Here is a 60,948-nt window from a genome sequence, read left to right on the forward strand (position 1 = left end):
ATTAAGAGCCGGACTGAGGAGTTGAACTCGTAATACTCTTGCACCTTAGAGATCTAGAGAGATAATGGGGCATTTTTGCTTATATATTTTGTTTTGTAGTTGTAGTTAGGTTAACATCATAGGTGAAGACCTTTTAAACATGACTGCTCAATAGTGATCAATAGATTCTTAGGCCAATTAAATGCCCTGCTGCGAAATTTATCTAACCCGGTTGTGATACCTTATAATCAAATCCATCCGTTAAGTAAATTTTTGGGTGATGGGGGTAACTCTTTTTTAGCACAAGCATAGATTGATTTCACTCATTTCCCTGGTTTCCTGAAGATTCTCAATTCATTTGCTATCTTCTTCTATCTTTGTTATTGCTGCTTCTGATTTCAAATTGTCTCTAGAGTTTGACGATTTTACTTTTATAATTTCAGGAAATTCAAACACATATTTAGATCCAGGGCTTCTCATCGAGATGACCACAAGGGTTCAAACCAGCATGATACTTCTAGACACAAATGAGTGGACCGATGCTGGATGGCAAACACAGATTTTTAGCCTTAGTCTCTTGTTCTGACAACTGTATATCTGTTGCATTTGTGTTGCTTTTTCTTTATATAGATGGGCAGCCATATAAAGCACACACTAAATATTTGCCCCAGTTTTGTGTGTTCAACGAAAGACCTATACCATTATAACATCATGAGAAAACCGTCGAGATCGAGATCTATGAATTTAGCAATACAAGTTATGGTGCTAAGCCTGTGAAAGAGTTATGAACAATTCGTTGCTAACAGAAGCCATGGTTTTGTTGGTGCTGTCAGACCTTGCTGGAGAATGATTCTTGTCTAAAGAATAAACTGTTGTATATTATATTCCAGGGACTATTTTGTTTTGTTTCTCTTTTGAAAAAAGTTTATGTAGAAGCCAACGTATGCTCTCCCTTCAGTCCCTTGTTACCAACGATTTTTTTTTTATTCTTTTGTGATTCTTTTTTTTCCTTTTTTGTTCAAGGGTTTTGGTTGTGTTGTGTTATGCAGAAAACAAGTTATTCCTACCAATTTTGGATGCTTTCCCTTATATTTGTCCAATTTAGGATGCGCCCTTGTCACTCATCCCTATGAAATTTGTTTATTTCTAGAGCGAGGGCGTTTCTCTGACATCATTAACAAAAGGAGTACGAAATGTGGAGCATGAGCACAGATTCTGACTTTGTAGCAAAAAGTCCCTAGTTTTTCCAGTTGTCAAGTTTTTTCGATCACAAAGCCAGCCAGTTAAGTTCCTCTGGGTATTCGTAACTATTCAGTAATGCTTTAAACCCTTTCTCCAATTAATTCACTCCTTTTACTCCTATGTTAGTTTTATTTTTTCTTTGAAGGAGAGACGCAAGGTGTTTGATGTAAAATAGAACTTCTTTATCACATTCCCGCATGAAAATTCGATTCTCATTAAACAACCCTTTCTGAATCTTGAACAAATAGATATAGAGAAACTATAGGCAGCACAAACTTGTAACTAGTCTTAAATTCTGAGTCGGTTCATGCAAAGATGCAGTTCAAGGCTTGCTTGTCTATCAGGGAGCGGGAGGTAACTCGTTCCCTAACTAAAATAGCCTTCTGTATATCACTCCGTCATTGATTTGAGAAAACTTGGGTGGTGCGAGGTAGGCTGGGTGCCAGTGCCTCCTGAAGATATAGTGAACGTGATTAATTGCCTCATTGGTATGCAGAAAATGGCACCATGAGCATTGATGAACTTCATAAATTTTTTATATATCGAGTTTCAAGGAGAAGAAGACGCTACTAAGGCGGATGCTGTGGCCATTTTCCACCGTCTCAAGCATCTCAGCATAGCAAAGGGTCTCCATCTAGATGCCTTCTTCTGGTATCTCTAATCCTCCTCCATCTAGAAAAATAATTTGTATCAAATGCAGGGATTAGACACACAGCAGTTGAATGTGATTCACGAATTATGGCGTCTCTTTGAATGGCTTGCTTTAGTTTGGGATGAGGAGAGATCAGACACACAGCAGTTGAATGTGATTCACGAATTATGTGTTTAATCGCTGCATCATCAATCTTCATAGTAGCAACAGTTACAAGGATCGAGTAAGTTTACAGAGGATTGTCTGGTTAAGTCTGGGATCTTCTTGACAACTTAAAGCTTTCTTCTAGCTTGGCAAGAACTAGGGGTAATTTCATGAAATACAACAAATCTTTCATGCAGACAAAACCTGTTTTTAATTCAGATGGTTGCAAAATGAAAATGGTCCTGAAACAGAAACACTTGTTTCATGCATAAAATTTCAAATGCTGTTGATGACTTGAGAAGTTCACATTAGAAGAGCTTAAATATGGACTTGCAAGATAACATGATAACAATATTCTACGACAATGACCAAATGCACACGATGATCATGCTACGATTTTCAGTACCAGCCCCACTCTTTTTTGTCTCTCTTTTGGTTTTAAACTCCAAACTGAGTTGTACAGTAAAATGAATAATTTTAGGTTCATCCTGACCGTTCACCCCATTTGTAATTCACGAATTCTCTCACCATAGACTTTCATTTTTTTTTTTAATCGAATAAGTTAAGTTAAATTTATAATTCAACAAGCAGTACCAGAAACGACACACCTCAGAGGGGGCGACAGAAAGAGCCGTCCTTTAGGACATACAAAAGACCTATTCTAAGAAAAATAGAACCTCGCACTCCCGGGTACACCCACCTTTTAAGAACAATTAAGCACCTTTATTCTAAAAAAACCTAGAAACTCAAAAGCAAAGTAAATAAATGTAACAACCGAGCAACTAGAACTTGCGACCCAAATGAAATTTAAACAATAAACAAAGAAGCACTAAGGGCCTTTTGCACCCAAAGCAGCCCAGTCCAAACCAAGCCCAATAACCAAGATGGAGCCCAACAGTCCAATGTTGTAGAAACCTAGCACTCGACTGCTCCACCCCGCCACCACCACTGACGACTCTACTGGCCATGCCAGCGACCACCTTAGAAAGTCGAGACCAGCCCACAACATCATTCCTGGAAGGCCAAAACGGAGCTTCACTTCCACCACCTATGCTCAAGAGCAGGATGCAGTCATGAATTCGAATTCGACAAGCGGAACCAATCCCGATTGATCCCGATTCTGATCCCAACCCCAACATACTAACCTTTAAGGACATAAACCACTCCCGAGCCTGAGGCCGAAAGCCGGAGTCTATCCCGATCTTGTGCTCAAGAGATGATCCCAATCCCAAACCCGACGCCAAGGAAACAGACTTTGCCATTGAAGTCTTTTGACCCGACCCCGAATCAAAATCACACCAATCTATCATCACACCAGCCTCCGCCTGGAACAGCACCGGAGGCAAAACACCCTAGCCAGAGATCAGAACAACACTGAAACCGAGTTACAAACAGAACCCAAAATTCAGGACAACATGATGAAGGAAACCTCCACCATATTTAGTTATTTCCTTAAATAAATAAATTTTAATTTAGTTTCTATTTTCTAGGTACATCGGAGAAAATGACAAGGAAATGAGTTTAAAGACACATGAGAAGGATGTGAGACGTTGGAGATGACAAAGGCAAGGCACAAGGATGCAGAAATGAGCTGAAATGAAGAAATGAAGTTTTCCTGGTCTAACAAGGAAATCCTGGTCCGACTAGGAAACCCAGTCAAAGTAGGTATCCTAATGACACAAGGAATCCCAGTTGAACTAGGAAAGCAAAAGAAGATTCTGAAAGGTTCAAGAACATTTCATATGAAGAGTCCTTGTTTGACTAGAAGTCCTAAAGACATGAGGAGTTCTGATGGGGCTAGAAAACCTCAGAGCACTAGGAGATCATGTGGCTTCAAGATAACTCAAGAAAGCTCAAGAATGTTCTAGAAAACTTGAGATATTGCAGCAAATAAAGAGACCTAAGTATACTAAGGTTTCTTGGATGCAAAAGGAAGGACTTCTAAGTGAAATAAGTGTTTTTGCCATGAGATATTCAAGGGATTCCGGAAAGTGACATTTTTGAAGTTATCATGGAGAGTTTCAAGGGATTTACAATATTCAGGAAGGTTGGAAACAGGTCCAGATACATTCCTTGAGCTCTACACTCCATCCTTGGCCAAAATTGAGGAGATAAATTAGAAAATAATCATGTAATTAATTCAAAAATAATCTCCCTAGAATCAAGGTGATAATTTGAAGACCTCTTATTGGTTGGATGACACAGGAAGGATGATGTGGAATTATCTGATTAGCTACTGCTGTGTGGATTAATCAGATAAATCCTAAAAAATAAAAAGAAGAATTTTGAAAGCTTGGAGACCAAGTTGCCATCCTCCTATAAATAGGAGCATCATTGGGACGTTTCATTCACCATACCACTTCAACACCAATTCTTTCATTCTTTTCTACACACCAAAAATTCTCTCCATTCTCTAGTCTTCAAAAGCTCTGCGTCTCAACCAAGAAGGAGAAGAAGTCATGCAATATATCAAGATCCTAGCCGCCATCCACCCTTGTGTTGTCTCTAGAAGCTTGCTTGCTTTCAAGAATCTTCAAGTTCTTCGTCTCAAGGCTTTGTCATTCATCTTTCACGGTGTATTTCATACTTTCTTTTGTTTTCCTTTGTTTGATTCATAGAGTTATGAATTCTAGTTAACAAATAACGTTAACGGCAAAGTTTAAAGCCAGTCTCTATGTTTTGAAATAAAGTTGTGATTTCTATGTTGCTTATGTGAGATTACTTGATTGATTTTGGATTACAAAAAACTTTTATATGTATGTGTTCTTTGGTGGCCAACTTAAGATATGCATGTAATTTGAGCTAGATTTAGGTAAAAAATTCACCTAATAGTTTTATGAACCTATTTCATAAGTAGTAAAGGTTTTGGATAAAAGTCGAAATCAATTAAGGAGGATTACAAATAGATGAACTTTTCCATACTAGGTTGTGCACTTTGGTTGACATCCTTTCTTTGTTCTTCATGTGTTGAATGTGTTCTTGGGTAGCTAGCTTTCTAGACTATGATTGCATGTTCAATATGATTAATTTAGGTGCTTCCACTTAGACTAATTATTCAAGGAAAGTAAAATATGGGAAATCGTTTGCTTATTAACATTTCACAATGTCAACTTCTTTCTCAAGACATAGAAAATCAACTATAGGAATTATAATTGGATTTCATTCATATGATTGTGGTTTTGATCTTTGTTCCTTGCGTTCCACCCCTTGTATATGTATTTTACATTTTTGTTTTTGTTTCTTTTAATTTTTAATTACAAAATCCTAAAATCCCCCTTCTTTACGTTAACTTGTATATATCTTCATTCTTTGTTTTATTTTTGTAAATAATATTTGATACTTATATTAATTCTTTATTTGTTTATGCAATTACAGGTGTACCCTCAATCCCCTGCTAGAACGATCCCTACTTATTCTATAGTGACAACTACATCTTGCAGGTTTAAATTGCGCGCTTGCTTTTAGCGTTTCAAGAAGAAATATCATTAATCCAAGAGATTACAAGGACGGGAATGATTCCGTAAAATCCCACCTACTCCAACAAGAGAAGAGGACCTACTCATCCCCCAAATACAGAACCAGTGGTTACAGATACCATGAGCCGATAGGGGCTCAACTCTAACTACATGAATCGCCCTCTTTTCTGGGCTACAGGTAATCAATCTATTCCAAGAGTCCCGTTACATCCTTACAGCCAACCTCAAGAAGAGACTAACCCCTTCCAACACCATATACCAAAACTGCCAGTATACGAGTAGAAGTGTCTCCCCAATACATTGACAACAAGAAAACATCGAAATTAAAACAATTAGTCCCTGGAGATGACACCATAACAATGGCACAACCACTAGACCGTACCAACCAAACCCTAGCTCAAAAGATTAGGGACTTATTAACCCTAAACAAAACCTAAAAACCAAACTAAAAACCATAATAAAAAAAATGATAACAAGCAGCCGTGAAGTACCTCGCTTCCCAAAAGAGCCATTATCGAACTGTGAATAGCAATCAATGTAGAGTCAAATCAATTCCAAAAAGACATCAATAATCTGAATTTGACCAGCCCCAGCCAACCACTCTTCCTCAACTCCCACCCAAACCACATCCAAATCCCATTCCTCCGCCACAGATTCAAACCACTGACTGAGCAACACCACCCCTAACCAGAGTTCAAAATCAGACAAGCTGTTCTGAACCACCACCCTTGACTGCCACCATTCAAAAACAACAAATTCATGTCTCTTCAGTTCCTCAATCCCAGTCTCTGTGCAACCCGATTTAGAATAGCAAAGGAAGAGATACAATCTCTAGTCAAAGACCAAAGATGTACCCCCCACCATCTGTACTCCATTGAAGAACAAGAGATTGAGATCACAGCTGCTACCAATTTTGATCTGAGAAGAAAGAGAACGCGACCAACTTCAGCAACCAAATTGCTCGACCACCGAAGAAACATACCAGCCCGTCCAGCAGCACCCAAGCCACACCGACGAGGCCAGAAGCCCACACCGACGTAGAAGCTCCGCCGGACAAGCACAGAAACCAACCTGTTTAATTCCAAACCCTAGGTCCTATTTTTGCGGAACTCTCGCGTATCAGGCATTTTGTTGATGTTATATTTTGTTTTTGAAGAAAATGTCAGTTTGTTGATATTTCAACGAGCATACAAATAATGATCTACCTTAGCGGGGCTGACAAAATAAAGACCCCGCGCCCAAATTTTCATTTCGCGCCTTAGCCCACTTCATCTATTTGGCGCCATATATGTGGCCCATTTTAATTTTTTTTAGGTCTTTCCATTCTAAGAAACACACCTTGGCCAGAAAAACCAACAAAGGAAATTCATCTTGAAAAAGAACTCTCTGTTTTGTTCACCAGAAAAGAAATGAACTGTGTTCTTTCTAGTCTCTACTTCCATCTAAATCTCCTCCTCAGTCCTCACTCTCTCCATTGGTTCCGATCTCGGTCCTCACAATCGTCTCTCTCCATCGTCCCTCTCTGTTCTCTCCATCGCCTTTATTGTCTCTCTCACCGTAGTCAGGTAAGAACCCTACTTTTCAGATTAGGAATTGAGTTTTCAATTGGATCGATATTTAATATGTTTCTTGATGATTGTTATAGTCTTTGAATCACTTGGATTGATTTGATTCAAAAACTCAGTGACTTTAGTATGATTGATACGGATTGATTAGTGTTACTGGTTCATGTCAGCTAAAGGAAGTAGTACTTTTGTATACCATTTAGTATGTGCCATGTTTTTCCCGATGAGATTTGAGTAGAAATATAGTCAGTAGAGCCTAGAGTTGAAAATGCAAATACATTTAGATGGTTTCTACTGTATCTATTTCCCCTGGTATATATATCTGATGCTTCACTAATAAAGTGGAGGAGCAGATTTCTGATTCTACATCACCACCATAAACGATTGACAGATTATGACATTGTATAGATTGCCCATGCCTTAAAGCTATGAGATTCCATTACCTTTTATATTTATCAGGGGCAAAGTTCATCTGCTTAATCATTCTCTAAGGAGGATCCATTTTGGTCTTCCAGCCATATTTTATGCTTCATGTTGATAATACCAGTTGTTATATTTTTTTGTCCTCCTGCTCTGATGACTATATATATATATATATATATATATATATATATATGTGTGTGTGTGTGTGTGTGCGCGTGCGCGCGTGTTTAGTGGGGGAGTCTTGGGGTTTTCATTGTCCTCAAGTTGTTCGAGGGGGTAATTGGTATAAAGTTTGAAATGGTGAATTAAGGATTCCATGGTTTCCCCCTCGAACAACTTGAGGACAATGAAAACCCCAAGACTCCCCCACTAAACACGCGCGCACGCGCACACACACACACACACACACATATATATATATATATATATATATATGAGAACCTCCTGATCTCGAATGAAACCCCCTTCTAATTTGGGAAACCTATTTTTGGCCAATTTGAGGGACACACTCAAAGCCGATGGATCAGTTTTAATGAGCTTGGACGGTTGAGATTAAGTCAAGTGATTCACCATTTTCTAAGCCTCCAACCCCCAATTCCCAATCTTCTTGATTCTTTGTAGAGAGTATCAACAACGCTCAGATAATTCACCAGACCAATTCGCATCTCAAGCACCATCTGTTTCTTCAAGTGGGTTTTCGTTTTGCAGTGAGTATATGATTTCATGAGGGAAATAGTCCGGCCACTCTTGCCTCAATTTTCAATTCAATTGTAGCAATTTCTCAGGTCATTCATGGCAGAACGAACTTTAGAGAGGAGGCCTGGATTGAGAGGGATGTATCGTCCAAAATTCTAATAGCTAATCTAATTTCCTGAGGGATTCCGCACGTGCTTGGATTTCTATATAATCAATAGTATCGGGGTTGGATTATTGGAATCTGAATTGGTGATCTTGTTTAGTAGAAGCAGGGTCTTCAAACCATGTCCATCTTAATTATCGACTTAATCTGTTAAAACAGTGGTATATAATCAATATGGCCGTGTAATTTGTAAATTAAATTCTGATTATACACCATTAATTGCCTGGGAATTCATTGTTGATGCACTATCACTGATTTTTCTTTTTCAATTTTTATATACATTCAAGTTTATAGACTTTCCTTCAGGAAATGAATGTAGGTGCTTAATTTGATCTCCAAGCAGCAATTTTCTTTTTCTCAAAGAATTAATATATTCCTTTTTCCCATGTACATGTTGTGGTCAGGATGATTAGCTGCTACTGAGCTTGATGAAGCAGAGTTTTCTTATCAGTAGTAATTTTGGAGAGAAGGAGACAGTAGTGCTTGATTAGCTGCTGCTAGTGTTTGCTTTTTGGTTCTCAGCATCAATGTTAAGATAGACTTTTCATTTGGTTCTCAGCATTAATGTTGAAGCTAGATTTTTTGTAAAGTAGGCAGAATTTGGTTATTTGAAGTAATAGCAGAAGAAGATTGAGAATAGTTAAATCTCCAGTTAGACTTTTCATTTGTTCATAACAGCAAGTCCAAGTCTTCAAGTTCAATATTTGGATTTGATTCAACTCAGTTTCTCTTCAATAAATCGGCCTCCATTTATGTAAATATACATTTGTCTTATTCTGTCATGATAGTTATTCGTATTTATCATCACATTCCACTTAAACCAATGTAAGGGCCGAGGTTGACAAAAATAGCCATACACATTTCATCAATCAATAAAGCAATTTCAAACAGGCATTCTGCAGTTTGAGGGTTGTGTGCCATATGCATCAACTATTTAATTCATTATCAGCTCAAAGATAAAACATATGCATATTCAAATAACCAAACTCAAAAGGATTTGAATCAAAAATATGAAGAACTAAAATAGTTAAAAACAAATTCAAGAATAAAAAATAAAAAATAAAAATAAAATAAAAAATAAGAAGAGCCAATTGATGCATGCAAGGTGAATAACAAAATCAGAGAGATTATTGGCACCGGCTAGATGTGTAGGTGCAGAAAGTATTATTGAACCACGTTTTCTTGTACAATGATCAAATATGATGACCAAATAAAGTATGAGAGCTAATGGAAATAGAAGAAAGCAAGTATGACAAGCATGAATGAATGGAAGACAATGTACACGGCAAAGAAGCACCCGAACTAATTGCTCAAACTGTTGGAGCTGAGATAGAAAAAAAATTGGATTCAAATGCTGCCTTGCAAAAACCCCATTACTCATTTGTGACATCAACTAAAATATCATGCAGAAAACTTACTTGTTGAACAACTCAACCCTGTATTCCATCTCCTTCTCTGCCATGTAAGACTTATGTTTATCTCCCTATTCAGTATATTAAATTTCTTGTGAATACGCTATAACAAAACTCAAGACACAAACTTCATATATTCTTTTGATCCAGTTTAGTTAAATTTTTCACATATAGTGTTGTCAATAGCAATCCCATGTTAAAAACTTTAATTAAACCTCAGTATTGGATCAACATCTTGTGACATTAGTTTTAGAAGCTGGAATCCTTGCTCCCCCATAGGAGGTTTAAATGATTATGGCTCTTGAGATTGATGTCAGCATATAATAAAGCTTTAAAACTTGCCTTCAGAAGGTGAACTGAACTGTCTTCTTGCCACCCTAGGTGTTGACATGTTCTACACAACCTATAGTTAAGTTTTGATTTTCTGCTTATATGATTAACTTAGTGTCTATATGTCCTTTGCCACTCTAGGTAAGGCAGACACCTTATGTATTATTTGAGGGTACTTCAGTTTAATGTCATGAATTCAAATTTATAAATTTCCTACTAAATCTAGAACCTTTTAATGTTTTTGCTACAGCCATTAACCTCCCTCTAGGATTTCATCAAATTGAGAGCTTAAATGGATCAAACTTTAAAAGATGGAAGCAGGATATAGAGCTGCATTTAGGCATGATAGATTATGACCATGTCCTTAAGGAAGATCCACCAGCTGAACCAACACCTACTACTAGCAAGGATGTGAAAGATAGGTACCATCAATGGCACAAACACAACAGATTGACCCTAGTAATTATGAAGAAATCTATGACAGAAGCTGTGAGAGGTAGTAGTATACCTAAGTCTGAGTATGCTAGGGAATACTTTAAAAATGTAGAAGAAAAATTCAAAGTGAATAAAGCAGAAATTGGAAACTTGATGAATAGTCTCATTACCATGAAGTTTGATGGAGTTTGAAGCATTAGAGAATATATAATGAAGGGTATTGATGTAGCTGCAAAACTCAAGGTCCTAAATGTCAGTATTGAAGACACCTTCTTGGTACACTTGCTTTTGAATTCTCTACCTCAACAATATAGTCAGATGCAGTCAAATTACAATACACAGAAGGAGAGTTGGAGTATAAATGAACTGATTTCAATATGTGTCCAAGAAGAGGATAGAATTAAGAAGGGAAAGAGCATCGGAATTAACCTTGTCAGCAAGCCTCAGTTTAAGAAGAAATTCAACTATAGATCAAATCAATCAGGTGCCTCATCTTCTAAAGTTTCTCAGGAGTCTAGCAACTCTGAAAATTTTAAGAATGGTTCTGTAATATGTTTTTTATGCCAAAAGCCTGGACATGTTAAAAAGGACTGCAAGGGTTTCAAAGACTAGCTTTTGAAGAAAGGGATTTTTAAGGAAGAGGATCCCAAACAAGGAGGCTAGAAGTTAAGGCAGTTGGTTTCTTTCAAACTCATATGAGGATCTTATTAAGTTTTTGATGCTTTAGATTAGTGGGAGGATTTAGAATTTATTTTCCTGCATTATTTGATTTCATTGCTGTACACTTCATTCAAATTTATTTAAAACATTGATTTTGAGGTTCTTGTTTCAGTATTTTAAATCTGTAGATTTCTAACCCAAGAAGTATTATTGAAAGTTCTGCATTTGTGATGTTTTACTCGAGTTTGATTGATTGTTTCATTAGCCTTATTTGCAGAAATGTTCAATATACTGATGAAATTTGTGTTGAGCTTGATTGAAAGCACTAAATTTACAAATTCCTTAATTTTCAAAATCTATGTTTTGGATCGTTTTCTTGCACTGCATTTTGTAAGAAAATCTGAGTTTCATATGCAATTGTGCTCCTGTGTTCTGTGAAATATTACATGTGATTGTAGGGTGCTGATGCTTGGTTAAGCATTAGGTTTCCTATTGTTCAATATAATGGATTACAGAATGACTGAGTGTTGGAATGAATTTGATGATGCTAAGTATGTCTCTGTGCACACTTCATTTTTGCTATATCTGATGCAGCAACTTTTATTATTGTTTGAACATTGATAATCCAAGTGGGAGATTGTAAGACTTAATGTGGACTATCAATATTCGTCAAGTATGACAGTAATAAATAAGATGCATACTTATAGAACAAGCAAATAGACATTCCTAGTGTTAACCAGTTCATGTTAGATTTCCTATTGATATCAGTACTGATTTAAGAGGTTACTTTGCTAATGAGGTATACCTAATTGCATATGGAACAAGAATAAGGTTGGCCTAAATGTAAAAGGATTAGGAAACCTTTATGGGAGGCACCTAATCCTCAATGCCTATTTATAGACCTTGGTCTCTACTCTAACAATCACTTACAAGCACTCAAGTTTTCTGCCCCATTAGTGAGATTGCCTTCATCAGATTGTTCAGAGGAGAAGATCAAGCATGTCTTTTTCAGGTTAGTGTTATGTTCTTTACTCTTTAGACATTATTTGTATTGGTGTGTTCTTAAATTGAGTGCAATATATACATGTTGTGTTATTATCACAAATGGTACCTGAACTTATCTTCTATTTTATCGATGGCACCTGAACTTCAATTTTGATCACAACCAGTACCCGAACTTTTCAATTTCATTTTAAATGGTACCGAAGGCCACCTTCGGTCACTATTCCGGCCAAAAAAGCCAAATCTAAAAAATAAAAATAAAACAAGTTCAAGGTAAGTCTATTACCAAAAAATCATCACTATATATGATTGCAACCCTTGAAATCATCACTATGATTGCCTCCCATGCAGTTTTTAGTCGGAATAGTGACCAGAGGTGGCTCTAGGTACCATTTAAAATGAAATCGAAAAGTTCGGGTACTGGTTGTGATCAAAATTGAAGTTCAGGTACCATCGATAAAATTAAGGTATAGTTCAGGTACCATTTGTGATAATAATACATGTTTATGTTAACTACTACTTACATGCCATACCAAAAATTTGCACACAATTATTTAAAAAGCATGAATTCCAGGACAACAACTCAATAGCAAAAGAGTACCAATCCATCTCTAAGAGCAAAAATAAACCGTCTTGTCGCCTACTAAACTCTCAAGGAAATACCTTTGTTTCATTAAGATCAAACACTCATCACTGACCAATTAGACAATATGCCAAAATTGATTGCACGCAAATTGACAAAAAAAAAGAGGTTCCAAATACCCACTCAGAATTTCAATAACAAAATCCCAAAACTTTCCCAAAGATCTAATCTGTTACACCCCACATATGATTTACCCCTTTTACTGTGTTACAAGAATTACTGTATGTTTTATCATTCGCAGTTATAGTTTTACCTTTTAGGGGGGGTGGCTAGAAGTTGACTTTTTATGGGTTAACAATTTGAGAAAATTTCCTTCACATAAGTTGTAGTGGACGTTAAACCGAGTCCGTGGACATGTGGTACACTTAAATCGGAGTTCGTATGTGAAAATTATATCTTAAAATGTGGAAGTTACTGTTCATGGTAATAAAAATATATATATGGAAGTTACCACTGTAGGTTTCCATTTTCGGAAACCCTCGGTAACTCTCTCTCCCCTCTCCCCCGACTCCTTCCTCTTCGGTCCGGTTATGTTCACCTTCGAATTCTTCTGTTTCCGGCCGACCCACGACTGAACCTGGGCACCGGCAGGCTCGCCTTCTCTCCCTAGTCACACCTGGGGTGGTGTTTGCGGTGGCTCGACCGGAGGAGCTCAGAAATTAGCTGTGAAGTTTACTGTAGCCGAACAGAGGTTTCGTTGATTTCAGGCGATTCCGGCCTTTTCCGGCAGCCAAACCACCGTCGAAGGCGCGGTTTTTGCCAAGGATCGTTTTGCCCCGAGCCTTGAGCCACGATTTGCAGTGTAGAAGGAGAATCAAGGAGAACCCGATTCTAGGGTTCTTGGGTTTTCTGGGCTTGTGTTCAACGGCCAAATTGGAGGCCTTCAAGGTAAAATTAGAACTTGTTGTAGTTGTGAAAAATGTTGGGTCTGTTGAGTAGGTGGTGCTGCCAAAATTTGGTGGCCATTGGTGGTGGTTGCCGGTGGCGAGTGGGCCCCACGCGCGGCCACTGTGGGTGGCGCGTGGAGCTGCGTTTTATTTACTGTTTTGGCTCCATAAATCCCTTAACTATTGTAGAATTTTATACATGAAGTTTGATGGAAATTGGAGGAATTGCGAATTGAGCATGAATTGTTAACTGTTGATTTACGTGAATTCGATCGCCGAATTTCTTTCGAATTCACTTTAGAATTTATATATCGATGAATGAATATTATTGGAGAATTATGGATGGATTCGATGTGAATTAAGGAGTTGGATGTTGAAGGGGGACGTTTTAAATTTCAATTTCTAATATTCGTAAAGTTAATTTCCGTCCTGTAAATATATTTTTACGAGTACTATTCGTACAGGACGAGAGGAGTCTTCGTACGAGGAAAATACCGAGCGATGTCAGGATTGACCATATACTGTGAGTGGACTTTTATTTTCAAAGAATGATGCATGCATTTATTTATTTGTTTCTGAAATGATAATTTGTTTATCGTATTACTTTCTCGAGCATATGGTTATTTTCGGAAATGGTTTTGGATATTTGATTATTTGAAGATTTTATGGCGTGCGGGGTCACGTCATTGCATTATGCTTATCTTCTCTTATTTATTTATTTCCGATGTGATTTCCGGAATTATACTATTTATATTATATTTATATTCGTCGATTTGAGACTTTTAAGAGATTTTCGAAATGAGATTTCGATGGAGTTAGTCTTCATATTTATTTATCTCCTATTTATTTTTTTTTGAACTTGTGATTATCTTGGCGTGTGGGACACGTCGTTGGAAATTCATTTGCGAGAGTTGGGGAAGTTTTATGGATTTATGTGGTTTTCGGATTTTCTTTTGCCATACTTTGGGTGACTTGTCATTGCTAGCTTTGATCTTCCGCCTTTGTGGCGAGGTGATGGGATCACCAAAGCCCTCCGCCTTTGTGGCGCTGGTTACTGTCTCTGTGACAGTAATTCTGAAGCCCAGTATCCTATCGCTACACTTAGTGGCGTAAGGGTATATTACGGGAGTAATGGGAGTACTTTAGCCTGGGAGGCTATCACCCGAGCCTGGGAGGCTCACTCGTATGGCTATCGTCTTCCCCTACTCACTTTACTATTTTTGACTAGCGGGGCTAGTTCTATTTCCGTTTAACCAGCGGGGATGGTCCTATTTTCTTGAGTACCGGAGTTTCAATCTTTTCTTTTAGTTTGTGACTAGCGGGGCTAGTCGGTTTTTCTTATACAGAACTTCTCTTGTTTTATTTTCCTTAAACATTGCATGCATCGGGATTTTATAGAGAAATAAATGGGGAAAGTATTAAATTCCTTTTGTTTAAAATTATTTATTTTTGTCCACTCACGCTAACATGTTTTCCAATACTTTTCCCTTGGGCCCTTCGATTTCAAATGCCCAGTTTACAGTATTGCTGCTCGGCGTTCAGGAGTTAGCCATAGTGACCGCATCCGCTTCCATCATCATATTTCGTAGGTTACCTGTTTAACCTACCGTACTCTATGTTAATTAACGTTCCTAGAATTGCTCCGATTACTATGGGATTTGTGACCCAGACTTGTAATGAATTATATTTGAGGTCTACGACCTAACTTTGTGAATTGTAGTATCCTAAATCTTGGAGTTTCTTAGACTTGAAGTACTTGATACACTTATTATTTTTGAGTTTGAGTTGGTTGAATGATGGGAGCAGGGTGGCTCCAGGAGTATGTGGTTGGATTATTAGAAGTGAAATTTGTTTTCCACAGGTTTTTGGGTTGTCCATTTTTAAGGGAGGTTGTGCCGAAATTTTTGGTAAACCTTCTTTAAAAGTGGGTCCCGCAGGACCACTTCGGATTCCAGGGTGGAATCCGGGGCGGGTCTTGTCACAATCTTTGGCACACCTGAATTCCTTTTCACATTCAAACATGTACAAAGGAAAATCAATGAAGAAAAGGGTATGTACATGTTCCTTATCGAAACCCACTGGAATGTTGTTAGCAGCCATTGGACTATGAAAAGTGGGTAAAAAGAAAACCTGCTTCAGTTTGGCGGTGAGCTCAATCATACGAATTTGAATCTCCATGAATGCCTGTAAAAGATTGATTGTGGTAAATAGCTAGCAAGTAAAGGAACTGGAAAATCGAGAGAGAATGATAAAAGAGGGGCTTACAACGCATTCTTCTTCTTTCTTCCTCTTGGTGGGTGCACTGTTCTATCACTACTCCTCTCTACCCCTCTCTCACTCTTCTTTTTGTGCAGATCAAAGAAGTAAGTTCTCCCCCTTGTGTCAGAAAACAGAAGAGGGCTTGCTATTGTTCAGTTTATTCTTCTGAGTTATAGTTGGTAAATCTGGAATTTTTCTTCTAAAAAAAAAAAAAAAAAAATAGGTGTTCTATTTGATTTACATATGTGTGATTCGGTATGGGGTTATTAACCTGTTTCAACTGCTCTAATGAAGGTGTATAGTTTCAAGATTCCTTGGGGCTCCTCTCTTTAGTACATTGACGAGGTTTGGACTAATAAGCCACTCTTGCCCTCCGATCCTTACCTCAAATCCCAAGCCAAGTTGTGGGCCGACTTTGTGGACGACAAGGTAAATTTCCATAATTTGGTTTGGAATATGTTTGAGCTGACTCTAATCTGTTTGATTTGAAATGGCTTCTCTGTACTTTAGTTCCTGACATTATGATACAGGTGAAATTCAGCCTTTAGGGTTAAATCTTACTCAGCCATCATTGCTGATAACTTCATGTGTTTTGTACCATATATTAGCTTTCAGTTCTTAATTTTGGTTTTTGATGAATTTGCATTAGCAGTCGGGATTAGAGATAAAGCAAAACAATTTGAAGTGATTATATTAGAAAACAACATTACAAAACGAGGCAGTGACATTATTCATGTAATCATTTATTTCAAATCATCACATTACATTCTGCTTATATGTGATGAGGATAAGAGTCTAAAAGAAGAGGAAGAATGAATGTAGAGAACAACAAAAAATGCTCTGGAGAAAGAACAACACTGATTATGACCCGGATCAGTCTCGACTTCTGTTCTTGTTTCTACATCGATATAGTCTGGGTTGCAGAATTTAAGGGCTAGCCTTCAGTGTGTTTCCAATGTCAATGACAAAACGGTATCTGACGTCTGCTTTGGCAAGGCGCTCCATGGCATTGTTTAAGTAGTCAATTGGGATAACCTCGATGTCTGCTGTTATGTTGTGCTTGGCTGCAAAATCGATCATATCTTGTGTCTCCTTCATACCTCCAATGAGGCTACCAGCTACCATCTTCCTTCCTGTTAAGTCGAACATTAATAACCCTACACTGCAAAAGATAAAAGGTAAAGCCCACTACTCATAGTTACATGCTTACCCGTGAGTAAAGGAAAAACCGGAAGCTCAAGAGGCTTTTCTGGTACACCAACCATAACAAGCTTTCCATGAGACTTCAACAAACCAATCAAAGGCAAGAGAGGATGTTGTGCAGAAACCGTGTCAATGATCCCATCCATGGTACCAATGGCAGCCTATAAATTAATCAATGAAAGAAACATTAAGTAACTTGTTCATTGTTTAATCCCACTTAAAACTTAAAATTAAAGTCGTAAAAGCTGTAACATTACCTGCATTCGATGTTGGTCACGACTAACCAAAAACGAGTCAGCTCCAAGGTGTTTAATAGCTTCCTCCTCTTTCTTAGGGGAAGTACTGATCACTGTAACCTTCACCCCCATAGCCTTAGCAAACTTCACCGCGACGTGGCCTAAGCCGCCTAGGCCAACCACACCCACATGCATTCCGGGCTTGTCAAGTCCAAAATATCTCTAGGGGCTGTAGGTTGTAATCCCGGCACATAAGAGTGGAGCAGCACTATCAAGCGGTAGGTTGTCTGGGATGCGGACTATGAAGTGTTCATCGGCCACCATAATGTCAGAGTAACCGCCATAAGTGGTGCTTCCGTCGTAGTACTTGGCACCACCGTACGTGAATATTTTTTTGGGGCAGTAGTTCTCAAGGTGGTCGGTACAACTATCACAAGATTGGCAAGCTCCCACTAAGCATCCAACACCGACTTTGTCTCCAACTTTGAATTTTTGTACATTGCTCCCTATTTCAGTTACTTCACCAACAATCTCATGCCTGCATTGCCGAATTGTGTTCGTGTTAGATTACTGAAGAGGTCTCATAATTCAAGCAATAAAATGTAACACCGGCCTTTACTAGTATAACTAGTCAAGAGTGTCCTGGAAAATCGAAAAAGTATCGTACCCGGGAACCAGAGGATAGGTAGAGGAGCCGTGTTCATTCTTGACATTGTGAAGGTCCGAATGGCAAATCCCACAGTACAACACTTTGAACGTCACATCTTTCTCTCCGGTTTCCCTGCAATCAAATCGTTTCAACTTTAGAAATATAAAACAAACACTGTGGTGTAATCTGACGCGGTAGAACAGAGGAGTGTTATACTAGTTGACAATGTACCTTCTGGAGAAACGGAAGGGAGAGAGAACACCAGATGAATCTCTTGCAGCCCATCCAAATGCCTTTTTGGGGTGTTCTTGCTCGTGAGACATCACCATTTTCTTTGTTGCAGATTCTTAACTAATGGTTTTGGTGTTGAAGCTTAATGCAGTTCGCGCAGTGAAATGTGAGACAGACAGATATGGAAGTGTGAGCTACCTTCGATGGAGTTAATTGGTATATACAGGGACGTAGCCAGGAATCCTCGGAGGGTTGGGCTAATTTTAGCCATACAAAAATTTTGCACTGAACTCTTTTCATAGTGCTCTCATCCAAAGGGCTTTTGGCAAAGGCTGGTGAGTTTTGACTGTTTCTGGCTTGGCATTGCCTCCTTGGTGATGCTGAGACTGATGTGTAGTAGAAGAATCTTGGAGAGCTTCAATGGCGGTCTTGGCCTTGTGAATGAGCTAGTCAACGGCCTTGCTTGGTCTATCAAAGCCAAGACGGTCTTGAACATCATATAACTCTATGGCAGACTGAGCTGAAAGCCGGACCTCCTGTCTCTTGGGCCCTTGGACGTGTAGATCTTGCTGTGCCTGTATTTTCTCGCAATTGATCTAATAACGTGGCCTCCTTGAACCTTCACAATCCTCATGACACCACCAATCTTGGGATCAATCACATTCAGCAGAAGAATAGTTTCATCTCATCCTGTCCTATATTAGCAGCAAATGGATACACCGGCCTCTGACTTTCCTTGGCAGCAAGCCTCGGTGCCTAAAATATGACCAGTATGACTAGAATTAACAACACATAAACTAAAAGACCTAATCTTTATATACCATTTCTAGTTCTAAACTTAAAAACTATTTCTTGAAACTCATCAAACACAATGTTTCTCCAAAATGGACATAATGAACAAAACCCATCAAAATAAACAGAACTTTCATCTCAAATCAGACAAAGGCAAGCCAATTACAATTGTATAAAGGTCATCAATTATCACGGACAATCAATTATCATTTATCAAACATGATGAACATCATCAACAATTCTTGCCAAAAAAAATAAAAACCATCATGAGGTTTTGAGTTTCGACCTCACGGGCAAACACCAAAGTGACCAAACCAGGACCAAACAACACAATTTGGACAACCCATTCCCTGCCCATTCCCAATTATCAAACAAACATCATCACTTCATCAGCAATTCAGTAAATTACGACCTCACCCAGTCACATTAAACACCAAACATCACGAATTCACGATTCAAAGTTTCAATTTTCAAACATCATCAGCATGGTAGTGGAGGTACCTGAGAATCTGAGATTCAGGGATTGGAGGTGGCTTGGTGGACTGAAACTCTGAGAATCTGAGATGCTTTGTCGCAGACTCGCAGAGATGCAGACCGTGGCAGAGGAGGTAGCTCAGGCAGGCGGACTGAAACTCTAAAAGGGGAGGTGGCTCGGTGGATGGAGCCTGGAACTCTGGAAGGCGGAACCGATCTGAAGTTCTGAACGGGGAGACGGCCGACAGGTTTGGTGTTTGAGAGTCGGGACAGACTCGGGACGGACAGCAGCAACCCAGCAACTCTTCGAAGCATTAGTATTTTATTTATTTTTTTATTTATTTAGGATATACCCCTACTTAACACATTTTGGGCCAAATTTTCCCTTGGGCTACAGCCCAAGTAGCCTTGTGAGTGGCTACGTCCCTGGGTATATACAGAGGGAGAGGGAGAGGGAGCAAACGGGCTGGGGTGACGTACTGGGTGAGAAAAATAGAATGTCGACCTCGAAGAGGTGTGACGTATTGGGTGACCCAAATAGAAAGTCCAAGAGACTGACGTCACCGGTCACCGGTCACCAGAATGATAAGAGCTCAATAAAATAAATTTTTTGTACGTTGTTGGATGTGACTGATTCCACAACAAGTATAATCTGGATTGATTTATTACAGTCTTTGATCTAAATTTTTCTATCTTCAAGTAGGATAAAGGCAAGTTGTGCAAAATAAAGTTGCTATCTTTCACAATTGTGACCCATAGCATTGTATATAAATATTATCCAATGGTCAACTAATATATCAGGTTTGCTCACCTAAGGGACAGTTTTAAGGGACTGTGAGGGACGAATGGATTCTCAATCACATGTATTAAATATAAAAATAGAAATTATAACAATTTAAAACTGTGCATTTATTTTCAGCTGTCAAATTCACTTATCTCTCACAGTCCCTTAAAAACTGTCCCTAAGGTGAACATGCCTTAAATCAAGCTTTGAAATATTATATATTGCTTTCTGTTGTAAATATTATTATCTATATGGCTGTCCACGTAAATATTCATTGGTTGTGTACTTTGATGTAAACTCTACCTCTATATAAAAGAGGCTAATGAGACTGAATGATACACTTCTACTTCTCCCCAAACTATTCTCTCTCCATATTCTCTCTATTATAACACGTTATCAGCACGCTTGCTCTTAATTTTTTTTTCACTTTATGATGATTTAAGAGTTTTTGGTGCAACTTTGTTGCTTTTGACCATAACTCATAATCTACGAGTCAAGATTTTTAGATTATATGATGGCATGGCTATTCTAATTTTGTCAATTAACTTGACTTTTTTTTGGTTCCATCGATTCTGATTCCTTTATATCCCTATCCATAATTCATGGTGTAAGTACATTGGCCTATTACCATTCAACATATGATTTCCCACTACGACGAGGAAACCGGAGATTCAAGGAAGCAAAGAGAAAGATCACAAGATCGGTTCTTGAAGACAAGATCAAGTCAAATCGAGTCACTGATCTTGAGTTTAATGTGTATTCATTCCATATTGGTTGGTATAAATCTAAATTGATATGCATATCGGTTGTATTAAGTCAATAATCCCTTATGCATTAAAATGGCTTTTAACATGCATATCAATTTGAAACCTTGTTAGGAAAGTGTCGATTGCACATTTAAAAACTGTTTTAAATCTTTCTATATTTATCTTAATCAATTATCAAGAAAAGATTTGATTGAGGGGGAGTTTTTCTCCCTTATAAAAAGGTTTCAAAACTAAAGTTTTGGTTAGGGTTTTTTGACGGCTGAAATTGGTTTCTCTTTGAACTTCTTGTTTTGTTCAAATCGTTTTCGAAAAACTCTCTTTAATTGTTTCATGTGTTACTTTGCATAATCTTTCACATTCACTCTCAAGATCAGTGATTCAATTGAGTGAAAGGAAGGCTGAAGATTGATTGCCTGGAATGTTGAATCTAGAGTTAGAATGGTTGTAAAACAAGTTAGCATTTGTTGCTAAGAAAAGGTGTTTGTTGTGAACAACACTACTTGTATTCTGTAAACTCTAGTGTTTAATATTGGATTAATTTTTCGTGTTGGCTACGTTAAAAGCCACGCAGTGAAGTTTCCTCAGTGGAGAGGTTTACACTGCGTTAGCAAATCTTCGTGTCATGTATCATACTTTCTTTGGTTAAACTCTTGAGAAAAAGTATTTTATCAACACTGGTTCCATCTAGTATTTTCAATTGGCATCAGAGCGGTTCTAGAACCTTCTAGAGATCCCAGGAAAGATGGAACATTCACGTGATAGGGCTGCTGGGGGATCTATAAATAGTCCTCCCTGGTTCGAGGGTGGATGTGAAAAATACACTCAATGGAAGATTTACATGAAATCATACCTCTATGCTCAAGATGAACACGTGTGGAACATCGTAGAAAATGGCTGGAGTGTACCTATGACAAAAGCAAAAGAAGAAGGCGCTTCCACTACCACTCCCAAACCAAGGAAGGACTGGACTGAGGAAGAAGTTCGTAACTTGCAAGCAGATTTCAAAGCGAAGAACAGCATCTTCACAGCCCTATCGGAGCGGGAAAAACTGAGGATAAGTCATTGTGAGACTGCCAAGCAGGCATGGGATCTCCTACAGATTACATACGAAGGAAATAAAAAGGTACGTGCACAGAAACTGCAAGCACTGATTTTTGAATTCGAAACCATGACTATGGCAGATGATGAAACCGTGGATGACTTCCATGGTAGAATTCTTAAAATCTCCGGTCAGTGTCGCAGTCTAGGAGCACCTTTTGATGAAGATAAAATAGTCAAAAAGATACTCAGGGCTCTGCCGGAAAAATTTCACTCAAAGGTTACGAGCATAGAGGACTCTTTTGATATAGATGATTATCCACTTGATGAGCTCATCGGAAATTTGAAAACCTATGAGATGAGGTTAAAACCTGAGAAGAAAAACAAGGGCGTAGCCTTCAAAGCAGTGAAAGAAATTGAAGAGGAAGAAGGATCACTAGATCTTGCTCTACTGACGAAGGAATTCAAAAAATTTCTCAAAAGCAAGAACTCCTCTAAAAACACGAATGCTCCCAGAAGGAATAACTATATTGGCAGTGGTAACAACAGTGACTACAATAGTAAGAATGGAAGAGGAAACTTCAAAGGAAATCACTCAGGGAAACCAAAATGCTATGAATGTGGTGGTTTCGGTCACATTTCTACTGACTGTGGAAATAGGAAGCTTGGAAACAGCAACAACAAGTCACTCCTTTCAACTTGGAGTGATGATGAATCTCAAGAAATTGAAAATGTGGCTCTTGTCTCATCATTGTTGCCTGATTCTGAAAGTGATGAGTATTTCTCTGATGATGATGAAACAAATGTTCGCTGCAAACAACTCTACAAAGCTTCAAAGGCCACTCTGATTAGAAACTTGAGCTTGGAAAAAGAAGTAGATTTCCTGAGGACTGAAAAAGAAAAGGTGGAGAAACTATTCGAATCCTCACAATCTGCATGGAAACTGGAGAAAAGCAAACTCGTGAGTGAATCGGCAGATCTACAAGGTGACCAAAAGATACTGACGTGGAAGACTGAAAAGAATGAGTATCTCAACAAGATCAAACTTCTAGAACTGGATGTTAAAGGACAAAGAGCCCTGAACTTGGAACTGTTAGCGAAAAATGAGTCTCTACAACATGAGTTAAAATTAACTCAAGAAAGATTCATGAAGTTTGATATCAGCTCCACTTCCATGTCCAAGTTACTTGGATCAGGAAAAGCTCCTCATGATACATGTGGGCTAGGATACACTGGAGAAGATTCCAAAAGCACCAAATTCGTACGAGCCTCAAAACCATCTGTAGAGCAGATAGATGTCTCCCTTGATGATCATGTCAAAAGTGTAAGGGAAGGTAATTCAAAACAACATCATCAGGTAAAACTTGACCAAGAATCCCCCACTGGTCAACACAGGTACGCAAACCCTAGAACCTTTGTTCCTACTTGTCATCACTGTGGTAAGATTGGCCATATCAGACCTAGATGTAATGAACGGTTTTTAAACTTACAATTTTCTCAAGAAAAATGTATTGTTGAAACCTTACAGGTTGAGCTTAAAGAACAAAAGGAACTCATTAACAAATTAACTGAAATTGTTTCTCAAAAGAATCCTCAAACTGAAAGAAGAAAAGATGTCTGGACCAGAAAAATTAAAAGCAAAAATCATTGGTCCCCTGTTGGTGAAACTGATGATACATGTCTTTTTGTTTGTGCTAGCAAAATTCATCAACGCTCTCACATTGAGGCAACTTGTTTGGTAGCTTTAACTGCATTTGCTGACAAACGACGAGATTTTTGGTATGTTGACAGTGGTTGTTCTAGACACATGACTGGAGACAAAACCTGGTTTACTTCATTTGAGGATGAAAATACCTCTGGATCAGTCACGTTTGGAGATGGGAGGAAAGCTAACATTCTAGCTCGAGGTACAGTAAACACTCCAGGTATACCTAACCTTAAAAATGTGTTATTTGTTGAAGGATTAACTGCAAATCTGATTAGCGTCAGCCATTTGGCTGATGACTATGAAGATGTGTGGTTTAACAAACAGAGATGTTTGGTCCTAAATCAGAAAGGTGAAGGTATCATGGGAGGTATGAGATCTGTTGATAACTGTTATCATATTCAAGCAAATGAATCTTCTAGTTTGCAGTCTTGTTTGTCTGTTAAATCCACAGAGGAAACCTTTGAACTTTGGCACAGAAAGATGGGACATATCAACTATCAGGACTTGCTGAAATTATCTTCCAAACAATGTGTCCGAGGCTTGCCAAATTTAAAAGGTAAAACTGACAAGATGTGTGGAGACTGCAAGGTTGGAAAGCAAACTAAGGCACCTCACAGAATGGTAAATTCTGCGACAACCTCACAAGTATTGGAACTATTACACATGGATCTCATGGGACCAGCTCAATCTGAAAGTCTTGGAGGTAAGAGCTACATACTAGTAGTTGTAGATGATTTCTCAAGATACACCTGGGTAAACTTCTTGAAAGACAAAACTGAAACGTTTGAGTCCTTTAAGAACTTGAGTCAAAAATTAATCATTGAGAAACAATCATCTAATAACTGTTTAGTGAGAATAAGATCAGATAATGGAACTGAATTTAAAAATGCCTCTTTTTCCAACTACTGTCATGAGCTTGGTGTGTCACATGAGTTCTCAGCTCCAATAACCCCTCAACAAAATGGGATAGTGGAAAGGAAAAATAGGGTACTGCTAGACATGGCTCGAGTATTACTACACGCTGCAGGTTTAAGCAGAAACTTTTGGGCTGAGGCGATCAGCACTGCTTGCTACACAATAAATAGAGTATTCCTTAGACCAGGTAATGATCAAACTGCTTACGAGCTGTGGAAAGGTAAGAAGCCAAATGTTAAACACTTTCATGTTTTTGGCAGTCCTTGTTACATTCTACGAGATAGAGAACACCTTGGTAAGTTTGATGCTAGAAGTGATGATGGTGTGTTCTTGGGGTATTCTCTGAACAGCAGAGCATATAGGGTTTACAATAAAAGAACTCGTGTTGTTATGGAATCCATAAATGTTTCTATTGATGATCAATGTGTGAAACAGGAAGTAACATTTGCAGATACCTCACCCTTCTCGGTCACACCTTCACAGAATACTGAAACATCATCTGAGGAAGAGGAAGAGGAAATCCATGACAACATTTTTGAACCAGCTCCCACCCAAAGAAGAGGGTTCAAGCAAGTTCAAAAAGACCACTCCACTCAAGATATCATCGGCAATCTAACAGATGGTCCGATGACAAGGAGAAAGGCTGCAGTTCAGGTAAGTCCCTCTGAGGTAAGTGAAGAAAATGTATTACTGTGTTTCCTTACCGAAAATTTGGTAAGCATGAACATTATATCTCATTTTGGTTTTGTGTCCATTATTGAACCAAAAAATATCAAGGCAGCCTTGTTGGATGATAACTGGATTAGCGCCATGCAAGATGAACTGAATCAGTTTACTAGGAATGATGTATGGTACTTAGTACCAAGGCCTAGTAAGTGCAATGTTATAGGAACTAAGTGGATTTTCAGAAATAAAAGCGATGAAAAAGGAAACGTGATTAGGAATAAAGCCAGACTAGTTGCTCAGGGATATTCACAGGTCGAAGGACTTGACTTTGACGAGACATTTGCTCCTGTAGCTAGGTTGGAATCTGTTAGATTACTCCTATCCATTGCTTGTCATCTCCGGTTCAAATTGTTTCAAATGGATGTCAAAACTGCCTTTCTGAATGGATTTCTTCAGGAGGAAGTTTATGTAGAGCAGCCTCCAGGTTTCCAAGATCCACACAACCTAGATCATGTCTACCGGCTCAAGAAAGCCCTGTATGGGCTAAAGCAGGCTCCTCGAGCCTGGTATGAGAGACTATCCACTCATCTTGTGGGAAAAGGGTATGCTAGAGGATCCATAGATAAAACATTGTTTGTGAAACGAACCAAAAATGACATTATCATTGCCCAAGTGTATGTTGATGATATTGTATTTGGTTCCACTTCTAAATACCTTGTCAAAGAATTTCAATCTGTCATGGAAAGTGAATTTGAAATGAGCATGTGTGGTGAACTAACGTATTTTCTTGGACTGCAAGTAAAGCAGATAGACACAGGTTTGTTTCTCTCTCAATCAAAATACGCTGAGAACCTGATCAAGAAATTCGGTCTTGCTTCCAAGAAGACAGTGACCAATCCCATGAGTACAACTACAAAGTTAAGCGAAGATCATGAAGGAAAATCAGTTGATCCGACTCTCTATCGAAGTATGATCGGGAGTTTGCTCTATCTCACTGCCAGCAGACCTGACATCTCTTACAGTGTGGGTGTGTGTGCTCGATTTCAAGCAAACCCCAAAGAATCTCACCTGGACGCTGTCAAAAGAATAATCCGCTATGTGGCAGGTACAGTTAATTGTGGCCTTTTCTATACCTTCGACACTAATGTAGAAATTGCAGGATACTCTGATGCTGACTGGGGAGGAAATTTAAAGGATCGGAAAAGCACTTCAGGGGGATGTTTTTTCATTGGCAACAATCTGGTTGCCTGGCATAGTAAGAAACAAAACTGCATATCCTTGTCTACTGCAGAAGCTGAATATGTTGCCGCTGGAAGTTGCTGCACACAAATACTTTGGATGAAGCAAATGCTTCATGATTATGGCATATCTCAAGGTAAGTTGTCTATTTTCTGTGACAACACTAGTGCTATTAACATCACCAAGAATCCTGTTCAACACTCTCGAACAAAGCACATTGATCTCCGATATCATTTTATTAGGGATTTGGTTGAACAAAACATACTTGAGTTAAGCTTTGTGCCCACTGAAAATCAACTTGCTGATCTGTTCACTAAGCCTCTTGACACTGCTAGGTTTGAAATGTTGAGGAATGCCCTAGGGATATGTTCTAAGCATTAAGGCAAACTGATGACTGTCCACTATTGATTGAGAAAATTGTGATCCTAGTATCCCTTGATCACAGTCACTAGTGAAATGTACATATTTTCAGTCATGTATCTTATGTTATCATGCCTTATTCTGGACAAATGAAATTGTGTACTCATGTTTAGTCACTGAATCAAGTAACCCTACTATGCATCTTCACCTATAGCCTATGTGGTGGCATGTTTCCTTTTGTTTTCTGTCAAATGAGATTCAGTGAAGTAGACGAACTGCTTCTTTTGCTCACATAACTAATTCCCTCTTCTCAAAGTAATCAGGTCCTAGTTGTGGTGAACTTTCTAGGATTTGTAAGAAACGAGAACGGAAAATTGTATCCCATCTCTCAAAGTAATCAGGCCTTAGTTGTGGTGAACTTTCTAAGGTTTGCAAGAAACGAGCTGGTGAGTGATCTTTGCACGTAACATAAAATCATGCAGACAACTACTCGAGACTCTCTCCATGGAGCATCCTTGTTATGCTTAGTACCCTAAGAACATCTGTTCTGGGAGTTGCTGAGAAGAGTCTTGTTACATGAGTACTATTTGTCACTAAATAAAGGAGATCTTTGACTCCACTAAAACATGTGCTTGGGAACAATGATTCCTGCTCCTTCTTAGGAGATTTCATGAGCTTTACTTTAGTTCTCTTACTTCACTCCTTCTCTATGACACTAAACTCTTTTCTCAGCCCCACATCATGGTTATATTCACTTCTATCACAGGTTTACTCCTTAAGGTCTAACTATGAGTACCAATTCTTATTGTTGAGAGAATACATCATGCTTCGTACTCTGAACTATGTGCCTTCCACTAAGTGATCTGTGCTCTCTGTGATTAAACTTCGCTATATTTTCTCTCCTCGATATGACCTATGCATTCATTGCCTTGATACTTGCAAAGGAAACGATCCTCTGATATACTTGCAGATTCCCTGAATATATTTTGGCTCTTCGTTTCCTTCCTTGATGGTAATCTGCCTACAATTAATTTCCATAATGATTATGCCTAAGTTGAGGGGGAGAAGTTATCTGCATGCGTATATCTAGGGAAAATAAATTGTCATAACTTCTCTCCCCATTTGAGCCGCTCTCCCAATCGGTGTGTTCCTTGGTCTTCCTAAAACTTAACTGTTCACTACATATAGCCTCTCTTGTCTCCCTCGGATTTTACTCTTGGTTGTCTCTGTGTGCAGGTTCTTTCACCCACTGCTCTCTCACCATGGTTCGCTCACAGCAAACAACTCGCCTTGGAGGACATCGCCGCCTGCCTCCTCCAGAAGAAGGTCGTCAGGCCGCTGCCAGAGCCGGGATTCTCCATCCCGGCATGCACCGTGCACGCAGTCGGAGTCCTCCTCCTCCTGTCTCTCTGGAAAGTCTCCGTGATCAGATTCTAGTGGCTGACTGGCGAATTGCTTGCCTCACGACGGACATGGACGACATGCATTCTCTTCTGGTTCGAACTCGTCATGCCCTGACCACTCTCACACAGGAGATCCGGAACATGCAGCGCCACCCTCCCGGGTTTGACGCTCCCGGTCCATCCCATGCCATGCAGGAGCCTGTCGCACCAGAGGAAAGCTCGGATTCCATGGATGAAGAGGAATTTCTGGACACCGTCACCCAGCTTTGTGAGGAATTTGACGTGCCCTCCCATTCAAAGGGGGAGAAGTAACTTGATTTTTCTTACTTATTTCTGTTTCTGCATTTTTAATTTTTGATGGACAAAAGTTTTTTTTGGTGTGTAAGTGCATAAGCACAGATACTCTTGGGATGCTTGCTATTATTATTCTTAAGTAATCGTATTTTGGCTACTTGGATCCGGAAAAGGATGGAAACTGATTCCTTAATCCAAGTAGCACCCTTTGTTTAGTGATTAGTGTTTATCTGTGAAACCTAACTTGCAGGACAAAAGATGAAAAATCATGCGTTGAATGGGAATGCCCAAAGGGGGAGATTGTAAGTACATTGGCCTATTACCATTCAACATATGATTTCCCACTACGACGAGGAAACCGGAGATTCAAGGAAGCAAAGAGAAAGATCACAAGATCGGTTCTTGAAGACAAGATCAAGTCAAATCGAGTCACTGATCTTGAGTTTAATGTGTATTCATTCCATATTGGTTGGTATAAATCTAAATTGATATGCATATCGGTTGTATTAAGTCAATAATCCCTTATGCATTAAAATGGCTTTTAACATGCATATCAATTTGAAACCTTGTTAGGAAAGTGTCGATTGCACATTTAAAAACTGTTTTAAATCTTTCTATATTTATCTTAATCAATTATCAAGAAAAGATTTGATTGAGGGGGAGTTTTTCTCCCTTATAAAAAGGTTTCAAAACTAAAGTTTTGGTTAGGGTTTTTTGACGGCTGAAATTGGTTTCTCTTTGAACTTCTTGTTTTGTTCAAATCGTTTTCGAAAAACTCTCTTTAATTGTTTCATGTGTTACTTTGCATAATCTTTCACATTCACTCTCAAGATCAGTGATTCAATTGAGTGAAAGGAAGGCTGAAGATTGATTGCCTGGAATGTTGAATCTAGAGTTAGAATGGTTGTAAAACAAGTTAGCATTTGTTGCTAAGAAAAGGTGTTTGTTGTGAACAACACTACTTGTATTCTGTAAACTCTAGTGTTTAATATTGGATTAATTTTTCGTGTTGGCTACGTTAAAAGCCACGCAGTGAAGTTTCCTCAGTGGAGAGGTTTACACTGCGTTAGCAAATCTTCGTGTCATGTATCATACTTTCTTTGGTTAAACTCTTGAGAAAAAGTATTTTATCAACACTGGTTCCATCTAGTATTTTCACATGGTTTCTACGGTTTTCGTTTTCAAGTATGCTGATCATACATGCAACTTGATTGATTTACATATATACATATGATTCCCAATGAAATATTATATAAATAATATTCTATTTGTTTGTTTCGTTATTTTTTGTGTCATACCATTATTACACAATCATGAACATTGCAATTTCATTCTGAATGGACTTCTTTTGACATATTACCTAGCCAGGTAGCTTTAGAATCCTTGATAACCTCTAATTATTATTGTTCTATCTCTTATCGACAAGTTTTAATTGTTGGCTTGATACAGCCAATTTTGTTCATTACTACTTAATGTGAACCATCTATGACTGTATGTGGTCACTTAAATTGAGAATTTGTTGTTTTGATTGTTTAATTAAATGTCACCCTAATCCATCTTATTGGCTTAGATGCCATATATCAGTCCATATGCATATCTATTATATATTGCAAGAACAATATCATGGCACCGGTTATTCGTTAACTTATAGCTTCAGGTATGTTCTTTTGATCAAGTTCATTTATTTTCCTTACTCATTATTCGGTTTTGTAATTTAAACTGATCGAAACCTGAAGTTTCTTGATCAGATTATATGAGGGCCTGAAGTTCCTCAAGAGTTCTAATGGAAAGTTGCTACATGAAGTTTCTTGATCAGAACTAATGCACACATCTAATAATGAGGGCCAGCAAATCCTCGGTGTTATATGTACAACTAAATGTATGAAACTCACATAGTTCTGGATTTTCGACTATAAGAGCGGTAGAAGTCCCTCAACTTTCAATATTGGGGTTCCCTCCTCCTTATCACTATGTGCGAATTTAAGGTTCAAACGACCTGTAGTTTAAAGATGGACACTAGTCGAAGCCATAAGCTTTCTGACTATACATTATATATAAAGAGAACTTAAGTTTCTCCACAGGATAAAATTATGTCTTGTGTAATTAATGGAGAGCTTTAATTATCATGTACTCTGAAGAGATCGGACCAGAAGTTCTATGTTTTCTCTTCATTAATAGAACCAGAAGTTCTATGTATTCTCTTCATTAATGGAACCAGAAGCTAAGCTTCCATGTTCATTTTATTTATTTATTTATCTACTCGTATTATTTCCTTTACTTTTATTAAACAATTTTTTAATAAGAGAATTTGTCCAGAAGACAATATTATGTTCTTGTGCAATTTGAAGAGAGATAGAAGATTATCATGAACCAGACTAGAAGTTCTGTGTATTCTCTTCATTAATGGAACCAGAAGTTTTCCATTATTATTTTATTTATTTGCTTGCATTATATTAATTTCTTTTCTTTCATTAAAGTAATTTTCCTTTTTTATACGGACCAGCAGTCTGATATCTCGAACCTCCAAAATTTTGAGTGTACATCTTTTGAACCAGAAGTTCAAAGTACCACATAGTAGAACCTGAAGTTCTAACAGTAAACTCAAACCCGAAGCTTTGAGTATAAAATATAAATAAAGTGAACTTGAAGATTCACTTTAGTCACCTCGAGCCTGAAGTTTCGAGTACCAAATTTGTTTCGAGTACCAAATTTGTTTGAACCTAAAGTTCAACATATGAAAATTTAGAACCAGCAGTTCTAATAGTAAAAAATTTGAACCTGAAGCTTCGATTACACATGATTTATTTTAACTTTATCTCCATTTCAAACTAGAAGCTTCATTCCACCTTAGAACCTGAAGTTCTAATTGTGCAGACTCGAGCCATAACTCTCGAGTGAATATATAGACAATTTATCATAAAGTTTTAATATGGGTCAACCTCAAACCTGAAGTTTTGAGGGAATTATATTGACACCAATTTAAAAGTAAGCAGATATTTAACCGTTGGTTTATGACGAATGAGTATGAGTATATCCAAAATTTGTGATCGTGGATTTTGTAATTAAAAGAGATCAGAACCTGTAGTTTCTAGATCCTTAATTACATGAGGACTTGAAGTCCCTCAATGATCATACTCACTAGATGACAATCTAAAGTCCCTCACTTATAAAGTATGATCGTGAAGCTAATCATCTCAGATCTTACATATTTGATTGATGGCTCCAGAAGAGCACATATTATTGTCTCTTGCATCCTATGCCTCCAATATTACCAGAGATGTATAACCTCTCCATCTCATGGATCTCATTGTATAGTAAGAAAGCCGATTGACATGGCTATACCATGAAATGCCACCAAAAGTGGATCATGGCAAGAGAAAAATCAGGAGTCAATGTAAATATTGTCCTAACATCCACATATGTGAGGAAATTGTAAATTGGGTGTGTGTCGCCTATGGTACACTATATGGTGGATGATTATCAAGCCACTTTCGAAAGTGCACTGGTGAAATTAAATTACATTGACTAGCAAGAACATTGAGATTCATCTCACATGCCTGATGTCTTTTGCTTACAATAAGCAAAGTTGAAAGCACTATTGTGTTATTCCTCAGATTTATTGTAACCTCTTGAGTTCCCATTGAAACTAAATATTTCTTAATCTGATTATGTAGGAACCTGATGTTCCTTAAGAGGTTGTTGTAAATTGAAAAAGTTGAAACCTCAAGTTTCTTGGATCTCCAATTATATGAGGGCCTGAAGTCCCTCCTCTTTATGACTACAGATTTATATGTGACGCAGAACTTGAGGTTCTCCACATGATAAAGTTACTTGTTCTTATGGATTGTAGTCTTTAACTCGAAATTTTGAGTATATCATTTTGGCCAGCAGTTCAAAAAAAATTTGGTCCATTGCAATTGTTGATATTTCACAATTGATGTTTACTAAAGTTAAGGTAACACTCATATCAGGAGTTGTAGATCTTGTTTTGTGGCTCCGAATGAACTACTGTTATGTTACCTAATTTGAAGTATTGTCACACTAAGTACCTCCAATGTGGTTAGAGAATACATTTGCTCTCTCATGTCAAATTTATATAGTAAATTGAGGCATATAATGTCATGAACCAGAAGTTCATTGCATCAAATACACTATTTTGGCATGTGAAGTGACTGCTAACCTTACACACAAGCAAATTATTTATTTACCGTATACTTGCGAGTTGTCACTTTAATGAGACAATCCTCCTGCCATGAGGGAGAGAAAGATTGTTCCTGAAGAACGATATGAATTGGTGTGAGATATTTATCCACTGTCTCATTTTGACTTCAAGAAATATCAAAACTAGTGAATTGATAAAAGAAAGTGACAAAATTATATGCTAAATGCAAAGGCATCTGCTTGGTTTAAAGTCCTTGAGACCAACCATATTAATACAAACAATGTAGAATCCATTTGATTTATGGGATGCAAGTGTATCCAATTAACATGGTTCTCCTGAAGAGAATGTCATTAAACAATATCACAACTCCTAATATGGCTACACATATAAGGGGTGTAAGTACGCCATTATGAAATGATGTCTTAGTGATACAATAATAAATCAATATGGTTGATGCTAATGGACAAAAACGTTTTTGACCCAAAACTTGGTTTGGGTTCGCCACCAGCCAATGAACACCTTCACTCCAAAGAAAGTGATAGATTTTTGAATGCATCTTTTGAGCATGGTCATAATAAGACAGTTTTCCCGCCGTTAGATGGAGGAAAGACTACTGTCATTTGAATAACGGCGTGAATTTGTGTGGATTGTATCCACTAGGTCTAAAGTTTTAAACTCCCAAAACAGGAAAGATTATACAAGCCCTGTAATGCTCTATATGAGATTATAAGTAAAAAGACCCACATTCGCTACATAATTCATCTATGAGAGATGATTGTCCTAGAAGCGACAATGTATGCCCCAGAAGTGGCATGGGTACCAAATATCAATAAGCTTATTATAGCTAATGCATGCATATAAGAATGTGTAGGATCTATGATTGTTAATCATCGATGATAATTTACATTTGGTAGCTACCAAAAATCTTTAAGGGCTGTATGACCGCTATACCACATTTCACCATGAATGTCGACAAAGTATATTACTGGCCAAATTGGAAAGAGGCAATTCCAATGAAATTGAATATTTGAAACGTGATGAAATACTTGGACCTTTAACCCTACATGGTACAAAAGGGTATTTATCAAAAGTGAAGATAAATCACTATGACACAATGTCTATTTATAGAGACATGAGATTATGAATATCTTCCCTTATATGAATGACAATTTTCTATAAGTACAGTGTTACATATAGCTGTTATATTGACGAGAGATTTATGGCACTTTGTCATCATATATTATGAAGAGTCCATGAAAAGCAAAAGCAAAGTGTCATAATAAGTGTATTTCTTATCAAATCCTTAAGGGATTCAAATACATGAATGATTCAAATGCAAGTCCATGAAAGGTTGAAAGAGCCTGAAGCTCACTCATGGAATCAAAGAGTCTAAAGCTAGCTCATATGTACTCATTTCGTTCTAGTCAACGAGATTTAAATTGCCTTAATGAGTACTATGAAGAGACTACTATTGAATTCGAATTATGAATATAATGTTGCAACATATTCTAACTTTCGCAAAGTTATGACTTACTTAAAGCTTTTGAAGAGCTTATATGAGACATATCAATACATAAAGATATTGATGTGTATGGCTAAGTATGCCATGATGATTTTTCAATGTCTTAAACTTTACAAAGTTAAATGTGTAAATTTTTTTTATTACTTTGTGTATGAATTTGAGCATATGAGATTATTTCTAACCTTATCATATGAGGTAAGGCTTATTGAAAATCGTCTAGCTTTGTTGGAATTGCTTAACCTTTGCAAGTATGAAAATTTATGATGAGCCCCTATATGCAAAGCACACATGGTCTCACTTCAGTGATAGACACAACAAACCACTATACATGGTACATGTAGCTTATCGCACACATCATTAAGGCTTGCAACAATTAGGGGGAAATTCTCATCAGGGGGAGCATCCAAAAGCATGCTACCTAGGACATATGCGCGTTGTGCTCTTTTTGTCGTTCGACCAGGGTTATTTTTGTCCCACTGGGTTTTTGTTACCTGGCAAGGTTTTTAACGAGGCAACAATAAGCGCGTCCAGTATCATCATTCATTGGTGGACATCTAAGGGGGAGTGTTGTAAATATTATTATCTATATGGCTGTCCACGTAAATATTCATTAGTTGTGTACTTTGATGTAAACCCTACCTCTATATAAAGGAGGCTAATGAGACTGAATGATACACTTCTTGTGATGACCTGGTTTTCTGTTATTTAAATTTGGTATTTAATAATGGACCAGTTGTACGAATATTTGTTATTGTACTTTATTCATAGGTTGTATGTGAAGTGGAATAGTTTTTGTACGTATAATTATTCGAATTTCACAGTTTAAGGGGTCGTGTGAAGTTTGACTTTTTATATGTTGGGATTCTCGGAATCGTGAAGTTGTAGAGCGCGTCGATACGAGTTCGTGGACATGCGAAACGCGTCAATCGGAGTTCGTATGAGGAAGTTATGGCTATTGGAAGAAGTTTCCATTTTAGTATAAATAGGAAAAATCTGAAATTATTTCATTATTCCACTTTCCTTTTCCGGAAGTTCTTTTTTTCTCTCTCTTTTCTCTCTCGGTCGATACCTTCAGTATTAAAGATTTTCGACTGACCCGACCCGAACCCGGTGACCCGACCCGACTTTTCCGGTGAACTGCGGCGGTCTCTGGCCGTGAAACTTGGTCAGCTGGTTCGCCTCCTCCGTCCGGTCATCCCTGTGGTGTTCTCTAGCGACGAGATCCACCGTGTGTGGCGCTGCAAGGCGGTACAGTTAGCGTTTTCGGACCCGGCCGGAAAACACAACTCCGGCGACTTCATGGCTTCATGCTTCCTTGGTTGAGTTCAAAATAAGCTTCCCGATCGATCTATGGTGTTTGTTTTGATCGATTTGCGTGGAAATCGGTTCAACTCAGTTTGAGCAATTATCCAAAGCTTGTGAGGTAGCTTTCGATCCCTTAAGCTTGTTTTCTGACTTCGATCCAGTTATGAAAGTTCACAAGCATGCTTAGATGAAGCTTTTTGATGTTGGGAGTTTTGTAAAATATTGAGTTTTGGCCGGCGGCGTTCCGACGGTGTTCCGGCCATGTATGGGACTTTTTGTGGTATTATGTATGTTCTAGTCGTTGATACAAGCGTTTCGATATATAATATGCAAATTTTGGAGTTCGTATGAAATTGTTATGATTTTTACAGTTTCATACCGATCGATTTATTCGATCCGTGTGGATTCGAGCGTTTGATCGACTTGTGGTTTGGTCACATCGATCGTGGACTTATTCCGGAGACTTTGGGAGGTCTCGGATGTGGTTTTGCCTCGATTGGCGCCACTTTGGGGGTTTTAGTTCAAAACAGAAGGTTTCGAACTTAAATCAAATGTGAATCGTTACTAAATTGGAAACGTATGTGAATAGGTACTTGACGAAGTACAGTGGACGATTATTTGTGAATTGGCGGTTTTGTGCTTTATTGAAGACGCAGCAGGAGTTCGAGGTGAGTAATCTCACAAGGTTCTTTATGAACAGAATTACCATTATCGTTTTGGCGTTAATTATTTAACTGCAAACTTTAGTTGGTATTAGTAGGCATTCCTGAGCGAATGTCTACGTATATATATATTTACGTGAAATATATATATCCTTGTGGATGATTGTGATGAATAATAATATGCATGATGATGTTCATATTATTGTTGAATGTGACTTTTCAGGGAACAATATTTTGGAAAAAGATGTTTTCTATTGTTTGAAAAGTATTGAGCTTGATGTTACATTTTTGAGTCAAGCGTGACTCATTTTAAATGTATTGGTCCTTGTACCAAGAGTCACAGATGGTGAGCAAGGGTTAGGAAAGCCGAAGCTAGATGTTGTAACGTTTTTAGGTCGGTTGCGACTTACTTAACGTTTAGCTTTAAGACCAGATAGGGTCTAATAAGATTTCATATCACAGATGGTGACAGGTTGCAGACGGTGACCTTGACGTTTGATTTCATGACCAGACGGGGTCTGAAGATCATGTGTCACAGATGGTGACAGAGCACAGATGGTGACCTAAATGTTGATTTGAGACCAGACGGGGTCTGAAACCACATGTCACAGATGGTGACCAAGGCATGAAATAGGTAATCACGTCCGTAGTCGGACGAGTGGTTATGATTTCAATAGGGTGATAGTCTGTCTGCCATTATAGATTATGGGAGTAACGGTCGAGGTTGCTGGAGACTCATAAGTATGTAGTTAAAGGAGAATTCCTTGAGTATTCTTCTTTTATTGTCTAGATGAGACTTGATTTGCTTCTTGATGGTTAAGTTAGCAAATAGAACATTGTCACAGCGGTGATTTATGTTTTCCAAAACAAAACGGAAGAATGCTTCAAAATTGATGACTACATCAAAAGGACGAGGTGTTTTTTTTTTTTTAATAATCTGGACTGAACATCTACAACATGATCTCTTTTCTCTTTTTTTAAAATTTGTCAACCGGTGTCTGAGATGACATTACAGATTCCAAAAAGGAAAATATAATAGTCCATAGAAGCTTAATATGTAGGAACACTTGATATGTTAAGAAAGTCAGCCTGCAGTTAAATTGATTTGCATACTTAAATAAATCATCATCTTCAGGGAAAATTCTACAATGTGTTAACATATGACATGCATACAATTGCCTTAAAAGTGGTAAAATGAGTCCTCAAAATAGTAATATTAGTCCTCAAAGTAGTAACATGAGTCCTTAAAGTGGTAAATTTTCTTAGTTACCACATGAGTCCTCAAAATAGTAATATTAGTCCTCAAAGTGGTAACATGGTCCTTAAAGTGGTAAAATTTCTTAGTTTACCATATGAGTCCTGAAAATAGTAATATTAGTCCTCAAAGTGATAACATGAGTCCTTAGAGGAGTAAAAATAGTCGATGTATGAGAAATGTTAACATACCATACCTTTACAACGTGATAACTAAGCCTAGAAAAGAGATGGAATAATAAGCATCTGAATAGCAGCATGTAGGATCAATATATACGTAGCAAGATTAGAGATCGCTTTACCTTATGCGCCTTTCCTAAACCTTTAGGTAGAAGATCAAGAATGATGGCTTCCCAAAGCTTCTACCCTCTGAAATAGAGCAACGATGTCTGTCATTCATTTCACACGCACATTCACACCTACATGTAAAGAAATGATCTGTTATTTCAAGATCTATCCATTGTCATTTTGGGGCAACATTGCTATAAAACATTGAAAATTAAGAATGTAGAAGATAAAGGAAACATTGGTTGAAGAGAAAATTAGTACGCAATTCTTATATACTGCATCTCCAGCAGGTGAAGCTCCATCACAATATCAAATATTCACACGTTCCAATTGTAAAAACCTGGTTTACCATCAAGATCATAATCAGAACAATTTCCCTTGGTTATATCAGATAATGTCAGTGCAAAAACACTATCTGTTCTTATATTTATAACATCTTCATAGAGCTTTGGTAACATGCTTGTGAAATGTATGTGCAGAGGTAACCCAAAATCTGAACATTTCATTCAACAACATAGAAAGAGGTTAATTCATTATCAAACTTATTTGTATTCGATAGAGGAAGTCAAATGAATAAGCCTAAGAAGAGAAAAACAAAGCAATGCATATACAATGACAAACTCTAATGTTTAAGCAAGCATGTAGACACTCACATTATGAAACCTAACGATATGAAACTTACAAGATGGTTCATGCCATCATACCATAGTTGACAGAATAAGGAACTCACGTTCTTCCTGCAAAACATATTATATCCAAACAAAACTATCAAATACAATTTCAAACACTTGAAAAACAAAAGGGGTAACTATCTTAGGGAAAGATTAAAACTTGACTCTTTATCGATTAAAACTGAAGTATCTATAGATTTGTAAGTATTTAACCAAATGTCCTGCCTCAATAACACAAATGAATAGCATTTGACATAAAGAACCCACACACATCATTATTCACAATATTGTGTAATGTAACTACCAGTTCTGGAGTAATATCCTTTGGAGTTGCACCATCATTGGTTTTTACACATTGAAGGAGAAACTAAGCGTCCATGCATTGCATGTCTGGAGGAGCCTTTTTCTGCGCCTGCATTGTAACTAAATAACAACAAACAATTAAATAATATTAATCTATGTCACTCACAAAAACACAATCCACATATACCATACATAAAATGATTACTCTCGACCTCTAGCGAGATTTCCTCTCGACCTCTAGCGACTCTCTCTCAAACCCTAGCTCCCTAGTCGGCGTCTCAGCCACTCTCGACTCTCCTTTGCTGCTCCATGGCCTCAATCGATGCCGTCACTGCCAGCTTTGCGGCCTCTCTGGCGCTGGCTAAAGGGGGTAAAGCCCCAGATCTGGGAAAACTTGGAGGGGGTCCTATTCGGCGATCTGCTCAATCTTTTCTCCTTGGAAAACCACTCACCAGCAAACCAGTGGATTCCAACGCTTTCAAATCTCAATTTTTCCAGACTTGGATGGTGGAAAAGGAATTCCGGATCCAAGAAAAGGCAGACAACAGGTTCTTGTTCTCTTTTGAGTTGGCCAGGGATAGGAACAAGGTGCTTTGAGACGAGGTATGGTCCTATGATCAGGCTCCAGTCTGTCTGGAGGAGTATGATAGGGTCACGCCCACTGCTGATGTTCCCCTGAAACATATATTGATATGGGTTAGGGTTTCGGGTATCCCATCTAGATTATGATAAGAGAGAATTTTGCAAAGGAGTTGTGCGTATCTTCTTCTCTCATGATATCTCCAAACCGATTCTACTCGAGCGAAGGGTTTTCTTGGCTCCAGGTGTCGAACCTATTCTACAGTTCTAGTTTGAGCATCTTAAGGGCAGATGCCCTCAGTGTGGCATGTTAACGCATTCAGGGGTGTGAGCAGTCTGTTGCTTTCTCCGATCCTAGGGCTTTGAAATTTGGTGTCGGAACCTCCACCTCTGGTGGTGCTTTTGCTTTCTCTGCCCAGTCCTGCCATGATCTCCCTAGACCTTCTCCTTCCCTACTAAACAAAAGGAAGCCAGTTAATCTCCGCCTAGAACGATCTTCGACCGAACCTGCACCTTCTGAAGATACCGTGACTCACACGTCAGGTTTGGACGGTATAGAACATGAGGTTGCATTGCCGGATGAGGTGATCTCAGTGGACCCTTCTGGTTCAGGAACTAAAGACCTCCAACCTGCCTCTATTATACAAGATGGGCAGCAACACACTGTGACCTATAAGAAAAGAGGTCGACAAGAGGTCACTGAACCTTCTCCTAAGAAATTTAAAACTATTTTGGGAGGCAAGCTTCTCACTCTACAAGCTGAAGCTCTTGGTTTGGCTGCTGATGATGATGTTGCGTTTGTAACATTGAAGAAGAGATTGGGCAAACCGCTTGGCAGCAAAAACAAGAGTTCCCGATCTCACAAGAAAGTAGGATTGACTCCTCTACATCTTGCCTATCTTGCTGCTACTGCTACTCAAGAGGTTGGCCCTAAAACTAAGGGCAAGGAGAAACTTTAAGTTTCTCGATTCTGTGCCTATCATTTGCTTTAGAGTCTGGAGCTATGTAAGTTGGTCACTCTAGTCGTACACCAATTGAGGTCTCTAGGCAAGTAGGGTTGCTATAGCAAGAACTTGGATAGTTAGGGTTTTGAGCTTTTAGCTAGGCACTTTCAATAAGTGTGAGTATTTGTTTGCAATGAGGGTCACTTGTCATCTGTTTGATATCTTGTGCTACCTAGAACTGTTGGTATAACATAGCTTGTGATGTATGTGCCTTCTGGCCATGGATAAGTTAATGAAGTTATCTATATCTAAAAAAAAAATACATAAAATGATTACTATTCACCTATAACATTACATGTGAATAGTGGCAAGACAACTCCCGTGTTCGGACGACACAATACTTCTTGGAATTCATAGTTTTGATTGAAACACAACCAAAAGTAATATCAAACATCCAAGACATCCTAGAGACTATACAAAATCCAAGGTTCGAAAAATCGCTAGACGCTAGTCGGGCGGTGAGCTGGGGAGGCGCGCCCAGGCGGCTAGGCGGGTACCTAGGCGGTTTTGTATTTTTTAATTTTTATTTAATTTTTATAGCTTTTATTTATGTAATTAAAAATATAAAAACTTATAAAAACTCAAAGAGTAATAAAATTGCTCCTAAAAATCTAGAATATTCAAATTTTAAGAGAGTCCTAAATAAACATACATAAAGATTAAAGACCAAAGTGATAAAATTGCACCTAGAATGTTCAAATTTTAAGAGAGTCCTAATTAAGCATCCATAAAGATTAAAGACTAAAGTTATAAAATTGCACCTAGAATGTTCAAATTTTAAGAGAGTCCTAAATAAGCATCCATAAAGAATTAAAGAATTATCTAAGTTGTGTGGATCCGCCAACACCTCAAAGTCCCATCCAACATCGTTTGACCCACGCCTCAATGATCTATCTACTTCATTAGTAGCATTAGATCCTCCGGAAGATGCCATCAAGGAAGGCCTATTAATAAACAAACAATGATTTAACAATAGTGGCACTGTGGCAGAATGTATAATTGTACATGCATTAACTAATTTAACTCATTAATTCATTATATATTTATATGCATTAAACCATTAACTAACTGTCTAATTTAAGTCATTATAATTTAACCCAAGTTACTCAATGATAGACTGATACTTCAACTCTCTGAGACCCTAACACAACCACACTCTGCTCAATTACACAAGCAAGGCAAACAACATAAACATCTAGTAAGTCAGTAACAGAAACATCCAGTAACAACAGAAATATCCAGTAACAAAAACATCCAGTAACAACAGGGCTACAACAAAAACATCAATTTCCAGTAACAATTATCAATTTCCAGTTTCCAGCAACAGCAGTAGAATAGTATCAACAACTTAACAAGAACATTATCAATTCCAGGCTCCAACAACAAGAACAATATTCCAGCAATAAGCCAACAACTCAACAACAACAAGATTATCAATTCCAGATTTCCAGCAACAAGAACAATATTCCAGCAATAAGCCAACAACTCAACAAGAACAAAGATTATCAATTTCCAGATTATGAATTTATGATTATCAATTCAACCAAAGATTATCAATTTCTCAGAACTTACCGTGGAGAAGCTGAGGGGAGGAGCTGTGGAGCGAAGGGGCGAAGAAGCTGCTGGTTGAGGAAGAGTCGATACTGGAGCGGAAGGGCGAAGAAGATTCTGATCTGATTTCAGAGCTCAGCCGCGAGCAGAGCTGCAGAGAAAAGAGAGAGCGACGAAGAAGCTGCCGGTTCCGACTTCCGATGATCCGATCTGGTTCCAGAGTGAGCCGCGAGCAGAGCCGCAGAGAGAAAGAAAGAGCGACAAAGAGAGAGAGTGACAGCACGGAGGAGAGGCTCACCACCGACGGAGAAGAGATCGAGCACGGAGGAGACTGAGCTAGAGATTTGCTTCGTTTTCGCATCACAGACGAACTGACCCTATGATTTGCGGCGTTTTGGCCTTTGGGAGGAACTGGCCCTACGAATTTGGGCTTAGGTCTTAATCTCGCGATTTAAAAAAAAAAAAACAAAAAACGCCCTGCTCACCGCCCAGCCTCCCAGCCGCCTAGGTGCCCGCCTAACTCAGAAACGCCCAGAAGCTCCGATTTTCCATTCCTCGAGGCGGAGAGGCGACGCCCAGCGCCTAGGCACCGCCTAGGCGGGCTGGGCGGCCGCGTTTTAGAACACTGACAAAATCAAAGAATCAAAAACAAATGAATTTTGCACCCTAAAACCCTGAGATCAGATTTTTAAAACCCAATAATATTAATCAGTTTATAAGGAATAGTAATTAATAAAAGGGACCGTGACCACTTACCCAATTAAACAGACCAGTCAATATGCTTAGAGCAGAAAAGCTCTATGAACTTTATGATGAAGCAGAATCGTGCGAAAATCCAAATGAAAAAATTCAAACAAGGAAAGATAAGAAAAATCATTCCTTATCAGGATATAGAAATGGAAGATGGAGAAAGTTCCAATTCCAAAACCTTTATCATCCAAGAAAAGGAAAAACTGAAACTCCCTGTGCAGAAAGCTCCTACAGGCAAAAATGAAGAAAGAAATTCTCGAAAGATTTGTCCAAGAAGACAATATGCCTAGAGTGCCAATCACAAACTATGGCATATGGCTAAATCTAGACAAAGCTCTAGACAAGAGAAAAGCTATTGACCAATGGGTAGATAGCCTGATGATGGCCTCTGCTCTTACCCTTGGAAAATTTGAAGCACCAGATCTTTAGGTGTATTATCATTATTATGAAACTACTCTTACAGGAGTTGCCAAAAAATACTATCTGTCTTTTAAAGAGACTGCCAGAGGAAAATATTGGCTAGAAGAAATTAAAAAAATTCAAAATCTCCGTATGATTTCGCAATACCCCTGTACGATCAGTTCTGTGGAGATCTCTCAAATTTGAGTGAAAACTAAAGAAACGGCCAAATCAAATATCTATGCTCCAAAATTTGTGACATGAGATATTTTGAAGAATACTTGAATGAATTTCAAGAATACTACTGCACGATAGGTGAACTAGAAAATACTGATCTAGTCAACTTGTTGCACAGAAAACTCCCTGAACTATGGAGAACAGCTGTGAGAGAAAGCATAGCTGAAAAATCAATTGAAAGATTTTCAGTTGGGGGAATTTCCAACAGAATTAGGCAATTACTGAAAGAACAATGCAAAGCAAATCTAAGAGCCAAAACGGCCAAGAAACAACTCAAAGGAGTTGAAAATTTCTGTTATGGAATACTGGATATGCCTACCAATTGGGGATGTCATGAATCCAAGTTCCACAAAAAAATATATATATTACTCGAAAAATTCAGAACGAGTAATAAGAAAAAAGATTGGAAATTTAAGAAAAGTTCCAATTTCAAGAAACAACAAGATGAAGATCCAAAGAAGAAATTCTTCAAGAAAAAGAAGAAATTCTTCAAGAAAAAGAAGAATCATCAAACCAACCATCAGAATAAACAACCAGGCAAGAAAGTTTGCAGATGCTGGTTATGTAAAAATGAAGGGCACTATGCCAATGAATGCCCAGAAAAGGGTAAAAGATCTACTAAGCTCTATTTGAAGAATATGAGCCAATAGTAGAACTAGCAAATATGAAAGGCTATGAAATAGCCTATTCTGATGAAGAAGAAGATGACAGGATAGTTTACTCTGCCTAGTCTGAAGAAGAAGAATCATCTGATTCTGAAATAGATTCTGAAGTAGAATACTTAGAATCTAGACAGATGAATGTTCTTAAAGTCAAAAACTGGGAAGAAAGCAAGACAGAAGGAATGACGTCTTCTTATCAGGTGAACCTTGGTACATTCGTTTGTGACTACTGCTTATGTCACGAAAAGAATGGACTTCCTATGTTTTGTGAAGAGTCGAAAAAGACTTATCACAAAGAATATTTCATAGCTGAAGTAAGAAGAAAAACCAAGAATGACCTTATCAGCCAATTGGTAGAACAAGAATATGAAGAATATTTCTCTGAGCAAAAAGAGAAAGAAATAGAAACTTCGTTCAAGAAATTTTGGAACCCTCTTCCTCAAAAATAAAGGAAGAAAAAATCGATGAAACTATAGAACTGGCTGAAATACCAGAAGAATGCAAACCATTCATACCACAGGAACAAGCTCAAAAAAATGAGTTTCAACAATCGAAAATCGTCTCTACTAGTAGATATAGCAACTACATAGAGATTGGATTAAAATTCCCTGATCACATAAAGTATCATCTACATGCATTTGTAGATAACGGATCAGGATTTATAGTTGCAAAAAGATTTGCAATTCCAGAAGAACTCTGGAAAGAAGATAAGAAAAGAATAGCTACGGGTGTCCAGTTTGATGGAAGCCACTTAACCATGAACAAGGTAGCTAGAAATGTTCACATCACCATTGGTGGAGGAACATTTGTTATCAATACTCTTTGGCAATCAGAAGGCCAAGGATCAGATTTCTTGTTGGGAAATGATTTTATTCTCCAACAAAAATTTATTCAAGATGAAGAAGCGATAGGCTTCAGAAAAGGAGAACGGGTGTTCTGGGCAGAATGGCTTATGCAAGCAAAAAGTGTAGTAGGTCCAAACTTTACTACTCAATATCAAATATCGCAACAGAATAGTGGTGATTATAAGCCCTACAAACCCAAATTTGAACTTGTGCTTCAAATTAAGCAACAAAAAGAATTGCTTATCAAAGAATCATCTGAAGAAGAATAAACTAGTGAAAATGAAGAAGCTAGTGAAAATGAAGAAGCTAGTTTCATCCATGAGCATAACCTGAAGCACTTCCAAAATAAGCTTGAGTCTCAGAAAATTCCTACCCTTGATAAAATCAAGAAAATGCTCAAACAGAATATCGATGTTGACCCTCATAAATTTTAGGAAAAAGACCCAGTGATATGTGAATTGAGGTTACATGATATGAACGCCATCTGTTATGTCAAAGCCATTCCTCATAACAAAGAGGAAGACCAAAAAGAATTCAGAAAAGACATTGAAGATCTCCTGAACAAGAGATTAATTCAACCATCCACTAGCCCTCATCATGCTCCAGCATTCTATGTGAGAAATCATGTAGAAAATATCAGAGGAAAAGATAGAATGGTAATTGACTATAGAGATGTCAATAAGAAGACCGTTAAAGACGGTTATCAAATTGCTCAAGTACAAGTACTGATCAACCAACTCAGAGGAGCTAAAGTTTTTTCAAAATTCGATGCAAAGTCAGGTTTTTGGCAAGTCAAGATGCATCCAGACAGTGTTCCTCTCACTGCATTTGGAACACCACAAGGTCATTACGAATGGTTAGTAATGCCCTTTGGTCTAAAACAGGCCCCTTCAATCTTCCAGAGAAAGATGGATGACATCTTCAAACATGTTGTTGAACTCTACGTCGTCTACATTGAAGACATTCTAGTCTTCTCCAAAAACAGAGAAGAACACATGAAACACCTCTATGAGGTTGTAAAATTGATAGTTCAACATGGAATCATCTTAGGAGAAAAGAAAATCTTCTTTATCTTAGATGAAGTTGATTTCCTTGGAATAAACATCAAGAATGGAGTGATAAAACTCCAACCTCACATCCTTGAGAAAATTTGGAAATTCCCAAATAAAATTCCTGATGCTAAGAGTCTAGAGAGATTCTTAGGAGTCACCAACTATGGAAGGGATTTTATTCCCAAAATCTCAGGACTAACAGTAATGTTATCTCCTAAAACAAGTTCCAAAAGAAAATGGAACTTCACAGAAGATGATGAAAAAATTAGGATTAATTTCAGTTTACCTACCTGAACTTTCACTCATTCTTCATTTTAGTCCCTGAACTTTCAATTTGATCAAGACTACCCCGAACTCTCAATTTCCATCACCCGTGTCCAACTCTCCTAACGCCATCCAAAAATTCTGTTTACTGCTGACGTGGGACGAGTCAGCAAGCACATTTTAAAGCTGTCGGGCCCACAAAGAGGGCTAAAATAGACAATTTGCATTTTTTTTTTATAACAAATCAGCTGCGTCTTTGTTGATCACATTAACCCCAGATCCCTGAGCCTCGATCATTTTGGGAAACAATTTCAAACCTCTCACAGATAGGGATATCGGAAAATCTTTTAACTCCAACAAACAACACAGCTCAATCAATTCATGAGCTTATGACTCGAAACAACAACTCATTCAACTCGGCCATGAGTCCAACTCAGACTCCTGACTCACCTGCAATGCACAAGAACCTACACATTATCGCCCTTCTCTTTCCCATCCCTTTTCATCGAAATCTCCCACATATGAAGGAGCACCACCATGACACCCTTCTCTTTCCCATGCCTGTTCATTGAATTTGAATCCGCCGATCGCAAAATCTCTCTCCAACTTATCGCTCGACCTGGATGTCTGCGACGATGATAGCGACACCAATCCTCCTCTTCTCTGCTATGACTATACCGAATCCATACCTCCCAGAATCCTGACCTTCATTCAATCAAAATGGCTTTGAGTGAAACAATCAACGCAATACTGATACAAGGCAAAGCAAACATCACAAAAACCTCTACCAAAACGGAGACACAGATCCACAGAGAGCACAGATCGAAACCAAAATGTAAGAATCAAACTTATTTTAATCAGAGGAGAAGGAGCTCAGAGCACCAGACCTCAAAAGCTCCCGAAATCCTGTTATTTCTCTTCATCTTCGTCTCGTCTTGTTCCTCCTCTTTGGACTCGAACACCGGACCTCGAGAGCTCGAAGAGGGCCAAGCTAAGTTTCTGGTTTCAACTTCAATCTTAGGTTAGGTGGCTCCCTAAGTGGGTTGTTCTTTCTCGGGACGAGGAAAAAGTAGATCGAGGTGGTTGAAGGGTGCAAAAAGGTGAAAGTAGATCGAGTCATTCGCAGAGGCATATGCGGGCAGAAGCTAGTGAAATTCTCCTCCGCATGGCGGTCGTAGAAGGTAGAGGGACGGTGGCGCTGCGGCGGGTTTGGCGGTGGTGCGGTTCGCGCTGGGATTCATAACCAGCGGTGGCTCTTGTCCTCCTCTAGCCACCTGAAGCCTTGAACTCCCAGTCGTCATCGCTGCGATCGTGAAATCATAAGAATGAGCATAGCCCAGATGAGATAGATATGAGGTAGAATTTGAGAACCAAATCAAATTTTTAAGGCTTTTGTGAAGAAATCAGAAGAACCCAGATGAGGAATTGGGTAGATTTCACTACCTAAATCAGACTTTGAGGTTCTTCCAAGGAAACCCAGATGAAATTTTGTGCTTGGAGTTTTTGTATTTTCTTCTTATTGAAATTGCATCGTCTAAGTTTGGGATCGGAGGAGCAAGAGAGATAGAGAGAGAGAGAGAGCGAGAGAGACAGAGAGGGCGATGCAAACATAGGCCCTTTTTTTTTTTTTGGTGTGGATGTAAACAGAGTGGAAAATTTTGACGAGGGTATTATAGGAATTTAACCATTTATCTCTTGCCACGTCATCAATTGACTGATAATTTGGATGGCGTTAGGAGAGTTGGACACGGGTGATGAAAATTGAGAGTTCGGGGGTAGTCTTGATCAAATTGAAAGTTCAAGGACTAAAATGAAGAATGGGTGAAAATTCAGGTAGGTAAACTGAAATTAATCCAAAAAATTATGAAGCAGATAAAAACTCTTTGCAAAATCTCCCTCCTCTCCAACAACCAGAGGAAAATGATGAAATCATTCTCCAAACAGATGCTAGTGATAATTACTTGTCCGGTGTTGTTCTGGCAAAAACGCCTGAAACTAACATTGAAAAGATCTGTAAATTTTGTAGTGGCAAGTTCAGCCCTGCAGAACAAAATTATCCTACGGGAGAAAAATAAATTTTGGCTGTCAAGAAAACAATTTTAAACTCTCCAGCTTTTCTTGGAAAACCCTTTACTGTTCGCACCGATTGTGCTAGAGTAAAGAATTTTAAAAACTTTAAACTTGATAAAGCTGTTGATAGAGGAAGATTAGCAAATTGGCAATTATTTCTTAACCAATATGATTATAATGTTGAATTAATTGCAGGAAACAAGAACTATCTTCCAAACGCATTAACCAGAGAAATGGCAATGTTCAGCCGAAGAGATGATAACGAAGGTCGCAATCCCAGAAACAGAAGAACTAGGAAAGAACCTGAAAAGATAGAAGAGTCAAAAGAAAAAAATCCTCAAAAGATTCTTGCTAAGTCCAAAAGGACTAGCCACAACTGATCAATCCCAGGGTAAAGGATTGGCTAGCCCGTCTCAAACGGTAAAGGCTCATCAAGACCGTTGAAGGCTGTTGCTTTGCCAAAAAGCAAATCAACTCTAACTGGAGTTATAAATGTCTTTAATTATGAACTAAAAACCTTTGTTGATCTTGTGTTCAGAACTGGCAGGAGGCTAGCATACCATCATAAAGCAATTTTAGATAACCTCTTATTTGCTTTTCAGGAAATAAATAGTGGAATCATGTTCCCAGCTCTGTTTGCATTAGCTGAAGAACTTCATGAAAATGCTAGACCACAGTTTGAAGAAGGTAATGAAAATACATAGCAGAGTGCTGTCCAGAATGAGAAAATTCATTATCTTGAAGATTCTGAAAGTGCTAGAGTTCCTGTTTTGGCACTAACAGAACCAGACTGGTATGACTTTCATAATCTCATTGGCAGTTAGAATTCTGACTCTTTCCCTCCATCTCTCTTCGTAGTCCCTGGACCTTATGTTGGAAGGTATGTAGTCAATATCCAGAGTAACCATCCTCAAGAACACAAGCTTTGGCTTGTTGAAAACGGTTTTCTCCATAATCTCTGGACTAAAACTAACGATGATCTCAAAGGATTACCTCCAATCATAGTCAACACAGTCAAGAATGTCCAAAAAAATGACTGTATCCTTAGGTTGAAATTCATATCAACTCCTCCAGAATGGATCCAAAATAGAAATGGTGAAGTTGAATACATTTCTCCATATCATTATGTGAGGATTATCCAAGGACGGTATCTTCAGCCTGCACGTGTGGGATACAACGGCCAGCCAAACTCTAGCATCCCTTGGATGAAGGCCATGTCCCTAGACTATATCCAAAAGATCATCGAAGAAGATAAAGAAAATACATTCCTGGCAGCAGGAGAGAAAATCTTAATCACTGCCTATGATCACCCTAAAGTGGTAAGCAGTGACCTTTTTCTGTCTCTCAAGAGAAAGGAAATCGACTCTACGCTGGCATGCTTGCAGTCGATCCAAAAGCTTGAAAATGACAACCACTACAAGATGTATGCAGATACGGACGTAGAAGATAATGAAGTTAAAGCCAGGATGGATGACAACTCTCTTGTCCTAGGCCATAATTCTGAAATAGATGAAAACATGTGAAGCAGCAGATGTAAAAGCACCGAAAGCAACTTTGGCTTTTCCTAAAGATGCTTTTGCTTTTCAGAAAAGAACAAGGTGAAAAACATATCACCTAAAGGAATCTGCTTTTCGCCAACAAACCTCCATTATCAAGAGCACTCACAAAAGCAGACAATACGAGAGTTGTGTTGTACATTTTTATGTTTTGAATTCCAGTTTGAGTTCTGCTCCCTATAAAATGAGCCTTAGGTTCAGTTTGTAAGGGATCAGAAAATTGAGTAAAAGAGTCTTCTCTCAAGAAGTAAGAAAGCCACAGGAGCAGTGTGCTCTTTCCTTCCTGTCTAGTGTGAGAAGTGTGCTTTCATCTCAAGTAAGTATCTGTAATCATTTTTATGGATAGCTAAACAGCTTTTTAGTTGTTTACCTGAGTATTTTTAGTCTGTAATTATGTTTAAATAAATAATTTCAGATTGCTCATCCACTTCGTCAAGAATTAAATTTTCAAGTTTTATGTCATTGTTATTATTGTGTTCTGCCTCTATCCTGTACTACCTTTAAGTTCAGAATTTCTGTTTCTTAAGAAGATTTGCCTCAGCTTATGATAGAAACAAGCAGCAGTGATTCCGCCTGTTAAAGTAACCGCTAGGCAAGGAGCCGTTAGGTGAAAAACTTGGGCATGTTGAAGGCTAGTTTTGTTTTTCTCATAAATTTGAACAAGTTTTTCTAAGAAAAAGTGAGTTTTGAACCCAAAAGTCAGCATAGGATGCATTAGACACTATTTTAGAAATGACTACCCGTATGAGTCTTTTCCCCTAAAGTTTGTGTAATTGGACAAAATATCAATTTGGTTGATTGATTGGGCAAAATACCTCATGATTTTGGGCAAACGGGCAAAAGAGACGGTACGGTGGTTAACCCATCAAAATTATAGACTAGACTAAACCCTTACTTTAAGATCTGCTCTTCCAGGATATCTAGGGAATGGAATAACGTCTCGGCGGAAAGAGTTGGCGTACCACCACGACCACAAACATCATGTCGCACTGTTCGATTCGTTGTCCTTTACACGAAATTCATCTCATTGGCAAAAGGAAAAGAAGCAGATCTGTCACAATACAAATAGGGGAATATGCTATGAGATACTTCCAATTTATCAATCCACATTTCATTTTATGACATTCCTCTAATCAGTTTACTGTTATTTGTATGTTTTAGACAAAGAAGAGGAACAACAAGTTGATCACAACAACTGCCGTCGCAGAAGCTGCAGGATTCTCATTATGGCATTCTTTCTCTATGTTTTTCTGGTCGTACCCTTTCTCTCCCATGGAGAATAGTGACAAATTTGGATGCTCGAATACTCGTGATCTTTGACAGGAAAAAAAATATATATATATTTCAATCCAGTCAAGTCTAGAGAAATTTCAGAATACTGTATGTTATTGACAATTGAGTTAAGTTTGAAATTGTAAGGACTAGCCAAATAATGGTTATGATTGCCGAGTTTGGCAAGGCCTTCTCTTATCTTACAATGGAGTTCCGATTCTCCTTTAGTGGTTTGGCTCAGGACATTAAGGGCATGTTTACTTACTTGGAAGGAAAGGGAATGATGTTTTTAATTCCTGCGTTTACTAACACATAAAGGAATCAGAATGATTCCCGGTTAAAGAATTCCTGCGTTTACTAACACATGAAGGAATCAGAATGGATGTAGGTCCCACCTTCTTATCAGGAATCGATTCCTGAATACTCAGGAATTCGATTACGAAGGGGGGAGATGGGTTTAGGAATCATTCCTCCTGAATCAATACCGATTCTTTTTTTCTCCCATTCCACTTGTCTCCGATTCATGATTATTTTCCATTCCAAGTAAGTAAACGTGTCATAAAGAGGCAATGAGGTTTGACATGAATTCCTAGATCATTAGTTATGAGTTATGACGTGCTACAAAAGCGTTAGAGAGAAGCAGAAACATATGAGGTTATCTTCAAATTAGGGCTTCTTCTACCAATCAAGGACAATCCTTATGCTCTTTAATGTTCTTTAAGAAATACTGTTTTCAGAATGAGTACATAAATGCCTTCCAAGAAGAGTAAGGGTGGGCATCACCAGGAGCCTATGGCTTCAAAATGAAATAGATATGTATAGGGTATCAATTCTTTTCTTTTCTTTTTCTTTTTTCTTGGGGTAAAGCTTTTTGGCAGTCTGGATATCTCCTACTGCAATTTGATTGGGGTAACTCTTTCCTAGCATTCTACTACAGTAATTTTTGTTCATTTCCTTCGGTTCTCTACTGGGTTCCTGATTTACTTGCTTTATTCTGTGTAATCTACTACAGTAATCTAGAGTTTAACAACGAGTGGATCTTCTGTTCAGGGAAAAAAAAACAATGAGTGGATCTAGGACTACAAGAGCTGAACCCTGCATTATACATCTGATCACAACTGTGCAGAATAATGCTGGAAGCATATAGCTATTAGTATTAGCTTCTTATTTGACCTTGTTCTGATAACTGCGTATCTTTTGTATTAATGTTTTCACTTTATAAGTTCAAGAGACCTTATAAAGAGAGAAGGGTTAAAACCGGATTGATGATGGACAAATCACAGTTTTTCCAGCTTCATTAGTTCCTTCTGTCCTGACAAACTGTAAACCAATCTTGGCATCAATGTTATACAAGCATATATTACTCAATATAATTTCCCCGGTTTCTTTTTAGATTTACCAATGAAGAGGAGCTGTGTAAATGTATATATCCTGATATCATCTTGAGCAAACTGTCTTAAAAGATTAGCATGGGAAGGCTTACACTATATCAAATTGATGAAACTATGTTCATACAACATGGATTATTTCTTTTTTAAATGTTACAGAAAAATTTTGGTACATGGCATGAAATTCAACTATTTTTATTTTTTGGCTTTCCCTTTTCTGGCCTTCACAGCCCGTTTCCCACTTTCCTGTCAATTACAAAGTAATAGTGTGTAAGCCACATAAACTCATAAAGATAATGAAAATATGGACAGACTATTGATTTCACACATACCTTTGAGTACAGTCTGTAGGCTGTTTGACCTGTCAATTCCTGCCCAGTTTTACTAACATAAACCTGATGGCAAACACCAAAGCATTAGAACAAATGTAAATAAACGCACACGAAAATAAACGCTGTATGACTCCTGTTCTTTTTTTGAAAAGGTATCACTCCTGTTCTTTAGCAAGCAGAAATTGGAATGTAGGATTTAACAGACATTACTTTGTGATCGTAACTATAATCGCAGAAATTAATAACAATCCATGATCAACTTTTAGAGCCTCCTAGACTGTCCCTGTGTATTAACATCAAGTAAAGAAAAAGCTGACTTGCTAATTGCTATTAAGGTAAGTTCTATACTGACTTACTGACAAAACCAGCAATATGTAGAGTTGTAACTTTTAACATACCTTCCTTCCACCAGGACCTGTATACCAATGACCACCAGCTTGCCCACTAGCTTGACCACTTTGACTAGGTGTGTACCATTCACCAGAAGATTGTGCATTTGCTTGAATCCGCTTTTTGCTGGCAGAGATTCTGGGTTCCACCCAGTTTCCAGAAGCATGCTCCATGTTCCCGGTGTTTGATTTGACCGACTTATTTCTTCCCTTGTTTACACTCCGCTTGACACTACCTTTCTGTTTAGCTTTACCTTTTGGGTTCACCCAGTTTCCAGAACCATGCAAGACTTCTTCAACATTTGATATGTTTGAAATACTTTGTCTCCGATTCACTGTCCGTTTTGAAGCTTCTCCATTGCTAAATTGACCCCTGAAATCACAATGAGAAACATATCATGACATAACATTCAAAAGAAATTCTATAAAAACCAGAAATAGCCTGAAAAAAAGAAGGGGGAGAAGTATTTTACATGTAATCAATAACTGATACACCAGTCACTTGATTTCCACCGACACTAACAGCACCCAAGGGGGAAAAATTCGGCAAGCGACTAGAGACTAACTTTCGAATCTTTGGATCATCGTGGAAAAAGTAATGATGGGCGGGTGGAAGGGGATCAGCCACATTCCAGAGTTGTTCAACATCTTGACCACTGGGTGTCGTTTCATGAAAATTCTCATTGGTATACAGATATGCATCCCTCTCCAGATTTTGAGTAGTCTTATCCTTCACAGATTGGAAGTATTCTTGACATACCTCATCCAAAGCAGGTGTTGGAATGTTAAACTTCTTGATTGGACTAAAATTTTTCCACAAATCAACGTCTTCAGGCATACTTGTAGATGCATTTTTGTTTGTACCACTAGTAGTTGCAGAATGGCCAGGGTTTGTGTGTTGCTTCTTTGATGATGAGTCAACCTTAGAAGTAACCCTACTAACACTATGACTGACTGAAGGATCATCAGAATCGGAATCAATTAACTGAAACCTACGAAGAGGGCTGGTAGTTAACTTTGGAAAAACAAATTCTTTGTGGCTTGCCTCCAAACTCACAGAAGCTGGGACATCAGAAATATGAATCCTTTTCCTTCCAATGCTATGGTTGGATGATTGTGAAGCTAAAACCCCACTTCCACGCAACGGGACTTTAGAACTACTACAGGATGTTTGGTACTGTGTTGACCGTTGCACATCTGCTACAAATTTGGCAAAATTTGAAGTAAATATATAATTTATGGTGTACAAACACTCCATCTCGCTCATGTCACACAGAGAGAAGCAGAGAAAAAAGCTCACAATCTGAACAAACAGTCAACTGTAACTAAAGAACAATGAGTTTGGGAATAAGAGCATCCCCAAAGTTGGACCTGCCTATCAAACGATGCTGTGAAAGACAATATTACATTATAGCACTAAAAATGGAAAGAAAAGACTCATAATTTATTGCAATGCAGATTGCATAGCAACCTAAACAACAGCAGCACCAATAACAAAGCAACCAAAATCAAAAGGCAAAACCATATATGGCGAGACACAAATTGTAACTAACTAACTAACTATGCCAATAATTAAATCAACCATTCAACCTGCTTGCTTGCAGGCATAAATTTTACAATGATTGAAGAGTAGATATCAACCCTAAGATTTAACCCGATTCCTCTAAACCATTGATTTACCATATAAAATTTATTGTTATACTGCTAGCCTTTAAAAGGCATTGCAACAGAATTTTCCTAAAGTTTTCACCTTGCGCATTACCGTAACCCCAAATTACCAAAGTCATGTTCTTTGTAAATAAATCCACACCTACATCAAAATTACCCATTACATTACATTACATCCGCAAATCTCAACAAAATGCGAGATTGTTGAGCTTATTGGTTACTGCTGGCTTTTTCTTCAAATTTTTAAATAAAACAAAAAGGAAAAAAAATTCACTTTCCTCCTCCAAATTATATTCTTCCCATCATAAATGGACACTAATCAACACCCACTTCATTTCCCTCAATTTTTTTTTTCTCACAATTTCATCAAAGAAGATCAAAAACTAACTTTTTCACAAGAAATTCCAAAAATCCAAAAAATTAAGAGAAAAAGTAATTACCTCGAATAGTATCTTCGGGAGAAGAGAACTCTTCGATGTCATCTTCAATACTCCAAAACGGCGTCGTTGGGGGCTCCCGCTTCTCCGGCAGACCTCGCTTCAGCCTCTTGAGCTCCCGCGGCGGCTCGATCTCTCGATCCACATCAGTGTCAACCGGACGCGGAGGACTGGAGTCGGGCGGAGCAGCTGTTTGGAGCTCCGATTCGAACCCGAAATCGAGTCCGAGAGAGAAAGAAGGAGGTTCGTAGTCGGCGGCCATAGAACGAGTTTGGGTCTGAAATTGGAATTGGGCGCAGTGGGTTTTTTTTGTAGAGTAGGGATTTGAATTTTGGGGAAAAATTTTGGAGGGATTTTCCCAAATGAGAGGATTACCGTAAAATTAGAGAGAAATCTCAAAGTTAAAATAATTTCTTTTCTTTTTTCTGGTCGGGGTGGAGATCAGAAGATGGGCTTTGTACATTTTAACTCTGGGCCTTGAGCTTTGGGATTGCAGCCCATGCCTATCCTTTGGGCCTGGACCTTCACAATCCACATTCATGACCTCAATTACATGCGAGGCACTTTTTATATTCTGTCATTCCGTGTAGGGTTTGTTTCACCAGATCACCACTATGTAAAGTGAAGGATGTTAATGAGTCTTTTAATGTATTTTTTTTTCTTCTTATAATGATCATTACGTAAATAACTCAATTATAGTGATCTGAAGTACTACATGATACTGACACAGTGACACGGAATAATTCAGAACTACAAAATAATTAAGAGAGAGAGAGGAGAGGACTCGTAGCTATATATGGAAGGTGTAACATTCCTTTTTTTTTTTTTTTTTTTAAATTTCTTCTTGGCTAATGGAGCTGTAAGTGTAACATATCCAACACCTAGGGACAAAAGTCTATGTTCGAGCTAAGCCATTGCTCGCATCAATAAGTACCTTAGGGACAGTTTCCTTTCTTTGCTTGTCTTATAAATAAGTACAGTACACAAAATTTGGGCCATTTTTCCTTTAAGATGTCGCATCATACACATTTAGATATTTGTTTTCTTAGAAAAAAGTTTTCTAATTTTTTTTTTCTCAAATTGCTTTTACTTATAATTTGAGACTTGTTGGTTAAAAAGGGAATGCATGGTTATTTGAAATTGGTGGTTCTTATATGTGTTGAGTAAAGTTCATGGGTTCGCCTATTGTACACTAATGTACAAATATATCAAGTAAACTAGTTTGATATTAGTCTGCCGATGTATGGAACCAGTCTACATATGTATTTAATTAATCTACTTCAATGTATTGGTGCATATATGTACCATAAAACTTTCAAAACTCATTGCCTTCACATTTTACATAATATATTTCACATTTTCCAATTGAGAAAAGGAAAATAAAAAACAAATTCAGCTAATTAGGCACACCCAAAAACCAAAACTAGAGCACTAACATCTATAAAGGATGTAGGACACAGAGAGATATTTCACATAAACGTGCCTAGCTAGTTGACTTTGTTTGGAAAGCACTTGGCAGTTTCAAGATTCCATCTCAGGGAACATGGTGATGAAAGTAGCAATACTAGCTAGTACATTACAGAAACAATAACTAATAAGCATCGGCAGCATCATTCTCAATCATATAGTTCTAGACTTCTACCTGACTGGTCTTCTTCTTCAGTATCCACATGCCTGCAGAAGGATATCAATATCTCTGCAAGCCTACGATATCGATATTGAATCACAAGGTGCAATCCATTGCAATGAGTCCATCAATTCCAAATAGTATCTACTTCCCTCTATTGGTGGGTTGGTGGACTCCACACCTTCACCAGTTCACCTCCACAATGCTACTATCAGGAAATGGTGAAAAGGAGGTCATTTTTCTATAATTCATGGAAACGATGAGAGCCTTCACATCTATATCAAAGAGGCATATTTTATCGCTGCAGCCAAATCCTTTAAGAAAACTGATCATCCTAGGAAAATGTGTCGAGTATGACTAGAACTGGTCTTCGTCCGAAAGTTCCCCAACTGAAATTTTGGCTCGCCAGGATTTAATAGAAACTTTTGAAAGTACTAGGATGGCCTTGGGGGGGGGGGGGGGGGGGGTGGGGGGGACGTGAATAGGCAACTGATCTCAAGGATTGTAATAAGATTGCTATCCCAAGACAATGAAAAATAGAACAAGTAGAAATCAACGTGTCAAGCAAGCACACATATAAGAACCAAAAACACAAAAGATGTTTACGCAGTAAAAATCCTCAAGGTGAGGTAAACAACTGTGTGACCTTAACTCTTGAAGGCCAAGTGCTCAAGCACACACTATAAGATAGTAGTCAAATTACAAAGTATACTTACAACCTCTCGGATAACTCTGGACGTGGTTACCTCTAGCTAAACTCATTCAAGCCGGTTGAACTACTTTACACCAATTTGCTCACTGCCTCTAGATGCACTTCACACGTATCAACTCGTCAATCTTCAATTCTCGAATATGCTTGACTCCTAACTGAACTCATAGGACTTCCAAGACATAAGAATGATATGGATGATGTATGAATGAATTCTTGACTCACTAATTCACTTAGACATGGAACAAATGAATTAATGATCAAGACACAACTTTGCCTTATGAAACAAAAGAACTTTTCTATCGTGCAAACCTTTCACAAGAAAATAGTTTTGCAAAGCTTATATATGCGTCCAACAACTTTCCCCCTAAATCTGTTAGGGTATCATCAATTGTATTAAACAGTTTGACACCAATTAGGAAACAACATTTCCAAAAAGATAGCATGATAAACAAGGAATATTTTATCATAAAGATAAAAGATATATGCTTAAATAACGCATCAAGGACTTAATGACTGACATAACCACTTGAAATAAACTTCCTTTGGAAAACAGAACACACAGACAACGTACCATGCATGGACTAAATATAGACTATTAAAGGATTGACGCACAGCTGTCAATCCCAATACTTAGTTATGCAAAATGCAATGAATGAATCTTACCTGAAAACTTCCATACGAGTCAGTAGGATCTTGTCATGCATTTCATGCCTTGAACTTTAATTCCAATTATTAAGATCATTCTTCTCAAACACACTCTTAAGCTAGAACTCTCTAGTTTTGTATAAAGGGAATGGCAACATACAAGTTCCTATACTAACAACTTTGGCACTCAAATAACCAGAAAATGAAATAAAATTCAGGAGATCTTTGGTATTGATTGTGGCCTCAAATTGAAGGCCTTCAAGTTCAATCACACATTTTTAATTTGGTGGCAGTCCAAAAAATGTAAAAGTTTCAAGATTATTATAGCTTGGTCATCAACTTGAAGAACCTGAAGACTTTACCTCCAATGAGTTGATGAGACTCGAACTTGCACGACACTCCTAGTTGCCAAAATAACTAAATGACAAATACTTGATAAAGAGGAGGGAGTTTTGTTATCAAACCATATATACCAGTAACCAGTGCGAAGAATAATTTTCAAAGAGGGAAAAGGCATTTACGACTTTGAATGTATGTAATTCTCACACGTACGCTTCAAATTTAGTGTAGCTAGAGATTTTACATTAGCAAAGGTCACCAAAGATAAGCAGTAGCAGCGGAAGATGCTGAAAGTTTTCTAGAAGATCGAGCATTATGTTTGATGGTATTGGTAGGAGACTAGGAGCTACAGTGAGCCATAAAATAGCTGGGCTACCAAAGGAGCAAGTCTAGCTATTCTATGACTCCATGAACTTGAAGTAACCATATTGGAAGGCGGGGAGCATTATGAACTAAAGAGGCCCTTCGAGGGTTATTGAAGTAGTGTTTTTTTTTTTTTTTTTTTCGTTCCACTGTATGAGACAATATGGTACTGTGATGTATATCATACACTCAATTTACATCTATTTGAATAAAAATTACAATTTATATGAATCAAAATTACAACATTGAAAACAAAATTATCATACTCATGCACTATTAACATATAATTAAACAAAAATTACAACATTGACAACGAATTTGTTCAAAAACTTGTAACAAGGTCGTAGGTGATGTAATTACCATTAATAAAACTAAGTTACTCAAAATAGGACTCAACATTACGACTTTGAAAATAAATTTGTTGTGACATTTATAAATGTGTATATGATAGATGGATATGTATTATAAAATTTTCCCCGAGTGGTATATGGAAGAAGCATTAATAGACTGATGGATCCCCCTGTTTCCACTGTCTATATAGCTTTGGAGGTCATCAGCACTCTCAAACTTGATGGTTCGGAACTACCGATTAATTCAGCCCATGATATGATACATGAGTGGAACAACTGTAGGTGAAAAAAGAAGATACGTGATCCCCCAGCTCCCAGCTGTCCCAAGTAATAGCCACCACCTAATCCTGTAACCCAACCAAAGTGGCAAGAGGTGGTTGTTAGCTCATCTCCTCCCCTTTTAGTGAAGAAGATTAAGGTCTCTTTCTTATGATCGACATGATCAGCGAATCCTAGCCTATCTAACAGATACATACATGTGCATGGTTGGGGACATGGGGGTACAGCTAGTTGGTTAGACAGGTCCATATCGAACCTCAAAGAGAAAAGAACACCACTCAAAAAGAGCACTTTCGCCGACTCTATGGAACTACCAAGCACGACAACGGTAAAAAATTTGGTGTTGTTAATACTCCAAAATACCATAGAAATTATGTATGGTGCAGTAAGCAGAAACATCCGAAAGACGGAAATAGATCGATGCGAGAATTAATCGAGCAAAAATTGTATAACTATTTTCTGAACTCTATTACAAAACTGAACAAACTTTTTACAGTATTAACAACCTGTACAAAAACTACAGGCAAATGGATCAAGGTCGATTCCTCATGATGATCATCATCAATTGACCTCGGGAATGCTCTGAAGGACAGGCCTCCACGGCCGTTGATGATCAGTCTCGTATGGATCACTATCATTACTACTGACGCTCATGATCAACTGTGCCAAAACCTGCTGCACAGTCATTTGCTTCAGCTCCACCGTACCCATCAACTCCTCCAGCTGCTTCTTAGTCATCTTTATCTTCACTTCTGTAGCTCCTGCTGGTGGTGGAACTTTCGTCTCCGCAGAATCGTAAGAACCAAATTTACCATCTTCACCTCCAAGAAGCCCCTCTTCTCCTTCTTCTTCTTCTTCTATCTTCTTCATCTTCCGCATATGCTTGTGATCTCGATCATCATTTGCCAGAGACCCCCACTCCTCACCTCCCCAATTCACCGACGACGATTTATCGTGCCTTATACAATTCCCCATGAGTTCCTTGCTTTCTTTCTCTTTTGGTTTTTGCTTTGTTAAAAAAATCTGGGAATAGAGAGCGAGCTACTTCGTGATTTATATACACGAGCAAAGACAGAGAACGAGAACGATGGTGATAAAGATGAACGTTGGGGGAGGGAAAAGTGGTCAAACCTAATTTGATGACATGTTTTCCGACGTGGCAAGCGGTGGTAGAGTTTGACCTCATCAATTTGGCTATGGTGGATTTTGGCATTTTTAGGAGGTGGGATTGGTTCCAACTGAACATGCATGACACCATCATTGGATACTCATCAAGCCGATCTG

General features: G+C 38.1%; 5 protein-coding genes and 1 long non-coding RNA gene across 7 annotated transcripts in view; 1 reads left to right on the forward strand and 5 right to left on the reverse strand.

Annotated features, from left to right (window-relative positions):
- The window catches only part of LOC112165596 (heat shock 70 kDa protein 16), a 6,211-nt gene extending 5,275 nt beyond the window's left edge, over positions 1–936 (forward strand). The window contains exons 9-10 of the mRNA XM_024302169.2: positions 1–29; positions 423–936. The exon at positions 1–29 is cut by the window's left edge and continues 102 nt beyond it. Of these exons, the coding sequence (XP_024157937.1) occupies positions 1–29; positions 423–510 (117 nt within the window). The 3' untranslated portion in view covers positions 511–936. The remainder of the gene's footprint in view (positions 30–422) is intronic.
- Positions 937–16,688: 15,752 nt separating this feature from the next.
- LOC112166355 (probable mannitol dehydrogenase) lies at positions 16,689–18,462 on the reverse strand. Its single transcript, XM_024303180.2, has 5 exons — positions 18,288–18,462; positions 18,075–18,188; positions 17,429–17,945; positions 17,179–17,332; positions 16,689–17,101 (listed from the first exon to the last, which is right to left on the reverse strand). The coding sequence occupies exons 3-5, from the start codon at positions 17,600–17,602 to the stop codon at positions 16,896–16,898; spliced, it is 534 nt and encodes a 177-aa protein (XP_024158948.1). The 5' UTR covers positions 17,603–17,945; positions 18,075–18,188; positions 18,288–18,462; the 3' UTR covers positions 16,689–16,895.
- Positions 17,630–18,385, reverse strand: LOC112203681 (probable mannitol dehydrogenase). Its single transcript, XM_024344609.1, has 3 exons — positions 18,288–18,385; positions 18,075–18,188; positions 17,630–17,945 (listed from the first exon to the last, which is right to left on the reverse strand). Exons 1-3 carry the CDS (start codon positions 18,383–18,385, stop codon positions 17,630–17,632), a joined length of 528 nt encoding a protein of 175 aa, XP_024200377.1.
- Positions 18,463–32,901: 14,439 nt separating the features above from the next.
- LOC121049120 lies at positions 32,902–38,998 on the reverse strand. The gene is made up of 5 exons (XR_005799372.1): positions 38,896–38,998; positions 38,603–38,657; positions 38,182–38,260; positions 37,935–38,051; positions 32,902–33,001 (listed from the first exon to the last, which is right to left on the reverse strand). It is a non-coding gene; the product is annotated as an uncharacterized LOC121049120 (long non-coding RNA).
- Positions 38,999–52,562: 13,564 nt separating this feature from the next.
- LOC112165621 lies at positions 52,563–55,754 on the reverse strand. Of its 2 annotated transcripts, none has more exons than XM_024302203.2 (5): positions 55,353–55,754; positions 53,718–54,444; positions 53,254–53,617; positions 52,856–52,918; positions 52,563–52,769 (listed from the first exon to the last, which is right to left on the reverse strand). In XM_024302203.2, exons 1-5 carry the CDS (start codon positions 55,609–55,611, stop codon positions 52,719–52,721), a joined length of 1,464 nt encoding a protein of 487 aa, XP_024157971.1. In that variant the 5' UTR covers positions 55,612–55,754; the 3' UTR covers positions 52,563–52,718. The 2 variants fall into 2 exon arrangements, with proteins under 2 accessions (XP_024157971.1, XP_024157972.1); XM_024302204.2 differs by having other exon boundaries at positions 52,565–52,769; positions 53,718–54,441; positions 55,353–55,753.
- A 4,325-nt stretch (positions 55,755–60,079) lies between these two features.
- LOC112165965 lies at positions 60,080–60,704 on the reverse strand. The gene has a single exon (XM_024302691.2). The coding sequence runs from the start codon at positions 60,637–60,639 to the stop codon at positions 60,226–60,228; it is 414 nt and encodes a 137-aa protein (XP_024158459.1). The 5' UTR covers positions 60,640–60,704; the 3' UTR covers positions 60,080–60,225.
- Between the last annotated feature and the right edge of the window lie 244 nt (positions 60,705–60,948).

The sequence above is a fragment of the Rosa chinensis genome, chromosome 5 (assembly GCF_002994745.2).
Source record: "Rosa chinensis cultivar Old Blush chromosome 5, RchiOBHm-V2, whole genome shotgun sequence".
Classification (NCBI taxonomy): Eukaryota; Viridiplantae; Streptophyta; class Magnoliopsida; order Rosales; family Rosaceae; genus Rosa; species Rosa chinensis.

Excerpts from the sequence above, each read along its gene's own strand:
- LOC112166355 (XM_024303180.2), bottom strand. The coding sequence starts at position 17,602 with ATGCATGTGGGTGTGGTTGGCCTAGGCGGCTTAGGCCACGTCGCGGTG. Across the intron at positions 17,333-17,428 it reads GTGACCAACATCGAATGCAG|GCTGCCATTGGTACCATGGA; the intron begins GTAATGTTACAG and ends ATTAATTTATAG. Across the intron at positions 17,102-17,178 it reads GGTTTTTCCTTTACTCACGG|GAAGGAAGATGGTAGCTGGT; the intron begins GTAAGCATGTAA and ends TCGACTTAACAG.
- LOC112203681 (XM_024344609.1), bottom strand. The coding sequence starts at position 18,385 with ATGGTGATGTCTCACGAGCAAGAACACCCCAAAAAGGCATTTGGATGG. Across the intron at positions 18,189-18,287 it reads CCCTTCCGTTTCTCCAGAAG|GGAAACCGGAGAGAAAGATG; the intron begins GTACATTGTCAA and ends ATTTGATTGCAG. Across the intron at positions 17,946-18,074 it reads ACCTATCCTCTGGTTCCCGG|GCATGAGATTGTTGGTGAAG; the intron begins GTACGATACTTT and ends TCGGCAATGCAG.
- LOC112165621 (XM_024302203.2), bottom strand. The coding sequence starts at position 55,611 with ATGGCCGCCGACTACGAACCTCCTTCTTTCTCTCTCGGACTCGATTTC. Across the intron at positions 54,445-55,352 it reads TCCCGAAGATACTATTCGAG|CAGATGTGCAACGGTCAACA; the intron begins GTAATTACTTTT and ends CCAAATTTGTAG. Across the intron at positions 53,618-53,717 it reads GTATCAGTTATTGATTACAT|GGGTCAATTTAGCAATGGAG; the intron begins GTAAAATACTTC and ends TTGTGATTTCAG.
- LOC112165965 (XM_024302691.2), bottom strand. The coding sequence starts at position 60,639 with ATGGGGAATTGTATAAGGCACGATAAATCGTCGTCGGTGAATTGGGGA.